Below are 71,016 nucleotides of genomic sequence, written 5' to 3'. Positions count from 1 at the left end.
AAAGAAGAATCAGCAGTATCTTTCTTAGAGCCTACATTTACACTTGAGGTATTAAAGTGAGTCTTGTCATTAGCCTTCATAAGTCCAAATGCGACGGTGTAGTTTTCAGTATCAGAATAGAGAGCGAGAACAGAACAGAAATGGAAATTAGGTATTTTAAAGGAGATTTATATGAGATATGCAATTATTATTTTACATTGGTTTGAAACTTTTGGCAAAGACCACATGGGGCAGGTCATCCATTAATCACAGGGTTGGTGGCTGCCATCTGTGTGTGTGTGTGTGTGTGTGTGTGTGTGTGTGTGTGTGTGTGTGTGTGTGTGTGGTTGTGGGTAGGTGGGTAGCAAATGGTGAGGGGCTTTGGATAAAAGTGCTGTATTAATGAAGTCCTTTATCACTTATTACACGACCCTACTACATCACCAGTAAAGGAATTGGATGATTTCATTCAAACATGATTTGTGTAGATAGAATAAGGGTAAGATTGCGTTAACTACGATGTAAAAAATACTGTTACAAGGAAAATACCTACAAATACCTAAAATATTATTCAAGAAGATGTAGGTAAGTATTTTTAGAAAAATTTACCTAAGTATTAAAAATAAAAGCACATTATGGTGTTGTTGGTCAAAGTGGAGCAAATTCTGTTTAGGAGTTTAATCAATAATAATGCATCTTACTTTGTAAATTCATCTTATAGTTTGTATGTAAGATGCATACTCGCCCATAGTCTACTCACACAAGTGTGTGCGCATGCCTGCGTGTGTGCGTGTACAAACTGTGCTTGATTAACAGCTCTCTCACCCTTCTATTGACTGTGTTGTATTTGTTAGGATAACTTATGTTATTACTCATTTCATTAGTTCAACTAGAGTTTGGTGACATCACGTAAGTCAGAGAATACCATCACCCTGTCTGCGTGGCTAGATATCTCATCAAGCATCAAATGAAAACACCACACACATCATACAGAACCTTTGATTTGTAACTACAGCTGTTAAATAAAGGGACAAAGGGACAAAGGACAATATTTCCTCTGCAATATAGTGAAATAGGAATATAAAATATCACAAGATGGAAATACTTAAGTACCTCAAAATTGAACTTAAGAGCAGTACTTGAGTAAATGTAAGTCATGTGAATTTTCGTTATATAGCCCAAAACCACAAAATTGAGTCACAAACTGTTTGGCTTATCACACCCTCAAACTTTAGACCCTAGATTTGCATTAGGAAACACTCCCCCAAAAAAAAAAAAAAAAAGCCTTGAACAGGGAAAAAAATTATTGAATTGACGCGACATACACATCCACCATTACAAGGTGCTGACTCATGCAATATGCACATAACTGGGCTGACCTGATAATGTATTTTGTTAATCATCAAAATCATAATCAAAGTATTTTTTTCCAGACTGATGTCCTCAGGAGACAGTACCTGCTGTTACCACTTTACCTGGGAGAAGTATTTGTTGACTTGTGTTATGTCTCTGCTGGGTTTACATCATGGTTAACCATAATCCAGCCTCATTTCATTTCCAAATGTTAAGATTTGTGCTGCTTCATTGAGAGTCACCACTTAAGCGTGATCTCTTTGATCAAGGCCTTTTTAGTGATACTCGAGCCCGGGCTCCTCTTACAGTACAACTGAAATAAGTGTTAGGTAATTACCGGACTGCTGATGGTGGCACTGACAGCCTCCCATTGTGTTGTGTAAGCCCTGCCAGTCCTTCTCACTGTTGACATGTGTGTGTTGAATTTAACACTTTCCATAGAACTTAGTGACAGACCTTTGTTTTCATGTGTTTACTCGTTGCTAATTGATGTCAACATCTGCTACTTTTCTCCCTTCACAGCAGGTCAAATATAACATTTAAGACCACAAGAACATGCAACACATAAGGTCAAAGGTCATTAATAAAATACAGACCATTTATCAAGTAGTGGCGTGAATATTACATGTGTTAAATGTCCATTATTTTTTATTACAAACCTCAATTATCTTGTTAGCCAATAGAGCTGAAAGGAGTTCACTTAAGTATGACGTGACTCTAGCTTCATACAACAATGTCATCACCATGGATAGTGTGTTTTTACAAGCATTTAGGTGTATTAAAGTAATCTCTGTCCCACCCTGGGGAATAAAGCAATGCACCTCAACTGGAACCTGGTGTTTAAGAAAGAAAAACTCCCCTGTAATGGTGATAAAATAAAACTCATTGTGTTCCCAGTCTGCATATCCCACCCACCCCCATGTACCAGCTGACATATTTCCTATAAAGAAAAAAATTGATGGTCTACCTGAGCAGTACGTGATATTACCACATTTCTATTTTTAACACTGATGTATTCGCTGGTGGCTGCCATTGTGTTTGCACAGTTGGCTCAGTTTTGCTGCTTTGATGTTTTGTTGGAAAGTAAGCGTCAGGACAGGTACAGTAAACAACACTATGGTGCCATTTTGTCTGTCTCTTTTTATCAAACCATTTGCAGCTTCCTGGTTTTGGATTTAGGGGGGTGGGTAAAAAACCTTCTACTTTTCACATAATTTTCAGTTCTGTTGAAGTCAAATGCACCATGGGAATGTGTGTGCATCCATTATGTAAATGTGTGTATCAACACTGTGCTATTAGTAAAGGGCTGTAATTGACCTGAAAGAAGGCTTCACTATACAGTTGGACCTAAACAACCTAATCTGAGGAATTTAAAGATAAGAGATGCTTCAGATAATTAAGTTAAAAACCTTCATCTTGGGTCATTTTAATCAAAAGAAATAAAAACTGATCACCTATAGCCTAAAATACAATAAAATGACATCCACAAATAAGGTATCAACAGGTCAGTATTAACCATTATTGTCACTGTTTGTACGTTGAAGAAGTGGAACTACGCAGTACAGAGCAGTGGTAATTCAACCTGATACAACATACATATTTACTGTATAACACACACATGTCATGAGAACGATAATCCTGTGGCGGGATTAGGCAATAAGACCCAACAATTATCTGTGCTCCAAACACAATGTTCCCTCTGCGAGCCAGTTTGAGTCACTAACATCATTCCAGGAATGTAACCATAGTCTGGGTCATAGTCGGCTTACTATTACACCATACCAGCCATTACAAACCCAAGTCCTAACACATCATCACCAGCTTACTCACCATTGCTTAGTCATGGAAAATGATCTAAGTCCTAAAATCATTTTTAACACGTACTTTATGTGCCCTCAGGTTAAACCATTCAGTACAGAGTCACAAATTCTCAGAAATCATTGCTAATGCTGATGCTGGCTCTCTGTCAGCATTTACTCCACAGGGTGATTTCTTTCTTTCATGATAAGACTAAACTAGGTCAGATTGCGAGAAAATGCTTCGTATAAATGTTATTAACTCACAGATAAAGCGAAAGCACTGATGCCATCAGCTGTCAAGGATGATGAAAGTTCACAGTTAGCAAGCTATGCTAACATTAGCTAATTCAGTATGTACTGTTGTTACTATTTATTTACTTTCATGACTTTAAAATACGCTACACTTGCATTAATTCTAAGCAGTAATAAATAATTTTTCGGACTACTTGGGGGCAGCAGAACTGCATAGAATTTCTTTTGTTGTTGTTTATACCGTGCAACATGAATGATGTATTTTTGTGGGCTAGCCAGGATTTTAGCATCAACTTTTTTCCTTTGAGGAAAAGCCAATAGGAATTTTACATTGGCTGTTGGATTACTGCAGAAAATAACTTCTGTGACAAACAAAAGTTTATGATACTGACATGTTTTGTTCAGCACGATAATCTTCATTCATGAACTACTTTTATGCTTTTATACTTTTGAAACCTAAATATCCCCAGAAGTAAAAAGCTAATGTTAGGCTATAAGTGAACTACACCAAAATAGCAAGTATAAACAGAACAAGGCTGTAAAGGTGGACTGGTCAGTGGGTGACCTTTAATATTCCCGACAACCTCTGTAGTCTCGCTTAGCCACTTGCTTGCCTTTTTAAGAGACGTAAAACCTTTAAAAAAAATGAGGATTGGGGTATTTACTGACGGATTCTATGTCGTAGAATAAATCATAAAAATGTCTTGAGCTTATGTTAACCACAGACCTTATTTTTAGTCAAACGGGCAGACTTTGGGACAAGGAAACAGGAAGTGCTAAAATGCTAGCTAATTTCCGGCACTGTGGCCCATTACAGGGACAAGCTAACAAAGTTCTGACATAGTTGTTGTGCTGTTAGCTTCTGTAGACAACTGAACATCTACTACAACACAAGTTATAATCTTTACAAAGGCAGCTCGCCTCTGTCTGTCGAGATGGGTAGTTGGGTATGTTTCATCAGCGATTTCCTTACGGGAAATGACATATGTTAAACCTTTCACCTTTCAGCTCCGGTCTGGTCTCTACCATCTCCTCAGGGAAATATCTTGCTCTGTAGCTATAATTGCTTCTCGTTATTCATGAGCTAGTAGCTAACTTTGTCTGTCTAGTGTCCAAGAAAAGAACACTTAAGAAAACAAATGCAAACAGATAAAACACAAGCAAATAAAGAAAACATCTTCATCAATTTGACAACACGTGCTGCAAATTCATTCAATCATTCAATTCAATGCTTTTATCTTCAAAAGTCACAAAGCATTGAACAACAAGTGTGTCCCAGTCAGGTTCATCACTTCATCACTGTCCCCTGAAAACACTTGTGAGTTGTGAGTATTTGCAGTGGCTGCCATATAAAACAATCCATAGATGTGATGGGAGTTTCAATCACATAATGGTTCTCTGTGGGTTAATCACTACGAGAGAACCCTTTCACATCACACATGAATCCATTTTTGTTATAAAAACATTAATAATGCAGCTTTAATGACTATCTAGAAGTTAAACTAAACTTTTTAAACTGTTTATTTTATATCATGTTTCCACCTCATCCCAACCACCAATTTCTTTGCGCCTTCCTATAAGACTCGTTGCACACTCTGCTTGAGGACCGCATGCTGTAAGTTTATTATTATTACCATATTGTGATGTGCAAACTCAGTGGGCCATAGCAGGGCTGATCATTTGATCTCCCTCAGACATAGAAACAGCAGATAAACACTGCAGCTCTACCCACATCACGAACAGACTCTACAGAAACACAGGTGTACCTGTCCTCACAGCACATGTTACTGATGAGAAGAGAAGCTTGCTGCCCAGCAGAGAGAGGCTCTTTGTTGTCCATCGATGCAGCCGTGTCACACTGACAACAAAGGTTCGCTTGAGCCTCTGCAGGCCTGGTCAGAGGTCTCGTTCTTCTCAGCCAGGTGAGATAAAAGAAGGGTCTGGCTATCAGTCTCCCAGGTGGCCGTCTGTCACCAGCCCTTATCGGCATCTGAGAACCTGCCTCATTTCTCATGAGGCCTTGAGAAAAGACCCCCAGGATGTTCAGTGTGGAATGTAATTCACTAGCACTCCCGAGAGTCTTCCACTGAGGCATTAGATGTAAGAGTATCCTTACAATTGCAGCAAAATGTTTATTTGTCTTCCCTTTATGTGCTGTAGGTCTAAATGTGAAGTTATTCATACATTCTCCTATACTATACAGTATTTGCAGTGGTGTGTTAATGGTGACTGGTTATTATAGTTTGGAGCATGCTTTCTCTCATAGCCATGGAAACAAAATCTACTTGATCCAATTATGTAATAACATAAGCCATATAGTCACTGCTACAAGAAGTTTTCCAACTCCCCCGAGGGGAAGGATGCATACGAAACATGACTCCACGCACACTTCACATTGCCACCACCTCTGTTCTGTGCATCATATGAGTAAATTGTGCCATTATGTCATTTTTATAGGTCCCGAAATATCCCAAAATATGAACAAAACAGCAGACGGTTTTCATTTAATTACATTGTATCAGTGTTTTCTGTTGGCAGGGAGGTCCATATGCATCTGTCATTAAATGTGTGTTTCCACTGATACATGGGTCTGTTTTTGCAAGAGATGGTTGCTATTTCCAGTGCTGTTTAACAGAGAAATATGTAGCATGTAAATGTGTGTTTGTGTGTCTATGTCTGCAAGCAGATCTGTGCTTTGTCTCTGTGTGTTTGTGTGGGTGAGATGTTGTATTTATTTCTAAGAGAATGATCAAGCCAGCTTGGACAGTCTATCTCTCACAGTTGGACCAGTAGCCCGTACAATACCATGTTACACATATTTGGCACCAAGAACAGAAACTGAGCTGTTTGTTAGATACAGAAGCGTATCAGCATGGGAACAACGATCTGTATCACTAGCTGAAAAGATCTATGTAACTAATGCTATGTCTGCACTACTACGTTTGGTTTAAAACCAAAACACTTTTTGTTCAGATGAACCTCCTAACTCCATTGCAGAAACTAATCTAAATGAGGGACCAATAGAGCTATCCCTTCAGTGTCGCATAACCTTGTACCGTTCTTTTTGTAAGTAGTGAAGATGTTTAGATACTACTGAGAATGCAGCCCTAACTTTATTTTATTTTATTACTTTTTTTTTCTTTTCAGGGAAGGGGTTTTGTTATATCTGAGATTTATCTATTTATTTATTTAGTTAGTTAGTTAGTTAGTTAGTTATTAGTCCTTTCTCTAAGTCCTATATTTGTCTATATTATTTGAGTTTTAACTTCAAATGGAAAGTGTCAGCACCCGGTACAGTCAGAGTCCAGCAGCTACGCACCATCTGTTCTCTCCACTCCCTGTATTTCAGCGTTGCACATCATGATCAAATCAGGGAGCGCAAGGAAAGGGGGACTTGATTGGGTTTGTTTTCTCATCCTTGAGCAGAAATATCCAGTATAAAACCATGGGCAGATGGCAGGGTATGAAGAAAAACCAGTGGCTCCCAACCTTTCTGGCTTGTGTCCCCTTAGAACAAAGCAATGTGACCCATTATCACCAGTTTAATAGTATTGCATGTATTACGCAATTGATTTTACCCTTCTCAGACTGTTGAATCTGAAGTCTTTGGTACACAACAAAACTTGGTACACTTCTGTGTAATATAACAAAATGTTCAATATTCAAAACTGTATTATTTTGCAATAATTGTAATATTTCTAAGTTGTAATTTAAGTATTTGACCATATGTATAATTAAAAAATGGTTAGATAGACTACATCAAAGATATATGCCCCAAATCCAACAAATGTGAGTACACTTGTGATTTCGAATGAATGCTAATTGGATGAACGAGGTTATAAAATAACCTGTGAACACCACGGTTTCCTCAGTTTTGGCCTGGGTTGTGTCTGACGCGAAACAACTCCACATGGTGAGGAACTGCGTGAAAAAAGAAACCAGATTGTGACATAAGCTGAAACACAGCTGCTGCAGCAGTAGAGGAGGTATAGGAAGAGCGATACAGCCAATAACAGAAGGTGCAGAGGCCGTCCTCGAAACATGACTCAACCTTGTATTGAAAAACAGACGGGTAAGTGCTTCTGGCAAAAGGATTATCTGTGGAAAGTGGTGTTTCAGCGGCTGATCAGTCAGCAGGAAGGACATCACATAAAGTTGACCTCCAAGAAGAAAATGATCACCAACAAAACAGCACAAATCTGCAAAATTAAACTTTGCCAAATAACGCGAGAATAAGCCTGAAGGATGTTGACTGCATATAGTGCTGACTGTGAAACATGGGGGTCAGAGTGTGCTGACAAGGGGCTACATGAGTGCAATGTGCAGTGTGAATGTGAGTTTGTGTACTCAAATACTGAAAGAAAAGATGACTCCTAGTCTGAAGAAGTTTGGCAGGAGAGGACGTTTCCAACACGACAATGATCCCGAACACACTCCGGAAATCCCACAAGAAAGTTGACACAAGTGTGTCCTCTGACTTTAATCAGATATGGAGTATTTTAAAGGTGGAGCAACAAAACCCCTCCAGCAAAGAGCAGATGAGAAGAATCATTTGTGGAAAATGGCAGATCATCTCTTGTGTCTTCCATGCCTAAGAGGATCTAATCTAATTTGAAAAATATATAAGAATTGAATCTCTCTAATGAAGGGTTTACTGACATGTGATGCAACTGGTTCATTACAGTTTTAATTAGTCAGATTCTTCTGTTTTTCAAATCAACTGGCTTCATTCTTCTTGGGCTTCGGCTGTAAAACGATTAGAACTGTATTAAATGGACAGGATTTATAATTAACATTAACATTTTGGTGATATTAACAAAAATGCCTGATTACCTTCATAGAAAGTTTCCTGTAAAGTAAGTAAAACAGAGGAAATAGTTTTTTGATTGGTAAACGTCATGTTAGTTAATTAATTAATTAATTAATTAATTAATTAATTAATTAATTACAATGAAAGGGTTATTTCAAAATTTAGATGAGAAGATTGATATCACACTATATTTCATCTGTATGGTAAAAATACAGCTGTAGCCATCAGCCAGTTAGCTTAGCTTAGCATAAAGACTGGAAACATGGGGGAACAGATAGCCTGACTTTGTCCACGGCTTAAAAAAACTTCCCACATCAACATGTTACAGCTTGTTTATTTAATTCAAAACGAAAAAGTATAAAAGCAACCACCTTGAAGCAGAGCTATGCTTTGCAACTTTGTAAGAGTTATCATCTGACACCTGATGCCATCACTTGATTGAAGCGTTTCAACTTTCTATATGTCCCTCCAGGGAATTTCCAGGGCAAATGTTGTGTGCAAACCCATGATGTCAGAGTTTCAAAATCACACACGGAGGCAAATTCAGATGAAGGCTTGTTGGCCACAAAGTCAACTGTATATGTTATCAGTGTTTTTGTAGTTCATCATTTATATTGATCGAAACTGTATCTCTGATGTAAATATAAGCGGGTTGGGTCTCAAAAGCCTGAAACTTAATATGTTTTGATAAGAAATTACATTGCTTTTCACAGTCTACAGTATTGCCAACAGCGAGTTGGGTCTGTGTTGTGGTTTGCCTTGCGTGTGTCAGAGAGAAGCATCAAAGCCTCTGATACACCTCGTCCACCCACCTGTCTCAGCATGTCCCATCTCGTGCTAGTCCAGTCAGCCCGAAAATCGCACCTTTGGGATGTAGAATCTGTAGCATAACTCCTGTAGGTTAGCAGAGCTCCAACACACACACATACACACTTACACGCAATCATTTTGATTTACTCCAGGCTACTCATTCCTCAGGATGAATCGGCTCAAACAGAAAGTTATCTTCACACAATCTGTTGTTTATTGTAGATTCTTCTAGTTTCTTTATGAGTCACACATCTCAGATTGTTTCCTAAATGTATCATCAAGTAATAAAGATAAAAAGGGCTGATAAGTTGATGTGCTGAGATTTCTGACCTTTAAAACTCATCTCAACAAACAATGAAAGAAAAATAATTTTCATTGACACAGTATTTTATGTAATAATTTATTGTATATTTAAGGGACATTTCTGTCAGACCAATCTTTTTTTAGATAGTTTATGTCTCTCTCTTGTCATAACGTGATGTTACAATCAGTGCCAGTGTCAGAGAAATGTTCAGGTTGTTGTAACTTGTTGGTCTTTGATGGGAATAAGAGTCAAAGATTACAATCAGTATTTTGTTAAGTGTATTTTAACATCCCAATTAAGAAATCTGACATTTATTTATTGGTTGGTATTTTTCTGTAAATGTACTAAAAAAAATAGAATTCTAGAAAAAACAACTTTTTGTAAATTATCATTTCAATTGAACAATTAATTACAATAAATTGCACAATTCGTTTTTTTTTTTATAGAAACACCATCACTTTCACTTCACAAAAAGAAGATATTTCAGCTATAGTATGACAGAAAATGTAGTAACAAGATGAAAAGAATGTAATGGTGACTTTATTCTTTTATTACATATGTGTCTTAAGTATGTATATTTGTGTTTTTTTCACTCTCGTATTTAACTTTTGAGGATTTTTTTTTTTTTTAAGACTGCAGTCCTTATTGATAGAGATAGAGAGTTTAACCTGAAACATGGGCATGGACAGAGCGGGAGGATGACAACAAAAGCTGCAGCAACTTAAAAACTGGATTTCCCCAGACCGTTCCTCTTTCAATCTGTCTCTTAAGTCCTCCAGCTCTATTAAAAGTAGCCCTTTACATTTCTCATACAGTATCTCATTGTACATGTATACAGTATGGGAGGAATATACAGAGTTGTGGGCTAACTCATACACTCACACACTTGCATTCACTACATGCATAGACTTAACAGTACATACAGTACCTAACTGCACCCCTTAACCTAATGTTGCATGGCCACCTCACTCATGACGGTGGTGTTTCCAATCTCACTGCACAGGATAATTTGCAATGGTGTTCACACTCACCATGTGAAAATTAACCTATGGCAGACAGATGCCATTCTAACTCAACCCAAAAACAGACTTAACCCTAATTAGTAATTAAGTCCCCAAAATGTGGGTGTATGAACAGATTTTCCCCCACAGTGTAAGTAGTACAAGTTAACACACACACACACACACACACACTCCCCTTCGGGATAGTGTTTTGTATGCACATCAGCCAGAAGTGGGTCGGGACAGGATGATCCTCCAGGGTCCAGACTCCCAGGGCTATACTCCAGTGACCACACATACTTTGCCTCCCTCCCTGCTGCTGCACTGGTTCAGTGGCCGGTCAGGAGAACTCAGGTGTATCAGCACACAGCGCATGCAGGAAGCTCTGGCAACCTGCCAGACGACTACGAGGTTCAGTCTCTTTCCATGAGCAGGAATACTCTGCGTACATATACATCAGATGATGCACAACACCCATCTACAAAGGCCTACTGGGAAAAGACCATTATATATTTAGGTATGAGCAGCCACCATTAAGAGAACTGACAGAACTAAATGCAATATGTATGATTTGATAATGACACTGATGTCTATGGATGAGAGGTTTCTAAGGGCCCCTAACGTACAATTTATATAAGCTTTACAGAAAAGCGTATCACTCCATGATCATGGAGAGCATTGCATAACCGCCTGAAGAGGCACCATCCTGCCCCAGATCAGATTGTTTTTGTTTGTGTGTACGTGCAGGTTGCCAGACTCCCCCTGTTACCATGACAAGTGCCATTAGGCACACCAGTGTCTCTCTATTTAGACTGTAGTTCATACATTCCCCTGGCCTCGATAAAATCTCACATCTATGTGTGTGTGTGTGTGAGTGTGTGTGTGTGTATGGCTGGAGTTTGTCTTTGTATCAGAAGCAAAGCTTGATGTGAGCACCTTGACAAAGAAAGGACAGCTGAGTTCCAGTTTCTGCTGTCCTTTCTATCACACATGCATCGTCTGAATATTTGATCCATATCTTTCATATGTGAAGAATGTTCAATATTTTAGAACGGCTTAAAGATTGAAGATAAAGAATTCGTGTCACCCGGTCAAGGATGGGCCAGATGAGCAAAATCTGTGTGAGGGAATCCTCATATCTTGATTTGTAAGTGACCTGCTCACTCCTGGTGTCACGTACAGATCACAACTTGCCAACAAAACTGAAAACTCCATTCTCTTAAAGTGATAGTTCAGGTTATTCGACGTGGAGTCGAGTGAGGTAGTTATCTATAGTGTATAGTGCATTAGTGTATTACCTGCAGTAGATTTGGATCAGCGTGCTGCCAGCTTAGAGATGCAGCAGGAGCATCGGCACAGATGCTGAGTGATGTGCTGCTGTGGACGGGGGTCAGCAAAAAATCTGCTTTTTGCCCCTTGAAAAAATGGCCACAGCGAAACGCTAATACCAGTTGAAGTGTCTGCTTTAATTTGAATATTTTCACCACTTTATCCTGCCATCAAACAGCCCTTTCCTTTGGAACGATATTCCCTCAACTACCATATACGCACAAGCCCACCTATGCTTAGCTCTTTCTGAATCAAACAGCTGATCTGTGGAGGAATACAGTGATCGCCGTAGGTGCCCTTGTGCTTAGTAATACAGTAGTTCAACGGTTCACAAACAGTTGTTCCAAAGGAAAGTGTTGTTTGACAGCAAGATAAAGTAGTGAAAATATAAAAAATAAAGCAAACACTTCAACTTAACATTAGCTTTTTTTCTGGGGGCATTTTTTAAAAGTGGCTAAAACACAGTTTTGCGGAGGGGCCCTGCAGCAGCACTTTGCTCAGCTTTAGTGGGAGTGCGCTGATCTAAATCTACTGCAGGTAATACACTGACTGTACTGACTAAGTACCCAAATAACCTCAACTGTCACTTAAGAACCACAAGCACCCAGTCCTCTGAATCCCAAATAATAAGCTCCTTCGTCCGATGGCCTAAAGACTCACTCGTCCCTCTCGCTTACACTTGTCCCATCCAGGCCTGATCCAATATTAGTAATGAGAGATAAGCAGACCTGCCCCGTGTATCCATACACACAGCTGCACCCATGGATCAGAAACACACCCAGACCAACACCCCAGTTATAAAGAACCAAGGGAGGGTCACACGAACACAATAGGTGTGGGTGAAGTGTTAATGGAAAAATAAGGCTGATCTTCCTTCTGTTAAGAGGCTGTACGGTGTTTGGTGGAATGACACTTTAATAATTAGCCTTTGTGGGGGGTTCGCGCCCGGCTGACAGATAGCGTGTGACTATGTTCTGCCACGGCCACCCACATAGATAAAAGAGGAATGGTGTCGTGCAGACAAAGACACGAGGCCTCACCGGTCCTTCAGTTGCCTGCACTTTTTTGGAAGAGTCACACATTCACTGTTTGGGAAGTCATTTTTTGCTTCTTTTTTTTCTTTTCCTCCACATCAGAGGGGAATTTCCATGTTAACATGTGTAAGGTTGCTCTTCACACATCCACTGTTTATGTTTCTCTTCCCTTTTTAAGAGCAAGCGTGATTTAAAAAAAAAGGGTTTGGCGTTCATTTGCTGCACGTCTCTCATTTAAACAAGCTTATTCTTCCTTTGCATGCAAGCAGCAGGTGTTGTTTGTTCTGAAAGATAATAGCAGGTTAAGCCTCTCACACCATTTCTTGATTTATAGTTTATCTTTGCCATTTTTTTGTCCAAGGTAATTGAGATAATTAGGTCAGGCTTCTGTAGAAGACTCCAGCACCTGATCTGAAACCAGTATCCTGTCAGGTAAGGTGAGAAAAGATTGTTGTGATTTCTGATTGGGTTTGGTACAGTAGTGCAACAGGCCTGTACACTGTTGCGTGTGAACCTCTGGCCTATTGCCAGATGAGCGAGCGAGTTAAAGGAAGGGTTGCATAAGACTTGGGGTATGTTTTGATTTTGAAAGAGTGTGTGTCACGGAATATGTGTTTAAATTGGCAATATCCATAGTCAAGAGTCACGTAGGCCATTTAATTTGACAAGTGATGACACTGATTGTTTCACACTCATTTTGATCATTACCTTTCTAAAAATAATTTTGCAGAGTAATATAAGGAGGCTCCAGCCACGGTTCAGTCACCAATATATGGAAATGATGGGTGGTGTCTGAAACACAGCATATTAATGGAGTCAAGTAAGACCAGCCGCTCCATGTTGTTATAGTGTGTAAATGTATGGGGCACCACATCAACATAAATGTGGTTATAGTTTTCTAGGTGATAAACTTTGAATATTTAGCTCATTTTCCTCACAGAGACAGAAATTCCTGTAAAACAACATGTTATATGTTATATATATTGTTAACAATATGTTTATATGCAAAAAATAAAAATGTTAAATCTAAATTTAAATATCAAATCTAAATGTTAAACCAAAATATCAAATCCATATCTATTTGTCAAATGCTAAATCTAAATCTTAAATCTAACTCACTATAACAGTACATTAAAGGGGCTACAGTATTTGTAGATTTTTGCTATCGCTACAAGCCAACATGAGCATTAACACCTCTTTATTTACCAGCCTTGATAATAGCTTCAGTCATTTTTTGTTTACAGTAACAGAGGTTGCAATACGCCCTCTTCAGGGCAGACTGGACGCTACAGTGACTCAGTATTGGAAAGTGAGAAGATGGGCTGACCAGGCCGAAGCTATCTGATTAGCATTCTAACTTCTGTAGGAGAAAAGAAGTGAAAGAAATAGAGGCAAAACAAGAGGGTTGCTTTCCAACACTGGAGACAGATCTTGCAGATTAAAGTTTGATGCTGAACTCACAACATTTCCTCTAGACTGGTAAGTAAACATCTCTTAATGCTAATGTTGTTAGCAAAACTTTCAAATAGCGCCTGCAAATAGTGTCAGTCATCGTTGATTTGGCGACACCTGTGGTTATTGGTGGTGACGGCAGGTTTAATACTACAGTAAAACAAACTATTATAATTTTGAAGAAGTTAGGCAATAATTGGTGTTTTTCCATCATTCTGTGAGTAAACCATAGTCTGATTTTGTCCTGCACACGTCATGAGTCTGCAAACAGCAGGGCACAGTGGAAGGAGTGGTTACCTCACTGAGAGGTTAGAGTGTGCAGCCTGTCAGCTGCAGCTTGTAGGAGAGCGAGTTACAGCAATCAAAGCTGGGCTACAATTCCAACGCCACAAAAATGTCCTATTTCCCAAAAGATATTATACTTTCAGGTACATTTCTCTATGTACTGATGAACTGAAGTTCCAAGTGTCACCAAAGCAGCAGTGAACATGTGCTTCAGAGAAAGTTGGATTCACCAGTATCTTTCTCTCATTTCTTTAACATCCTCTACAAGTCTACAAGCCGTGTTTTCTGGGACATGAAATAAAAATTGTCAGTTATTAGTCACATTGAGCCATAAACATGAGGAATTGTGTTGTGCACGTTAAATTCATCACTGTATTCTGTCGAACAACGGTCATAATATTGTGGTTATGCACAAGCAGGTGGCCTATAGAGACTGCTTGAGGAAGTGAGTGAAGAAACAGTGAAATTATTCTATGCCTTTGTTGTTTTCAATAATGATTCTTCTTGCCCTAAATCTAAATCCAAGGATGTGGAGTCTCGGGAGCTATTTCTTTATTTCCTCCAAAAGAGAAGACCAGCAGTTGAAAGCAAAGATTTAGTATGTAACAGTATGAATGTATTAACGTTTAGATTTAGATTTAACATTTAGTATGTATATATATGAACATTTAGATTTAGGGTTATAGTTACATATAAACCTATGGTTAACAATTATATATAACATGTTTTACATGAATTTTTTTGTCTCAAATGTGAGGAAAATAAGTTAAATGTAAGGAAAGTAAGCTAGATATTAAAAATATATCACCTAGAAAATTGTAACCAGATGTTTACATTTGGTGTCCCATGCCTGTGTGTGGCTGATAATATGTTATTACTTAGGCTATTAAGTAAGAAGCCTATAACTGTACAATAGTTGTACAGTACTGTAATCTGTATATAGGCTTTAGTATAGGTTATATCAGCACCATGGACAGAGGCCACCAGGTACTTGAACTGAATTTCCTGTTTCACATATAAACTGCACTATGTGTAATTAGCATCATTGTAAGTACATACAGAATACTATGTATGCTATTAATGCTGGCTATTTTTGCAAATACTAATTCACTGTAGTGCTGCTTGTATCCCCTTAATATACGCTCCCTTTCAAGCCAGTTATTATACACTATGACACATGGCTCCTATCCCTTCCTGGTCCAAGTTCATGAGATGTCATTTTGACCTTTGTATTATAGGTATTTTCAGAATCCTCAAAGACTCTTCTAACCATCTGGATTTTAAAAAAGTATTCCATCTGCTGCACAATGAAAAATATTTTAACCTGTTTCCCATGTTGCAACTCTGTGTCCTATCCAGGTGGCCATCAAGCTGCTATCTTTGTTTTGATTTTGAAACAGAGGCCCAATTTGGGAAACAGATCATTTTTTCATCATGCAGACACAATATTTTTTTCAGCCAGATGGTTACAGAATCTTTGGGGCTTCTGGAAATACCTTCAGATAAATGTAAGTGATTTCAATGTCTGGGTTTTTCCAACATTACATCACATCACATCACATCACATCACATCACATCACATCACATGAATTACTAGGTTATGTTTTCACCCATTTCTGTTTTTTGGTAGTTTGTCAGAAGAATTACGCAAAAAGTACTGAATTGATTTGCGCCGAACTTGATGGAAGGATGGTTGGAGTGTTTTTTCTCTGAAATCTGGTGTAGGTTTTTTGACACTGGTCTTGGCGGATGTCTGCGTCTGATTCAAATACATGAGAGGCACAAACTGGGGCTAGTTTATTAGAGCATATAAAAACTCCTTTGGTCCAACTACTTTTTAAGTATGGTCCTATTAATCAATAAAATTTTAAGAGAAAGGAGCCTGCACCTGCATTGCCATAACAAACCCATGGACAGTGCACATAGACGGTCTATGTGTGATGGTCCAGACTCTGTGCTTTGAGCTTTCAACTTCACTGACTCTGGCCCAGTGGTCAGTCCAGTGAAGTGAAGGAGGAGAAAATAAGACATTTGGTAAACTACTGCAAATAAATCAGAAGTGATCATGAGAAATAAATCATTAGTAAGTTGGAATCTATTTTAAAATATTCAAAATAGATGTCATGTGTCTACTCGTCCTCTGTACATTTATTTTTATTTTATTTCCAATTTATTTTATTTTAATTTGAATATGACCTGGACAATAAATGATTAATATGTGTTCTAGTGACTCCACAAACCATACAAGGGAGGTTTTATGAATTGTATTTTTTTCCAATTTTAATTACTTTAGTATTATAATTATATTAGCATTAATTATTAGTATTAGTATAGTAAGTATTTTTCACAGCTGTAGTAGGCTTCCCTTTACTAATTTATTTGTGGTTTTTAGTGAGTCTGCAGCATGTTCTTTAAAAAATACACAAAAATCTCAAATATAATTAGTTTTAATGATTTATTATAACTGGAACAGCTGAAATCAGTGGCCAGAGCTCGCTCAGAATCTTGTGAACTAATTGCAAAAAATCACTGTATTTTTGTTAATTGGCGTCCTCTAGAGGATTACACTTGCAAGCACTGAACAATTAGAAGAATTACAACTCCCAACATGCAGTTCACCCGGTAGTGCTTCCGCATTTGAACCGCCGGTATTTTAATGTAACCTGTGCTCCTCCGGCAATGGACGGGAAAACTGTGAAGGCAATACTGTTCGACTTGGACAACACACTCATTGAGACAAGTCGGGCAGGTGGAGTGGCGATACAGAAGGTGATAAATATAGATATTCCTCATGTAATGTTTAAGGTTAGCGTCCGTATTTGTAACGTCAGCCTTTGGTCATTCAGGGCAGAGGGAGTAGGGGGCGATACACCGCTGTTCAGCTGATCTAAAACCCGTTTATTTAGCCTGAAAACCACCGGTGACAGTTTTTATGCTCATACTAAACAAACATTTCTTTGTTTTTATAATGGCGTCTTACTGTTGCCATGTAGCCTACTGTGTTTCATTACAATTTCGATGTACTTTTACTGCACTTAAAGACCCTTACTTTCACACATTATTTTCACTTATAATTCCACCTTCAAGTACTGTGTTCTTTCCTTGTGTTTTTACATCTGTATGTCATGACAGACATTTTGATTGGTGATTGCAGGAAAAGCATAGATGTTAATTAACTAACTACTTATGGCTCTATTCTATTAAAGTGGCCCAGCCATTTTTTTCCTTCAGATACCTCAAGTACATTTTTCTGTGTATGTAACGTCTTTAGTTATAATGGAGCATTCTTGTATTGTTGTGTATTGGTACATAAGTATAGGAATGAAATACCAATGCAGTCATTAAAATGTACCACTGGTCCAGCATGCACATACCAGGGCCTTGACTCTGAAGCAGCTAAATGCTGTTCAGTCTTCCATTTTTGATTTCATTAAAGTATATACACCTGTGTTTTTCCTACTGTGAAATGTCAAAACGTTTTCTCTCACACATCCGTGTTGGTTTATTTGCACCTGTGGTGGTGGACAACCCACACCTTTATTTGTTTATTCACATTAGCACATGGAGTTCAGTGATATATTATATAAATATTAGGAGAACTCTGCCCAACTTCAGTATGAACAAAACTCGCAAGCAAAGATGTGAAGAAAATAGGCATGTAGGCTGATGTACAGTATATATTGTTCATTTTATTCTTTGATTGAATTTGTGACTGTTAACAGGATCTGACAATGTAATTTTGTTTTAACCAAAAATGTAAATCCACACACATAAACAAATTGTTAAATCCCCACATCCACCAAAATATGTGTGATTAATGGTGCCTACTTAACCCCAGACTGACTTTTTTATGCATTTTTGTTCATTCATTTAATGAGGTAATCTGTTGTGTGTTACAGACCAGTGAACTTCTGAAGACCACACTGGGCATCGATGACAACACCATATGCAGTATTTGTGACAAGTTCAAGCAGAAGCTTCTACAGGAGAGTTTTGACCCAGCATCAGGCAGATCCATAGATGATGTTCGAGTGGGTCACTGGGAGGAGAGCATCCAGGAGACCGTGGGCAGTAGTTCCCCGGTCTCTCTAGCAGCTCAGTGCTACTACATGTGGAAAAACAGTCGCCTGGAGCTTCTCAGCCTGTCCCCTCCAGTATGTGACCTCCTGAAACAACTGCGCAGCAGATACAAGCTGCTATTGCTGACCAACGGGGAAACTCAGACCCAGAGAGAGAAGGTGGAGGCTGTCAGTTGTGAGGAGTTGTTTGATGCCATCGTGATTGGGGGAGAACATGCAGAGCAGAAACCATTCCTCTCCATCTTCACATTGTGTTTCAGCATGCTGGGGGTAAAGGCCCAGGACTGCGTTATGGTTGGAGACTCTCTGGACACAGATATTCAGGGGGGCTTTAATGCCAGAGTACGAGCTACAGTTTGGATCAGCAGTGCAGGAGGTGCGGTGCCAGATGGTTCAGTGAAACCAGACTACACCGTCCCTACTGTGTTAGACCTGCCACATGTTCTGGCACAACTGGAATAAGGACAACTCGTAACTAGAGCTGAACAATATGCAAAAATATAATATATAATCATATTGAGATTATTTTTGGCAGGTATTGTAATTACGATATGAGTCACTATTTCAGTTTGTCATCACTTTTGCATTTGATTTTCACTGAAAGCATTTTAAAAAGATGATGTGATTTTAGTTGGGGCTTGTACCAACAAAACATGTTTGAAAAATATGATTTGAAGGCCAAGGCATCTCTGTAGCACAACACACACACACACGCATGCAAAAAATGGACAATGTTGATTGCAGCTCCTGCAATTTGGATGTTGCACTTGGCCATATTTTGATTATGTTTCGATTAATTGTGCATCTCTACTGGGGACTGAAACCGTGTGTGACATCACTTCAAGTGGGATTTTGTGGAAATTTGGATTCTTATGGATATGTTTGAATGTTTAATTATTTTATGGTGTTTAAGTACATTTACTCATGTACTGCATTCAGTTTTGTGATATATGTACTTTACTTGAGCATTTCCATGACATGTTGTTTGTACTCCACAAGACAACTAGTTACTCTTCGGATCAAAGCTTATAAATTACAACTGTTTAATACATTGTATACTGTAATTAAAACTAGTTCCACCTCAGGTACCTATAGCAGTAAATGCTACATATGCATCAACAATATAATAATGTAACATGTAAATATAAGTTGCAGGGGTCATTATGTTTTGTCATTATTTTATGATATTACTGATATTTTAAAGCAGAACTTTGTAGTATGGAGTTGGTACTTTTACAAACAATGGATCTGAATACTGTATTTCCACAATTGTTCACACATGGTGTAGTGCCATAAGAATCAGCAACAGAACAGAGGAAAGTGGTACAGCACATTATTTTTATTCAACACTCAGAATGACTGTACAAAAGCCCTTTGGGTTATTTTTTTACACACCTCAACAGAACATGTCACTACATTCATTCCATCATATGCTGCTAATGTGGTCATTTTCTCTCGGTCTTGGCTAATAAAACACTTTGGACAAAGCAGTTACTTACATCATGGCTGTACAGTATATTTGTCTTCTGTTGCACAGTTAATTCACGCAGCTTTACTGAGACTCATTCTTCTGATTTGTACTTTGTCATATTTAAGGCTCCAGCAAAATTCACTTCACATCTAATTTGACTTTGATGTTCATTGCTGCGAGCTCGGCTATAAAATAGCGGAAGACATAAGGAACAGACACTGAGTCAATAGAGTCACTCTTGCCGCACAGGGTGCACACAGTCTTGCGGTGGCGCATGGCCGACCAGTAGGGTGGTGGTTTCTCCAACAGAGGGGAGAGGAGGCTGCCACAGTCAATACACACCTGAGCCACCGATCGGTCCGAGCAGTTGAAGAGTCGATCGTGAAGCAGGAAGGAGGAGCCGTGCGCCAGCAGGGCGTCTCGCTCCATCTCCCCAAAACGGATGCCCCCCTGGATGTTCCTGCCCCCCACTGGCTGATTGGTCACCTTGTCTCGTGCTCCTGTGGTCCTCACCTGAAATTTGTCAGAGACCATGTGACGCAGCCGCTGGTAGTAGACGACTCCGATGAAGATGTCGGCCTCTAGCTCCAGACCGCTCACTCCACTGTAGAGCCGCTCTGTGCCGTAGTAGTTGTAGCCACCAGCCCGGAGCATTTCACCGAAGTACTCCAATGCAGAGTTCTCCTCAGAGAAGGTGAAGGGTGTGGCGTCGTGGCTCAGGCCGTGCAGCGCGCCGGACTTGCCGGCCATGCTCTCAATCAGCATCCCGATGGTCATGCGGGAGGGGAAGCCGTGGGGGTTGAACAGGATGTCGGGAGTCATGCCGCTCTCTGTGAAAGGCATGTCCTCAGCCGGCCACAGGCGGCTCAGGATGCCCTTCTGACCGTGCCGACTGGCAAACTTGTCACCAATGGTGGGGTTGCGAGGTATTCGTACCGTGATGCAGATACGTTTAAAATGGCCTGAGCCAGTGTCATTGCTGCAGATTTTTATGTTGTCGACTACACAGGCCTCTTGGCTCCTAGGAGAAAACAGTGAGGAAACACGTCACTGATTATGATTTGAAAAGTTTGGCATTCAAAATATAATTACTGAATATTATTGAAGAATTTGTTTGTCTAAACATGTAGATAATTCCATCCATCCATTATCTACACCGCTTATCCTTATAGGGTCGCGGGGGGACTAGAGCCAATCCCAGCTGACATTGGGCGAGGGCGGGATACACCCTGGGAAGGTCGCCAGTCTATCACAGGGCTGACATACAGAGACAAACAACCAGCCACGCACACATTCACACCTATGGGCACTTTAGAGTCACAGATGAACCTAACGTGTATGTTTCTGGACTGTGGGAGGAAGCCAGAGTACCCAGAGAGAACCCACACAAGGAGAACATGCAAACTCCACACAGAAAAGTCCCGAAGCGGGGTTCGAACCCGGAACCTTCTTGTTGCGAGGGGACAGTGCTAACCACTGCAGCACTGTGCCGCCCATGGAGTAAAATCATTATATCATTATTTGCAAAGGTAAGGTAATGATGAAAAAACATTACCACACAAATGTTGACACTTACTTGTAGTAGGTGGTGAAGGTCTGGCCAGTGTTGAGGTTGATGTAGCTATAGAAAGGGTCTCCATACTGAAGTGTTGAGCCAATGTGAGGTAGTCCATCAGCGTCCAGTTTTCCATTCACCTCACCTGACTTGGTCCCGAACACCACGCCGTCTTCTCCCCTCACCTTGTCTGCCAGATCCACCAGCTCAGTCTTGTAGATACTTCCATGGGCAAAGCCTCTCTCCCATGATGACTTGTTCACAATCTAAGAAGAGTGATGAGTCTGTCAGGATTTTACTCCATTTAAAAACACTAAAAAGTTATTTGGTGTTTTAGTTCAGTGTCTATTTGGGGAAATATTAAATACTTATTGTGTTTTATTTACCATTGCATCTTCCATGTCGTAGCCTGTGTAGGATATGACGGCCACGATGGCGTTTGTGCCACTGGGGTAGTTGTCCAGGTTGTAGTGGTCGTACATGTACGGCCTGACCAGTGGGCTCTGTGGGGTCTGGAGCCGGTACAGCTTGTTATCTGAGCGATCCATAAACGAGTGCAGGGGGAAACCCATTGTTTGCTTACCTGCAAAGAGAACGGGTTTAATCTCTGACAGACACAATGAAAAAATTTGAATATTTTTCAATCTACTAAACCTCTTCATCTGTGTAGGTGTGTGGGACCATTAATGGCGGTCTCAGACTTACCCATCTGACACTGGTACATGTTCCTAGGACTCTGGTTGTGGTCTGAGTAGGGGATGAAGTTAGCCACCACGCTCAGCATGGTGTGAGGGAAAAGCTCCTGGTGTGTGGTCACTCCTGGCTCGATCTCATCCTCCAAGATGCCCACATTGATGTAAAGCTGCAGCAAGATAGAAACAGAAGATTAAATATGCATTTCAGCTGCGTTCTTCAGATAAAGGTCTGATAACTACCGTAACTTTTTTGAAATTGTAGTTTACACTTACCTGTTCAAATGTCCCAATTAACTCTTCCTTTCCAAGAGCTAGATTGTGTACAGGCCGCACCATACGACAGGGTGTAGTGAAGAGGAACAGGCCTGGGTACAAGCTGGCCTTGCCTGTTTTAGGAACCAGAACAATCTCAGTCCAGGGAGGGATCTTCTTCTCTCTCAGCACCTGAAGGTATTTGATTTTAATGTCAGTTTTCTGCATACACACACACACACACACACAAATGCACAGTACAGCCGTTTAATATTTTACTATCATACCTTGAACCGTCGCAGTGAGTCGACCACAACTGGGGCTAATTCAGCCTCCAACCAGCCTACAACGGCCCCATCCAGGACCACAGGGTAGCAGTCTGAATAGGCTTGACCAGGGGATCCATCCACTGGAGTAACACCTTAAGCACCAGAGACCGAAAGAGTTTGTAAAATGCAAAACTGTAAAACTTGTGTCAGAAACAGTTTAAATTGTGCCTCACAGCTTAATGGAACAGTAGTAAGAACTCACCGAGAGAGCAGAGCAGAGCAGGCAGGGATGTGGTGGGCAAGGTCGGTGCCACGATCTCACAGCTGGCTGTCATGTGGTTCATAAGGCCACAGGGCTCTCCGTCCGGAGTGTGGACAGGACACAGGAAGCCCCAGGACTCTGGCAGCAGCTTACGAACAGAAGTGGTCCTCATCTTGGCGAATGCTGCTCCTCTGTGCACACAGCGGAAGTGGGACAGGTAGCGGATGAAGTTGAGCTTGTCAGCTACGACACACAGGCCTGTGTTCTGCAGCATGCCAAGACCTGGGGTCAGAGGGAAGAACAAGATTTATTTAATAGATGAACTACTTTTTTTTTTAATACCATAACAACTTCGCATACTGAGCTCATGTGGTCATACCTGTCTTGGAGGTGAGGTTCCCAGTGGCCAGCAGATATTCAAAGGGTTTGGTCACATCAGTGCCCATGTTGAATATCTTCATCATGTTTTCAGGACTCCATCCTCCACTCAGTCTGCTGCCTTTCTTGTCAAAGGACAGCTTCACAGACACCAGCCAGGCAGCCAGTCTCTCCTGTCAAGATATTTTGGGGGTTAAATCACTAACAACTTGTGATTTATAAGAAGCATTTTAGTTGGTACACCCAAAGTAAATTCTCAGTGAAGAAAGAGACATGCTTTCTTCAAAAAACTAATTCTAACTTCAAAAACAGACATAAAATCCCTGATGGGATATGGTAAAACTCACCCATGTCGATGCTCAATGTTTGCTTTAATAGCTGCTATATATTTCTGCCTTTTAAATCTCACTACAGCTCCTTCTGTTCAGCAACAGAGGCAAAAAAATGACAACGATTGCTCAGCGCTCATTCAAATGATAAACTTAAAAAACTTGCCTTCAGAAACATGAGGTAGAGCTGGCCGGGAGTGAGCACCTCCTGACACATGATGCTGTCGGGGTTCTCCTCCATGCACTCCTGCTTGGCAAACGTGAAAAGCTTCCTTGTCATCAGACACAGCAGGTAGAACTTCTCCACGTCGGACTTCAGGTGGACACAGATGCACTCGCTGATCAAAAAGAACATGTGGTTTTAGTAAATGTACCATATAATACTACATTTGTGTGTCATTTCTGCAAGGTTGTCCATTTAAAAAAAAAAAAAAAGTCACCTCCACCTGCCATAAAAACTTACTCCAGCAGGAAGTTGGCACACTGCTCGTTGGTGTACCACTCAGGGAGGTTCATTTTAACCCTGAAGCGCTCGCCGAGGTAATTGAGCACCTTGCTGCGGGTGGTGCAGCTCTCCTCCGTGACGATGCGCAGCATCTCTGATACACAGCTCTTGTAGAAGGAATTGTCCTCGCGGCCTTTGATCAGTTCCTGGTAGATCTGGAAGTCTGTGAAGTCCACCAAGGCCTGGAGGACACAGCAAAGAAAATGATCTGTATTAATAAAATGATACAGCACCAGAGGAGTTTCTACCATATATTTGGTGAGGCTGTTGTGCAAGCAAAGCAACTATATGTTCTTCTGAGTCCCAAATTTTTCTCTATTATTTTCTTGGTGATATGTTTTATAATTTCCAAAATATTCAATGTAACACAAATATTCTGTTCCTGAAAACAGGAAGTGGGGCGTTTTTATAACTGCCTTTTTACACCAGAAACAAAGATTTTGTATCACTGAACGATAACACTTTAACGATAGGAGTTATGGTCTTTTAGCGGTGAGCCCGAGTTCGAGAGGTGTCTCTCAGCTGAATCATTGTCTCACTCAGTACAAACAAAGCACTTAAAATCACCATGGCGACCTCTGAGTGCAGCTGAGGACAAACAGCTGATTCAGATCAGTTGATTAGACGACTTCTCTGATGTCAACAGTGTTTATCAAACACTTGACTGACATTTCTGTTAAAGTCCAGCTACAGACTGTTCCCACCACATACAACAACACAGATGGATTTACACACGCTTTAACAGTTTTCACTGGAAATACGCTTTAGTCAGAAATTTCAGTTGGTGCTTCTACACATACAAATTGCTATTTCTCTGTAATTGAGATTCAATTTCAAAAGATTTTTACAATGTAAACCAAAATAAAAGATGGTGACTGTGAGGATATATAATATGTCAATTAAAAAAATCTATTATTCTTTACTAGCAATGCAGTTCAGTGTCAGCTTTTCCAGAAACCAACAATATCGCCCCAATTTCTCCAGAAATAGCATAGTCTGGTTTATTAAAATTTAATAAAATACTCTGATTTCTTTCTTAATTCAAAACTGAATGAAGTACATGAAGGCTGATTTCTACCTTGAGAGCAAAGCCTAGTGGGAGGAAGAAGAGCTCTTTCTGGTAGATGAAGTTCAGCATCACAGTCCCATTTTCCAGGTAATGCAGGTTCATGTTGATGGCTGTGTGCTCCTCCTTTACACAATGCATAGAAATACCTGTGAGAAGAAAAAGATGATGACATTCATTTTAAAAGATATGCAGCTTTAATTGTTGAGCCTAGACTAATATTACAACTACACTTCCACTGTATTTCTGCTCGTTATCTGAAATGATCATATTTACCATACTGAGTGTATCCCTGGCCCCTGCTCTTCCACTTAGGTCTTGCCATGGCAATAGGATAGTTCCTTCTCGGCATGATCAGCATTCGGATAACCTTCTCAATTCCATTCACAATAAAATAACCTCCCATTTCCTGTTAATATTGAAGAAGAAATTGTTAGATATTGAAGAAATACGGATGCATATAATGCATTTCTGTGTATCTTACAAATACTACAATCATGTGTCTTACCTCTGCTTCCTCATGGTGTTCGACAAGCTCCTTAGGAGACATACCATGCAGGTTACACAGCTTGGACTTGACCATGATTGGCACCTGGCCCAGGGACTGTTTGATGATGCCTTTGGGAACTCCATTGATCGACCAGCTGATGTCTGCCTGAGATGATGCAAAAAGTACCAAAGTAAAGAACTGTAAATCTATTATTCACTCTCACACATGTTGTTTAGATCCATAACTGGCCAGTCCTGTAGTTTACCACTTGTCTGGCTGGTTGTGGCAGCCAATTTACATGTGCTAGAGTAAAAGTCAGGTGATTGGCGAAATAAAAATTAGAAGAAAAATGTCATGTCATGAGGGTAAATGAATCTCAGTCTTACCACCAGCTTTCCTTTATATGAGCATCTTCTGCCCCTGCACTCTGCAGGAAACACCCTCATTTCCTTGCAGATGTTCCCTTTGGCGACCACTGGGTTGTAGACTGTGGCTTCCACGAAGGAAAGGCTGATCCTGTCATTTTTTATTGTGAACTCGAGGGGAGGGATAGCCTGAGGAAGACATGTCACATCTCAAAACAAGCAGAAACCTCGAGAACAGAAACAGTTTACAGAAGAAATACTAACAGAAATTCAGCTTAAGCAACAAACTGAGTGAGCACAAAAAATTACACTGAGGTCACATTGAAAAATTGACAAGGGCGCAGAGTAGGGGAACAGGCTACCTGGTGTTAGGACGCAGTGAAGTTAGTACCCTGCAAACCCAACCAGGGTTACAGTGCAGCCTTTTATTTTAAACTCTACTGAGGTTAAAGAGTCTTGCTCATTATATATTAGCTATGTACCATGTGTCCAAATGGTTATTGTTAGCTTTTCAAATAAATGGCAAAAATACTTAATAATAATAATTGGAGAAACACTGAAAACAAACGTTAGCAAACTCAGATAAAAACCATTTGCTGATTCGTACGTTTGGCTTCAAAGACTGACGTTATATTTAATTTAGCTAGGTGTGATTTCAGTTAACGTTACCAGCTTCTAAAGACGAGACTTTCCAGCTTTCCGAAATGGCAAACCGATACACAGTTTCGTGTATTTCTCACAAATACAGCGTAAATAACTTAAATAACTTAGTTTAAAAGTTTAACAGACCTGTACAACGCGGCTGAGTCCGTCAGTGACGGCCTGGTCAAAAGACTCGATGTGGGCTTTAGTCAAATCCTGAACAGCCGCATGTTGAGCCTCTTTCAGGACCCCAAACCCTCCCTGTGTCAGATTCTTTAGACTCGGGGCTTTCGGTAAATTACTCCACTTTGTTGAATAGTCCATGCTTGCACTGCCAGGGAGACATATGCTTGTTTACCACATGTGCATGGAGACACAGGAAGTACATCCAGTCGTCTTCTTCTTCGTCGCTCTGGGGTTTTGTGGCTGGTCGCATCTTGGTTGTTGGGTTGCTGCCATCTTGTGGTGGTAGTTATTGAATTCAATGTCCAGTTCTCCATTTATATTCTGCATTTTAAAATGATTGATATTGTTCCAGGTGGATGCAAATTCAAAATGGGCCAAAGGTGATTTCCTTCATCAGCTGACCGATACTGACCTGCAGCTGTAGCTTGGGTGAGACTGTGGATGCATATATGCTTGTCACCAGCACCTGAAGACTGGAGCTGCAGTGAGCATCTGAAGTCTGGGGCTGGTTGGTGGAGGCTGAAGGCCGTGGCTGAGACTGCAGCTGGCTGCCAGAAGCTGCAGGGTGAGGGCTGGGGAACTGGGATAGGCTGCAGCTGTCTGTCTCAGTTTGCAGGTTACAGTTGCAGGTTGTTGGTAGAGCAAGATTCACAGAGGACTAGAGGTGGGGGTGGATCGGTTGAAGCCCAGCAGCTGACCTCAAGAGGTTAAACCATGACTGCATGAACTTTATACAGATCTTACTCTGAAAAAGATCTATGTGTAAATGGTTTATCTGAGAGAAACAGAGCAAAGTCGACATTCTGATCACACCTTTCCTCGTATTAATGACATTCCAGTCAGTCAAGGAATTTCTCTTTCCCTTGGACTATTTCGCCCTGGATTTGGAGCTGTATTTCCTCAGGTGGCAGTCCTCCGCCTTCTGAGGGCGCAGACGGCAAATCATGTCAAGGACTGACATGAACTGAAGTGATTTACAACAGGCACAAAATAAATTTGAATGTTTTGTTTCCTTTAACATGTCATGCAAAAGGTATTTAAACAAAATGGTGATGCAACATTGTGTACAAGTTAATATTTTGGCCTTGAACAGTTCATGAAGATTTACCTTTTGCAGACCTGGTTTAACTGAGGTTTAAGGTCTATGGTCTGTTAAGTATATGGACAGTTTTCTACAGATCACATCATTTTTATTAATTTGTGAAATGTAAAACTTTCACCATGTATGTTCTCTGAAGGAAGCTCTATTTAAACATATATAATTGTTTAAATGACTTTAATTACAATTAAAGGTGTCACAGTCACATACACTTGTTTTTGGGTCTTACCAAGCTTCAGATGAGAAGATGGATAATCACTTTCATCTGTGTCCAATACAGTCTGAGATACAGTTACCATGTAGGTCATAAATATGCACATGACAGATGCTTGATATTTGTAGTATTTTTTTTATTCTAGCAATATTGTTTCTGATAAAGACAAATGTTCATGCAAGATTTTGGATAAAACATCACCTAACAAAAGCACAGCACAGACATCCCTCCGAACATGACACTTGCTTTTAGATCCCGTTGGCCAGTTGATGAGATAATGTCCAGATTATTTTAACTACAAAACATTTTACAGCAGGAATCTGATCTTTGGTACAGATGAGGAAAATTATGAAATATGAGAAAAACATGAGAAAATGAATCAGATGTGCAAAGAAACTCTGAATAAGAAGAGAAGACATCATTGAATTCAAGAGGTCTAATAATGGATGAAGCAAATTCACTTCAGTACAAACAAACAAATGAAGGTGCATTGAAATGCTGGAGGTCCATTGCTTTTTTTTTTTTTTTTTTTATCAATATGCAATTCCCTCTAAGGCACCCGTCCCTTTGATGTAAAGACATTTCCCAAGAAATTGAATTAAAAAAATAGTGATAGTTTGCCTTTGAAATTTCCAAATCAGCTATCAAGCACTTGTAACCCATTTAACAACACAATCGTGACCCAAATATCCGTTTTCTACTTTTCTACATTATCTTTCCAAAGTGTCAAACATAATTTCAGCTACAGCAGGGCTCTGTATGTTCTTAGTTACTGGGATTAATCTTACAACAACCCAGTTTCTTTTTGTCATTGTAACCTGCCCCTGTAACCATCTCATGTTTCTGACCTTCAGCCACTCACATGTCCTTCATTCTTCAGAGTCATCTTGTAAACACAAATACACAGTGATTAAAAAACATAAATAAATGCTCTTATGGTGTCCCTTAATGTATCTCAAAGCATGGGGAGCAAAGCCTCACACATTTGAACTGAGGTTAAAAAAGAGAGGAACAGCAGGGATTCGAAACATGATGAGAGACTAATGACTGTTTAAAATGAGCCCCTGGATACACGACAGTGGAAGTTTAACTACTCAGCGTGCTAACTGACAGTTTCATATCTAAGGAATAACTAAACACTCGTTTCTAAATAATAATTAAAAAAACCAGTGACATAAAATATATCTGACACAAGTCATCTTGGACAGTTACACCTCAGCTATTCACAAAGAGATGCAGTGAAAATAAAAGTGAGGAACTAAACTATTTTAATGACCCCATGAAACAAAAGCGAATGGGACAGTAAATGAAGAAGAAGCAGTGACCTGATGAAGACCTTTGTCTGTATCACAAGTGACACAGTATGTTTACAAGACCAGAGTAAGTAGCATGAAGTGGGGTCGTATTTTTCTGGTCTCCATCAGCTCTTCTTATAAACAAATGTATATTGGGACAAATCAGTTTTATTTCATGGGGTCTTAATTTCAACAATCAATAACACACTTTGTTATTTTAATAATCAATAACACACTTTGTACAAGCTACTCTACTTTCATTGCAACAGTTCAAAAATCGTAGTCCACACACTTATTGACAACACTTTACAATTAGAGTCCATCTTTTCAGAGATCAGAAATCGAACACAGAACATTAGGGCAGCTCTTCACAAACTAGGGCAAAAAGGTGCTTGTTTATGAGGATGCATACTACTACATGCTGTCACACAAACATGCTCTCTTCAAATGACAAATAAAATGTCAGATGAACTAAATTTTGCGATGAATTTGCTGAGAACAAAATAATGTCAGATAATATTTCACTGATCCCACTACGGGAGTCATTTTGTTATTTCCTCTCTGCCATAGAGGTCAGAGGTCAGGGACACGTGGGCAGAGCTTGTCGGGACGGATGTAAACTTGGGTTTTTGAGCGAAACAATGGCGTCCCTGCTCACCCTGCTGCCCTCAGTGTAAATAATTTGTAGTGTCCACATGGTCGGGTTAGAGGAATGTTGTTGTTATTCAAGGCAAACCTTGACATCTTGACTGTTTAGCTCATCAGACAGTTAGTATATTAGCTAATAGAATATAAGAAGGGAGTCATAAGTTAAATCATATCGGCCCTTTAACTTGTTGATCACTGTTAGCATTGCTCATTCCAATGAATGGGTACTGATGGCTGCAGGTAAGCTATAAAAAAGGGATAAAAAAAAAATAAGAAAAATGTCTGATGAGAAAACAAATTCACTAAGATCTCCAATATCAAGGAATCTGTTTAATGCTAACTCTCGTAGACGGATTATGACCGCATTGAGCAACAGTGCAAAGGCTTATAGAACAAGTACAAGTCACGGTAACAGAGCAAGCTAACTGGCAGTCCTTTTAAGGGAGCGTGGCTGGAAATGTAAGGCACTACAGTCTCACTTGGAGCATCTCTGCATCCTTCAGACCTCTGTTAATCTGCTTAGGGAGAACACTGGTGGTGGTGGAACTGAGATAGAAGGGCGTCTGTCCTCATTCAGAAACTCCCACAAAGTTTGTTGACCAGTTCAGCATCCTCACATTTACAATACGCATAATGAGGAGAGCAGAGATCATTCCTACCGTCCGGTTGGTTTCCATAAAAAGAAAGACTCCTTCCAGGCGTCACAGGCAAGGTTCGGTTAAAGGCTCGGCTTGCTGGAGTGTGCTACTTCTCAGGTGCAGTTTAGGAGTGAAGACAGAGCATGAGGAAGCTTCTAGTGGGGATGAGATGAGGGGAATATTTGTGCGTGATCTTACAGTCGAGTAAAAGGGCCAACGTGAAGAGGGGCCCTCAGTTTGGGAGAGGAGCAGGAGTTGGTGGTGAAGGTGGAGGATGGGGAAGAGGAATAAGGAGAGGAGGAAGCAGATGAGGGGTCAACACTGTTGTTTAGGGTGAAGACACTGGAAATGGCCACATCCACGATGCCTTGACATAGCTCTGGATATAGTTTCCTGGAGAAGGAAAGAATAACAGAAGTGTGACACTGACTTAATGAGTTTAATTTAAGTCAATTGAAAGCACTCAGCTGTGACTGATTCAAAATCTAGCATAGAAAATTAATTTGCACAGAAACCAAAAAAGTCCTGGAGGACTCGACGTGAACAGAAGACTGAGTACAACACAGGTAAAACTGACCGAGATGCCGAGAAAGAAACATTTTTAACATGGATGATGAGCTGAATGTTACTGACTGTGCACAGGCTGGAGCTCCATTGATCTCAATGAGCCACACTTTGAAGCTCTCGTCCACCATGAAATCAAATCCAAAGAGCTGGAAGCTCTGGTAGGACAGGTGCTTGGTGCTGATTGCCGGCTCAATACAAGTCAGACAGCTCCTGTGAAACCACACAGCAAAATCATTTCCGACCATCTGACACCTGAACACCTTCAGGCCGTACACAAACACATGATACAGTTCATTACAAACATTTCAGAAATTAAGTAATCGCTGACTTTTACTGCTATTTGAGAGGAAATGCACAATAAGGCTTCCCAGCATGCACTGGGGCAAAGGTGTTATTGAGCTGTTACTGGTGTTATTGTGATCTGCATTGTGGTCCCATATTTCCATATTGTTGTACAATTAATTAATATGAGTGACTGATTACACCGCGGGTGATGCTGTGTTAACAATCACCAAGGTCATCCTCTACATCTGATGACACTATGCGACACTGATGATAAATTTTGTTCCATCAATCAATCACATTAATTGAGAAACTGTCTCCTTGATTAAGTTTTTTTTTCTCCTATCTCAAAACCTCATCTTGACAGAACATGTGTACTTGCACTTGTGCTAGTATGATAGTTGATTTTCACCACCATTAAGTAATGTTGAGAATATTTAAATAGCATCATATCATAGCACATTTGCAACTGTCTTTTATTTCTGCAGTGTCAATAATCTGTCAAAAATACAGTATTAGCACTGCAGTTAAACTGTGGGAATTAATCTACATACATGTAAGATTATTTGTACACAGATGGTGAAAGGTTTGGCATTTTAGAAATTAATAAAAATGATCTGGACTGCATTAATATAAACCTTAACTTAAATCCCAGTAAACCCATGTCTGCAGCAGGTTTAAGTTACACCTCAGATACAGTGACCTCTACAGGAGTTTAGGTGGTTTCTACAGGACACAGCAGCCAGGATCGGTCTAAACTACAGGTGCAGTTTAAACTGTAGCTTGTGAGGACACAGCAGTGGACTTTAAGTGATCATGTGACTTTGACCCAGACACCACAGGCTTAAACCTTAAAATGCAGCTAAGCTAATGACAAAGCAACAGCCCCTAGAGCTTCAGTAGCTGAAATGTTTTAAAACACAAGTCAGCCATGCTAACATGTCCACAATACTAATGCTAGCATGTTGATGTAGCATGAAATGTACAGCTGAGGCTGAAATGTCATCAATGTTGCAGGTACATGGTCATAAACCAAGAGTAATAGACTAAAAGACATATTGTAAATAATAATCACAGTATGTGTATGCTGTACACTACAGTGTTTCTAACTGGTTGTGAGTTCACATCACTGAGCTGCTGATGCTGTTAGAGCAGAGAAGAAACTGGTTTTAAAGCTGCAGGTTTCTTTCCTGCTGCAAAGACCTCAGTGTGTGTGTGTGTGTGTGTCTGTGTGTGTGAGCACCGGACAACCACTATACATTCCGTTGTGTGGTTGAGGTTAGGGTAAGGGAATGCTAATTAATGACAGGTCCCCATGAATATAGTAAGGCAAGGTTGTGTGTGTGTGTGTGTGTGTGTGTGTGTGTGTGTGTGTGTGTGTGTGTATGAGTGTGCGTGTTTGTGTGAGAGAGTGAGTGAGTGACAGCTTATTACTAACTGGTCTGAATGTAAACTGATAGCATAAGTGGCTCTTATTTTCATTTCTGTGTGCATATTAACCATTAGCAACTGATTGACGCAGTTTTAACAAATTGGTATTAAACGTGTCATTCAGGTTGAAACATGCGCATACAAAGCAGCACAAACTAGACTGATCTGGATTTGGTTAGTGCTGGGATTCAATGGTATTTTATCGAACATCCTACTTTTTGTGTTACAGATTAATTAACGAAAATACTATGTATCTTATTCTTCTTAGCAAAACAAAAAGGACCTACTTTATGATCTGCTTGATCTGAGGTAATATGGTGGTCTCCAGGGTGACATTGTGAGTGTTCAGCAGGTACAGCCTGAACTCATCAAAGAACATCTCGTTCCCCTCCTCATATCGTCCGTAGTTCTGGGAGTGCTCCTTCTGGATGCAGTGGTTGGTCAGGTGGCTGGTCATGTCCTGGAGGTCAGAGCTGTTGTAGGGCTCCGAGGACGTCCGCAGCACACCCTCTCGGTATAAATAGATGTTATACTGATGGTCCACTAGCACCCAGCTCCTAGCAGTAGCATGACATAAACCATAAGAGTCTCAGTAACTGAGTCCATACAGACTGGCACAATCTCTGTGGGTTTGTGTTCAACATAAAAGACTTGCCTGATGTCAAACTTCCGATGTCCCGGCTCCAGAAGCAAAGGTTTCTCCAGGTACTTCTGAATGACATGAACCTGACCCTGATTATCAATGTACTCCAGCAGCTGATTAGCATCATGGGATATCAAAATACCAGCACCTGTTGCAATCAAAACAAATGTGTTAAGCTACCACATCCTCAAATGGTTGAAATTGTTGTGTTTAGCAGCTCAGAAAGTACAAGTTATCTTTTTGATTCAAGTAAATACAATCTAAGAAGACACTAAAGGGAAAATGTCTGACTAAAGCTTACTTGTATCTTGGATTTAAGCCAGAAACATGGATAACAGATTTTACCTTTAGCTCCAGCAGAAGACTTGGCGATCCACACTGTACCCTCCCCACTTTCTTTTTTAGAGTGATAAGAGGCCAGGAAAACTTCCCGCTCATCTGTCTTGGGATTGTTTTTCAGATGGCTAATGCCATTTGTAGCCGGAGCTACAGGGGTGTTGAGGTTAGTGGGATAGATGATGTAGGATTCTGGGAACCAGTTACTGGAGTCAGACAGCTCTGGGCTGGTCTTTATTAGCCTGATGGTACAGAAGGAAAATGGTCAGCTAATGTAATTCCCTTTTAATAATTTACTATAAGTGCATTACTGACATGGATGATTGGAAGACAAAACATATAGATGTTTCTTTTAACAAGGCAAATACATACTTGACCAAAGATGCCTTTCTGCAAAGCTTGTCAGCTCCTCTGTAGTAATTCACCAGCTGCATCAGTCCTGGTTCATGACCTGTAAAGTACAAGTAAGGTCATTTTAAAATCTATTCAAATACCCATATGTGATCACTTGGGGCCTCTAGATAAAAAAAAAAAAAAACACAATCTTTCCACAGGATGTTGGAGCAAGCATCCCTGCACAGTCACAGCAGCTGTTTCATCCTGAGTGGGTGGACTCCAAATATAGCACACTCATACAGACTTTTCTGTCTGCTGTTAGCATCAAATGAAATAAGTAAAGTAATATAATTTACCTAGACGTCCAAAGGGCAGTCTGTTCCGTTCACCAAGCATTAAGTTGAATCTGGGATTGTCTCTTTTCAGCCTTTTCCATTTTCCAGTTGAGAGCAGGATTTTGGAAACTTCTGCATAAACAGTGCTGTTGTCGTCACGGGTGACAAAGGTATACATGGGGGTATTCATAATGCCACTTTGAGTGCGAGGCCTTAAACTATAATAAAAACGACTGAATGTGTAAATAACTTAGCTGTCAGGCTAGTTGTGAGGCTGCCTGGTTGGCACTGCAGAAGAGAGACTGTGCAGGGTTATCTCCTCTGTCCGTGCCATGATGATGAGTCAGTCATATCCAGTCCACACTTCCCAGTTAACTCTCACTGGTGCTCTGAAACTCTAATTCAGCAGTTTGAGGCTAACACGGATTTGTATAAAAGAGCATAACATATGAAGAATGGCAATTTCATGTTGCTCAACAGACAGGGTTCCTCCGTAGTCCCCAGACAAGGGTGTGACTGACTGCTGCTGCCGGCTCCTGGGGCTGGTCCCGTCTGGATTAATTTACATCCCGTCTCCGGTTTAGCTATAGCTAACGGGACTGGGACCACTGTGGACAGCTATCCACGAAACTCTTCCGGTATCCCTCCTCAAAGATAAATACCTAAATAAGAAAGAGCGGAGGGCGTTTTCTAACTAGCTAGTTAGCTGCACAATGTCACAAACGCAGCTTATTTTTCCACCAGCGGCGTGTGCTTTATTCTTTGAAGCTTAGCGGCCGCTGTCATCCACTGTCGACAGCACAAACATAAACCTTCCCGGTTATGGTTAGTGTAGTTCACAGCTACACTGATATCACGGGTAGTTTATATTTATCTGCTTCTTATTCACAATAAAAGTAAACAAAGACAACCTTAGATATATTTCATGTACAAGTATAACTGCTTTAAAATAATTCATGTCGAAATTTAGAGACTTACTGAATTTCAACAACATACAAACTACATTTCCCAGAATGCGACGTAGTAGCGCGACCATTTAATCATTACATTTGTTTGTCGTTTTGTGACCACAAGGTGGCATCGTAGACCTTAGCAGTGGGGACCCGAGCGGTGATGAAACCATAACCCGGAGATAATAAGTTTTAAACTCAAGAAAGAGGTTTTTACTCTGGGAAACACGCTCACTTAATTTATACTTGATTATTTTAAATAATCAAGGACTTTACGTCTAGTATTACGCAGTATAATAACACATTAACTGACATTGATGGTCTGTGGGCGAACCGGGAGGATAAATGAAGCACTCCCTAGTTGTGACAAGTTATGGGTCCAGTTCCGATATTTTTAAAGAAGTTAGTTGCTTTAGCTGTATTCTTTATTTTTCTCGTCTGTTCATCTTAAGTTGACATGTGTCATTTGAAAAAAGATAAAGTTCGGTCCGTTTTTAAGCTGGGTTTCTACATTTGGTGAGAGCGGTACTGAGAGACTAATTTAGGTTTTCGAAGAACGAATTGGAACGTGACAGGAAGTCGTACTGTTGAGGAAGAAACAGGTGGCGGGAACAGCTAAACCGCGAGTGTAAGTAAGGGAACTGTGTTAACGTCAACAAGTAAATAAGTCAACGTGTCTATGGTGTAACACCAACTTTTGGGCATAATATCAAGAAAGACAAGAAGATATCACTAATAGTAAGTGACGTCCCTCATCCTCAGTATTGTGGCCTGTTGTGTGGTGCGGAGTATTTTCAGTAAACACTGCAAGTGGGTCCAGTCCATAGGCTGTTTATCCCAGCATGTAATGGAGGCCAACTTAAACGTCCCTGTGAGTCGAGCCAATGATAACCTAAAGTTTAAGGACACTGCAGCAGCTTTGCTCGTGAACTTTACTCGCTTTAGCCTCATTCATATAGTTATAGAAGGATTCTTCATACATATTCAGTTTATTAGTCACAGGAAGATAGACAGTCTCTGAAAACATCCATATAAAACCTTCTAGGAATGTAATAAGATATAACCTTTACGTGTGTGTATGGGTCAGGGGTGATGTGTGCCATGGCTTTTACTGAGGTCATGTATTTTTAATAACTCTTGTCCCCTCTCCTTCACCAGGCTGGAGCAGGCCAGGCATGAGTGGCGCACACCTGGACGAATGGCAGAGGAGGTCCTTTGACATTTCATCTGGCAACTGTACACCTGAACAGACGGCCGATGCCTACCGGGCCCACATCCTCTCCATTCAGTATGCATGGGCAAGCTCCCAGCTCTCTCAGGTCAGCATGGCCAGCCTGCTCAGGACCTACTCGGAGCGCTACGCCGCAGTGTTGGACTCGGATGACCCCCGCACAGGGCTCAACAACTATGCAGAGAGTGCACTGCATCTGGCCCGCAGTCAGAGGAACCACAGCGACAAATGGGAATCATCCCTGACCACGGAGAGTGTGCTGGAGCTGCCCTGCGTGCAGAAGATGATTCAGGCAGGGACAGGGGGAGGAGGGTCCCTTGTGGCACCAGCAGATGCTAACATATCTGTGGGACAAGAGAGCAGCCCCCTGCCTGCTCCCTTTACTGGTGTCAGGTCAGAGGCTGCATTGTTGAAACCTATAGGACCACCACAGCCTAAAACAGAGGTTAACAACAGTGCCAGTAATCCTGCTAATATTTCTGCAGCGAGGCCAAGAGGCTCTGAGGGGATCTCAGTAAATCCAAACTCATTCTCCCGACCTCCAGCCCAACCACAGTCTATGTTTAGTTATCCTTCTTCAGTTCCTCCACAAGGAAACCCTGGCCCTGCAGGTGGCACACAAAACTACCACTCCTCCTTCCCCACCTCCAATCCATCTAAGCGGAAGAATTTTAACAACCCAGATGGAGGGGATGTTGGCAGGGGGCCACGCGGAGGTCAAGCAGCCGCTGACCCACGAGCTGGAAGCAACTTCAAAACTGCTCGTGAGCAATTCATCGTTGACCAACAGAAAAAACATTCCCATCAGCCCCAGAGAGGCCAGACCCCTGGGATGACAGCAACGGTGAAAAAATCTCTGGGTGCTAACAGGTCTCGAGGTGCATTCTCTAAATTTGTGTCACCTATTCCACGACAGGAGGAGGAAGAAGGTGGTGCAAGCTGTAATTCCAATCAGGAGCCTCAGATCCTGGATGAGCGTCTGAAAAACTTTGAGCCAAAGATTATTGAGCTGATCATGAGTGAGATCATGGACCATGGACCTCCTGTGGCCTGGGATGACATAGCAGGTCTGGAGTTTGCCAAGACCACCATAAAGGAGATTGTGGTTTGGCCCATGTTGCGACCTGACATCTTCACTGGCCTCCGTGGTCCACCCAAAGGTATCCTGTTGTTTGGACCTCCAGGAACTGGTAAGACTCTGATAGGAAAATGTATTGCCTGTCAATCAGGCGCCACCTTCTTTAGCATCAGCGCATCATCGCTCACATCCAAGTGGGTGGGCGAAGGAGAAAAAATGGTGCGAGCCCTGTTCGCTATCGCCCGGTGCCACCAGCCTGCTGTCATTTTCATTGATGAGATTGACTCACTGTTGTCCCAGCGGACAGACGGGGAGCACGACTCATCACGTAGGATAAAGACAGAGTTCTTGGTTCAGCTGGATGGGGCAGCCACCGCAGCTGAGGACCGCATCCTGGTGGTGGGCGCCACCAACCGGCCTCAGGAGATCGACGAGGCCGCCCGTCGACGCCTGGCAAAGAGGTTATACATCCCCCTGCCTGAAGCAGCCGCCCGACAGCAGATCGTGACTAACCTCATGACTCGAGAGAAGAACCAGCTGAGAGAGCAAGAGCTGGAGAGCGTGGTGGCAGCTACAGAGGGCTTCTCCGGCGCCGATATGACTCAGCTGTGTCGAGAGGCGGCACTGGGGCCCATCCGCAGCATCCAGCTCAGTGACATCGCCACCATCACTGCAGATCAGGTGCGACCAATCCTCTACTGTGACTTCCAGGAGGCCCTGAAGACGGTGAGGCCCAGTGTCTCATCAAAAGATTTGGAGCTGTATGAAGAGTGGAACAACACTTTTGGATGTGGCCGTTAAACTGTGGCTCCTCATCCTGATTCTCCTCTACCTCTGTTGCAGTTATGGATGTTATTGTGAAGCGAGTTGGGAAAAAGTTATAAAGCTGTTGAATATTTTGTGCTGTGCACGTAAAGCACGTATAGAGCAGGAGCACCGCACACTATGGTTTCACAAAGATAGTTTTCTAAATCAGGGATTTGTATTAGATTGCATTAAATTGAGCAAGTGTTGCTGTTATTTTTTCCACCTGTAGACTTTATCTCTTTACAGCCAGTCTGATTTTCTTTTTTGGGATCCGTGAACATTTACTCATTGCATTCAGGCTGTTTATAACTTGAATGAAAAACAGACAGAACAAATGAACAGGAAAACAATATGTCAGCATCATTCTTGAAAATGTCTGAAGTGCAGACGTTATCTTTATTCACAGGAATCTTTGTGGTGAGAGAATAAAAGATTGTTCCCAGCAATTTTACATGATGCATTCAGATTACTTTCAGAGGTTTGCAGTAGCTAGACTGTTTTGTTTAGATATTTATGCTATTGTTTCTTTTCGCTTTGCTGTAAACATCAGCCCCCTGTTGTGTGCTCCGGATGAAACATTGATCTGTTTAAATTCCTATATAGCAATTAGCATCCTCTTTGTAATACTTTTAGGTTGAACATTCAGTATAAGTAGTCATCTATATCACTAATGTCAAGACTCTGTCATTGTTTTAGTTTGTTTTAATTAATAACATTTAAAAATATATATTTTTTTCCTACATAAATTAAAGTTTTGCAAAGTGCCTTCAGTCTCCATGAGTTTGTGAATGTCTCAGAGTTGAAACAAAGCAGTAATGGGTTTATCTCCAGTGGATTTCCTCACTTCACCTTCCTTCCCATCTAATCCACAGAGGGCGGTGTGATCACTGTTAAGAGCTGTATTTGCACATTGCTATAACATTTAGCTGTAGGTCTCACTGTGCTGAAATGTTCCTGAGGCTCAGTGTGCTAATCGTGTCCCTGGAAGTTGGGCAACACACAGAGTATCCTGGGTCTCATGTTTAAAGAAACCTGAAAACTTTCGCTCTCTTCCTGTTAGTGATTAAGACAGCAGTGGACTCAACAGGAAAATCTGTTACTGCAACACATCCCTTTTATTAGACAACAACTGCGCGCTCCATGATTTAAGTAATGCCTCTGATCCACAGGGTTTGTGGTTGGTGCAGAAGCACACATGTCAAACTCTCTGTCCAGTTATTATCTGAGCCATCACTGTAAAGAAATATGACGGACTCTTGTCTCCTCCACAGCAGTAACTTGTGTTATTGCCCAGTGGTAGTTCTGGTCAACAGTGTTGATGTTTTTCTAGTTGCATGCCGCACTGGTCACACATACACTATTACTGAAGAGGACCATTATAGATTGTGCACACATGAAATGAAATTCTCATGTAAATTTCATGAAACAATCTTTGAAAATCTGGAAGACCATGAAAAAAGACTTTCATTTATTTTTCATCTTTTTGTCAAGTCCCTAATAAATATTTCAGATGTGTGTGGTTGGCCACTGTATTGAAACTTTGTTGAATTAGCCAGCAGTGAAAGTAGTCACACAACCCCCCCATGGGCGTCTCCGAACACGGGGACTCCTCACAGCTGGACCAGGACAGATGCACAATATTCCTCTGGTGCTGGCAGGATCCATAGAGTCCATAGAGTACGGACTGAGAACTGTGCCATATGGTGTAAGCTTGTAGCTCCATTTGACTGTGGCTGTGCAGCAGTGGTTACATCTGGGGTTGTGTGGTCACAGACATACACGTTTCACAGTTCATTCATTGTAAAAAGAAAAAGAAAAGAAAAGAAATTTAGTATCTATATTCTTGTTAATCAAATTTAAAACACAGACATTTGACATTGTGGTAGAGAAGTGTCATGAAACCTGGATGTTGGTGGTTCATTAGAACTGCTTTATGATGCCTGCTTTAAATACTGTGTGTTGTTGCCAGAGATCAGGTGTAGACAGTGGTGGAAGAAAAACTCAGAACCTTTCCAAAATAAAAGTCTGTAAAACATGTAAGAAAAAAAAAAACACTCAATCACAAATAAAAGTCCTGTAGTCAAAATGTTTACCTGAGTGAAACTATAGAGGTATATCGTTAAAATGGATGTAATGTTACAACCTTTAATATTTTCATGAAATCAAACCCTGATTTTGATATTAATTAATAGTCATTGAATGCATTTAACTGTAATTACTTCTTTCCATTGTTGGTGTCATTTCAGCATTAGAGTCAGAAATCCTTGACACACATGAGGGAAACAATGCAGCATGTGATCCAGTGTCACTACATGTGCTGTGCGCAACACGTGGTCAGATTGTGTTAGCAGTTATTACTGACTGACTTACATGAGTTAGTTTGACTGCACTGTGGATAGATAAACCAGCTGCTGTTTAAAACTGCACTTACTGTCACCAAACAACCATGACCGAAATCGTAAAGAATGAACTTTAAAGGATCAAAAATAAACACACTCTTTTCGCTGGAAAAATGGCCCCTGTGAGTGTTATACTATTATATATCATATTATGAGATTGTTGATGCATCAGTGTGGAAGTAGGATGTCACTACTAGTTTAAACTACCATTGCATATATACAGATATCTGTATTATGTTTGGGTCACAAGGTAAATATGAGGAGCTATGTGATCATTTATGGAGGAGGAAAAGAAAAAACAAATTTAGATTAATTTCTTTTCTTTATTATAAAATATTTAACCTCTTTGGACCTTTACCGGTTATTTAAATTGCACCAACTGAGAAGTTTAGAGGGGAAATGAATCTTTAGTGGAACTACTGACAACTCATAGACACCTGAACACCAGGTTTGTATTGAACATAGTGTTCTCCATCAATGGGACACAGTCATGTGAAGGGGCGGAAAAGAAAAACCCTGAGTAGTAACATCTTGTGGGATCCTGTTGACAGAACAATTGGATTTGGTTAATTGTGATTCTTAAAGGACTGTTTCAGTCAGCTGGCTGAAAGGAGAAGTGAGATCTTGGATCCTGGCAGGGCCTGAGTTGGTTGGCCAGATTATCCCTCTCATGCAAATGCCCTCCCTCCCCTGTTGGGTCCCAGTCAAGCGTGGGGGACTCGTCGCTGGCCACAGCTGCTTCCCGTTTCTGCTAAATCACACAGCAGCCATCTGGACGAGGCTGTCGCCGCATAACGCCGTTGAGGTCCTATGGCGGCCCTGACTGGGCCTCTCCAGACGGACCTGGCCTTCTGCTCCAGTGGCTGATCGCCTCTGTCCCAGCTCTCTGCCGCTGCCGCTCCTCTGAGGACCAGTCGGACTCTTCAGGTCCTGGACGCCTGCACATGTCGGCAGGCTGTTGTGTGTGTCTAGTCTCTTGATGTCACAGTTTTAACATGAGGGTCTCTGTGCAGAGCTGCCACTGCGGCGTTAGCCTTGTATTATCTGACAGTTTGGCATCCTCAGTAAATTATATACATATTTCAAATTGGAAATTATGGAATTTATGGGTTAAAACTATAAAAACACTGAAGAAATTAATACATTTGCTTTGGAAAATAACCCAATAACCTCCATATACACGGAGAGGTGTTTATTTATTCCCCCTCTGTTATATGTTTTTTCAGTGTGTTTAGTGTTTTTGTATTTTTCACAAATGCCAGTCATTCACTCTGTGTTGGCTCTTCCTTGACAGGCAGGACTGAGCCACGGCTTGAATGACATCCAACCTTAATTATTTCACAAGGTTTGAGAGTGTGAAATGAAATCTCCATATTTCTTAAAAAGGCAAAATGATACAGTAAAACTCAGAGAAACTTTCCATTAACTCTACTTGTCAAATATTATGATCCAGTTAAGAAAAACTATCCTATTAAAAGCACACATCTGCCATGAAACATCTGCATGTCCATGAAACATTTGCATGTATATACAGTATAATGATGACGGACCCATGTGCAGTTCTGCTAGGAATAGTCCTCTGTTAATTAAAGCATCTTATTTCTACACTCATCAGCTATAGAAAAAAAAACATTCACACACTCTTTGTGCATATATAAAATATCTTTTATTGATATTTTTTTGCAAGCATAAAGCTCCCTTCACATGGCTCAGCTTCATGTTGTGTATGAAACAATTCTCAGCCATCAGGTATAAAACAAAAAGGCCAGGATCAGCAGCAGTCATGTTTTCACCTCAAATACATTAAGTACAGTCGAACAGAAAAAAGATGCAACTTTGTTTTTAAAAACTAACCTACAGACAAACAACGATCATTATAATAAATACAAAGAAACAGACAGGAGTGTAAATGTGATATAAATAATATGTAGGTTGATACAAATACAAGAATAGCACTTTGGGAGGGAAATGTGAGGTTATCTACACTGATTGTTAAGTTTTTATTGATTGCCGTAAATAAAGTAGGTTTTTTCCTGCACTAAAAACAGCTGCAGAATCTTTTACTGATGTTTCAGACACTTCACTACAGAGATGCTTAAGTGAATGGGTGAAAATTTTTTCTATTTCAAAACTAGGAAAAAATAAAGATGCTGCCTCGTTTTCCAAAAGAAAAGTCACATTTATACATTTTATACACGTGGCGACTGTAAATACATGAAGTGGGACGGAGCCTCAGCTGTGTCGTCTTCACTCCACAATATTTTGTTTATTTAAAAAAGACAAATGAGTAACTGGTCTTTCTTTTGAGCATGGCATTTGAAATGAATAGAATTGGATTTTGTAATAATCAACAAACATGCATACTTTGTATAAAAAACACAACTTTCAGACATCAACAGTGTAATTTACATTTTGTTTTTTATGCACTTGTTTCAGGTGCATGTCTATGAGTGAATCTGTGGGGGATTTTTTTTTCCATATGTACACCTGTTTATCTGTGCGAAAGTGTGTGTGCATGTGTGTGCTCCCTGGTGGGCGGGGCTCAGTAGCGATGCTCCCCTCGTGTTATGTGAGAGGAGAACTCGTATCGGTCTTGACTCCGGTGACCGCAGAGGTTGCACTCGAAGGGGTCTCTGAAGCCGTGGCAGCCCATGTGAATGGTGTACATGACGTGGTCCAGGAAGAGAACGCGGCAGTGTTCGCACCGGTACGCCCTCACCTGCTCCCCGTCCGCCGTCACCACCTTGAAGCCCTCGGAGGCCATCTCCATGCTGACCCGGATGGCCTCGTACTGCCTCTGCTGCTCCTCCTTCACTAGAGGGAGGACGCCGTTCCTCACCCCGGGGTTGATGTGGTTGGTCAGGTAGATGAGGCTGGGGGCCGGCCCGCCTGTACGGTCCTCGTTGTTGCTCTCGGTGTCGGTGGAGTCTTGGCCGCTGTGGCTGGGCGAGCCGTCCTTCTCGCTGGAGGCAGACTTGGAGTTGGAGAGCAGCAGCAGGTTCTCAGCCGCACTGTCTTTGGCCGACAGGCCGTGGCCCGTCCCCACATGGCCGTCATTCGCCGGCTTATGGTGAGGGTACATGGATCCGAGGCCCACATCAGTAGAGGAGGCAGGGGAGGTCTGGACCAGGGGCCGGAGCGACTCGGCCCCCAGGTAGCTGATGGCACTGTTGATGGCCTGGTCAATGACGTGGGGCTGAATCAGCTCGCCTGCTCCTCCATCGTAGGAGAGGTCTGACAGACGTTTGTCACCTGAGAGACAGAGGAGACGTGAAGGTTCTACTTTACTGACACACTGTGATTTCACCATCTTTACACTGAGCCTGCTCCTCTCTAGCTGAGGCTGACTCACTGTTATTGTTTCTTCTGCTCTATTTCTGGTCTTATATGGCATTTCCTTCAGCCTCTTAATATTTTATCTTTCCCTCATTTGTTGTGAAGTTAAATTTTAGTGTAAAAATTAATATCCAGGATTAAACACTCAGGAAACATCAACACAAAATCTTTTCTAACAGCAATTAAACAATTTAAAGGCAGAATTCCTGATCAGGCTGAACTGCAAAAACAGACTTGTTATCTGGCAAATACTGCATGCATTCTGCAGAGCCAAGGCAGCAAAGAAAAATGCTCAAATAATTAACACAAGACACACAGCAGCTTCACCTATGCAGCTTTCATAGGTGCAGCAGTTACACTTGTTTTTTTTTTCAGCAAAAAGTAGCAACATTGCATTTATCACAAAGGAAGCAGATTTCAGCCCTTACCCACAAACTTCTGTGGCATAGTGCTCTTACGTTTAGCTACATTATTAGCTAGTCTGTCTAGCACCAAGGCTCTGTCAGATCCCGTCTGGCTTAAGTCTTCCCTCTGCTCATTCTGGTTGCTTTCTTCCTTTACTACTGGAAAGCAAGACAGAGAAGTAGATTTCAGAGTCAAAGTAGTTTGAGTTTGTCGGGTTTAAAGCGATGAACTGCTGCATGATATCACATGCCTGATGGTGTTTTCCTCACAGAGCACAGAGCGGTTTATTCTGACACATGTGAAGCGCTTGGTCTGTAAATATAGGATCTGTCCATGCTCACAGATCAAGTGTAGATGTGTTTCTAGGCTTTTACATGTTAAGTATCTCGAGTATTCTATAGTGTGTTCATTTAATTCATGACTGCAGAGTATGTATAGGAGCCTGTACTCGAATGGGAATGACATGAATTTAATATGACTTGTTTGAGTGTTTAGTAACTGCAGCGTTGTCGGCATGGTGCGCTGCTGTCGCGTGCATACACAGTCCTGCGCACAGGGTAAAGTAGGTCATCAGATTTGGGTGAAGGCGCAGTGAGCGTCTCACGAGGCACCAACCTGTGTAGATGCTGTTCTGCAACCCCATGCACTGGAGGTAGTTGTGGCACCTCTCCTTGTGCTCCTCGAGAGAGCTGCGTTGCTTATAGCTCCGCCCACAGTAAGCACACTTGTGGGGTTTTCCAACTGCAAAAGAAACAATAAAAAAACAAAAAAAACAAAAAACAAAAAACAAAAAACAAAACAACACTTTATCAGCAAACAGAGCAGTGGAATATTCTCTTGGTTTAGTTACACTTATTTTATTTATTTTACATTTCCCGTTTGATTTGTATAAATAGAAGAGAAACTGGGTGTTTAGCATGAACAGGAGTCAGAGCTCCACCTACAGGAAACCCACGGAGAAGACCCGACAGTCCCGCCCACTCTGCCCACAGATGATCTCTGGAAAGTCCAGTGGAAAAACTTCACAAGCAGATATTTTAATTTCTTGGGATGACATGAACAGGGTCATGTCTTATGTATTTCTTGGGGGAATTCAGGAAGCAACTTGAGGGGATTTTTACATTGTTTAAATAAAAACATACATAAGGTGGGTATTTTATAAGCTGATTCCTCAATAGACTCAATTCAAATTTTACTTTTATTTTTACACCAACAAAATAACTGATCATGATACTTTAATAAGGGATTGATTATTTCCACAAAAATATAGTCCTGGACTAAATTTAGATCCACAGTTTGTGGAATAAAATTTAGGGTTGGGGGGGGGACGGGGGGGACGGGACTTCTAAAACTCTGGCTACAGCCCTGGGTGTGAGCTGCTACTGCTACTGCAGCTTTTTTCTCTGAGCCATAGAGCTGTTACTGTCCAACTGGTGTCATAAATTCTCACCAGCATGAAAAATCCTCAGCTGAAAATAGTTCCATAAAAATGCATTATTTACTCCTATTTCAGTAACATTTGTTTAAAAAATTAAAAACTACATTTCCCAGCTGTTTTAGGAAATGAAAAAAACAAACAAAACTCTACTGTTTGTGACCTGTTTTTAAAGATTTACATGGAAACAATGAGCTTAGTGTTGAGTGCCAAAGTAGGGAAGTCAAATGTATAGACAGACAGACTATTGTTGTTAGGTCTTTTCATTGGATTTGTTAACAATAACAAAAATAGTTTCATTCTATAATAGAACTAATAATAATATAATGATAATTTTCTTTTCTTTAATATCATATATACTTGAACCCTAGGCTGCCACAGTTTGAATGCAATGCTCTACCTTACATGCAGCCTTTGCTTTTCATTTAATTCAGTTCAGTAACCTGAGCATGCCAACTTGTGGAGACTTTAAAAAGTGCTTGAGACAAATAATTCAATACACTGATCATGCTACTTTCAATTTTGTGAGCATTGTGCATCATAATCTCCATGTCTATATCCAAGTTTCAGCAGCTTAACCTTTTACTTTTCAGTTCAGCTATTCAGAGCAGCCTTGTAAGTATACTGTTTACACCCAAAACATTTCATTAACACATACTTCTGCAAAGCATTTGCAAAAAAAAAAGTGACACCATATCTACACCCTGTCAACTTCCCCTTATATCGCCCTGGGCTGTCGCTGTATGCACTGCAGAACATGTCATGCCTTTTGTATAGGCTTCCACCCAGTGTTCCTTGAATTACCATGAGTGCAGAAGTTTGCAGTGTGAGTGTGTGTGTGTGTGTGTGTGTGTGTGTGTGTGTGTGTGTGTGTGTGTGACCTTTGCGTACTCACCCGAGTGGGTGCGTAAATGGCCGGTGAGGGCGTCCCTCCTGCGGCAGGCGTAGCTGCACAGGTGACACTTGAAGGGTTTCTCCCCCGAATGCAGCTTGATGTGGCGCAGCAGGTTACCCTTCTGGGTGAAAGAGGCACCGCACTGGCTGCACTGGAAAGGGCGTTCTCCTGTGGGACAAGAACACAACAGACGCACACTCTACTGTAAAGATGCAGATAACACACAGAAAAAAGAACAGAAAAAATGAGAACTTGTCTGTTTTAACTGGCACCCTATTTTCTTTTTTATGTTTTTTTTTTTTTTTTTATGTATCAGGCAATTCATGATTCATGATCGCACTGCTCTCCCTAATCTCACCATGTTTGATCCCTGCGCTGACAACAATAAAAGCACAAAGTCTTTGTCTTCTCTACGTGGAGAAAAAGCTGCGGCTGTGGGAATGCGGGGTCACTGCATTACAAGCATCCCGAGCGCCAGAACAAGCTGGATGATGGAGCGTCTCCGGGGCAGAGAGCGATCCAGCAGCCTGTGGGAGGGTTTCACAGCAGAGTGACACTCCATCTCTCCATGCTCCCCCTGCCCCACCGACTTCTGGCACTCTGATCGAACAAGAGCCTTTCAGACTCAGCCTGCCAGTTCCGTAATGCACCATTGCCTAGGTCAATTTGATCTGAAAATCTCATTTTTTACTCTTCTTCGTCTCTAAAATAAGAGCGGCACATCACAATGCAAATTCAGCCTCATTTGAATAAAGCGAAGGAAACACTTTGTGTTGAGAGCCAGTCTTCCTGATCAGCGCCTCTGGAATAAACCAATATCCAGCCTCTCTCCGAGTGTTGTGGCATTCTGTGAGAACGTTTTAATATGGCTTTTTTTTCTTTTTTTTTTCAAAGGCCCCCCATAAAATAAGAGTCACCAGTGAAGCAGCAAAAATATATAAAAAAGGAAATTCATTAAAAATGCATTTCAGGAGCAAAGACTCACCACAGAATATTTTCTATTTAAATAGGAGGCACTTCATTATATCCTTTATTGTACTTTCTTTTGCATTTACATTAGTCTAGTGTTCCTTTCTTCCATTTTGAGTTTCATTAGTTTCTAAAGCTTGACAGTTAAGTGCCTTTTTCAAAAATGTTCCCCACCACTGGTTTGGCTTCATTACAATAGAATATCAATTTTGAATTTTGAAAAACTTTTAATAGCCGGATAATTGTCACTTTATGGAGATACCCATTAATTGCAGCAGATATCCTGTTTCTCAACTGAGGAACTGAGGGCGTGTTTTTTTTTTTCTTTTTTTTTCTTTTTTTTTAGGACCAAGTTCGTCTCTGCTACTTTATCGCACAATAATTTGATCAGTTGCTGTTGCTTGTCATGTGGTGATTCAGAGTCATTTAGATGAACAATAATGAATGCTAATGGTATGCTCAGAGTCTATTTCACGCACGATAGGAGGGTCTACATGCATAGAGCCAACTACAACTGAGTATGAGGGTGTCTGAAAACATAAGAACAGGCTCTGGAGTCTTATTTCTACAAGTAATTTTAATTGTTATGTGTAGGAAAAGCTGCTACTGTGAGACTGTTTGTGTTAATGCCAAAATATAATAAGAGACAACAACTCTGAGCTCCTCATTTTCGCCATTTAAAGTCAAAAGAACTGCTCTAAATCTAGGGAGGACACCTCTCTGATACTGACAGTGAACATGGGTGCAAAGGAAGGGCAAGAAGTATTGCAGGTGGCTTACCAGTGTGGCTTCGCTTGTGCACCATCAACACATTGGGGCCAATGCAAACTATCCCACAGATATCGCACTTGAGCTTCCCGTTGGGCAGCCGGATACCGCCGGCCGAGGAGAAGGCCTTGGCTTCGGGGCTCGGCTGTGAGCCGTTCACCTTGGCCCCCGAGGCATCGATCACGCGCAAGTCTTCCGCGCACTCGTCCTCCTCCACGCCATTCATGTCACAGGCCAGCCCATTCTCCTCATCACTGCGAGCCTCAACTTTAATGTTACAGGCTGGAAAAGAGGGCAAGGGGGGGGGCCACGGTTTAGAATACGAGCATGCTTCTTTCATGATGTTATATGCTGAAGATGGGCAGTTTATCAGTGTGATATTGATACTGTGACATGAGAATAATAAGTGATCACTTCTGAAAATGCATGTGAATTTCTTTTGCTTTACAGATGAACCCCTTTTTCATTTTGCCTGGTTTGAGTTTGATAGTCATTATCATTGTTGGTTAGAGCTGTTCTTAATCTTATTTAATCTTTTTCATAATTTATATATTTTTTTTTATTTATTCTTTCTCTTATTGTTTGGCTTTTTATCTTGTTGAGATACTTTGATAAACAAGTTTTTTGTTTTGTTTTTATCTCACCTACCCTTTTTTTTTTGTCTGAATGAGACACGTTTTATTCATTACTTATAAATTACACGGTTACTGACTCATTTTATAAATACTTCGAACTGTAATTTATAGCTATGAAACTGAACTTTGAAACTCATCATGATAAAAAAATGTCATGCCTTTATTTAGATTCATTCAGCACAGTATAGAAGTCAGTGTGGCTCCGTTCATCCACTCTTTCTTCTGTCGTAACAACACCGCAACCCACTACACTATAAACTAGGGCAACAACAGCTTTGTAATGACAGGCCTCCTTTAGTGCACAATACGACATTTTCATGTTTACCGGGATGCTGCATCAAAACTTCAAGAACCTTCCCCTCCTGTTTCAGGCGTTTTTGTGAAAAGTCAACAAACAAACAGCAGATAAGATCGGCCCACAGCCGGCACATTTAAACTGTACACTGCTGCTGCTTATTTGTTTCAAAGCATCACTGTAGATTTCATAAGGATACACAGGTGGAGCAGCGTTTCTACTGTTTGAGCACGTCAGTGATGAGAAATGAAGAAACACACAGATCATCTCACACAATCACACTTTTTTTGGTGAAAGAAATGACAGCAAGATAAACAGGAAACAGAGACACAGGAAGCAGTGCGAAACTAGGGACGACAGCGGTGTGCATCAGAGCAACAGAGTGCGATGAACACACGCACTTGCACACACACAGACGAACACACACACACACGCACACACACGCGCACACACACACACACACACACGCATATGCACACGCGCATATGCACATAAAGCCTGTTCACCATCTTGTACATTTACAGGGGTCTTGATCTGCCTTACTTTTGACACTTCCAGTTTTTTAAAGAACAGAAAGTAAACGCTGTACGACTCATGAATGGCAACTCTCATCTGGAAGTGTTAAAAAGAAAGATGTATTGTTTCTAGTCTGGTGTTCCCAAAGTGATCAGAAAAGAGAAGTGCCCTGAGTGTTAAATGCTAGCTCCTTCTTTTTCCCACCAGAGAACTTTAGAAACGTTTAAGAGAACTGACTGATCTTGCAAGTCCCAGTATGTGGTTTTCATGTCATGTTGGCAGTCTGATTTCCCCATGCCTCTACCTCTGTTTGTACAACTGAAGAGGAAGAAGTGGAAATCATGAAATATAGGAATCTATGGAAAAGGGGAAGCTTCAGAAAGAGGGCCTGTCTAACTGAAATACCAAGAATTATGGAGAAGTGACAGAAAGGGAAGCACGGGAAAGGAATTGTAAAACAGCCTGTAACTGAAACAGGTTTTTTTTTTGTTTGTTTGTTTGTTGGTTTTTTTTTTTTTTTTTTGCAGGAGTCTCATTTTCACTGAGAGCCACAAACATAAATCCCCTGATACACATAATGTTTCCCATGGACAACAGGAGGAGCATAATTTGAGGACAGGACCACAAGATGCTTTCAATCGTTTTTCCGATCAAAGTCAAATAATCTGATCATCCATCTCCTCACAAGAATTTTCTTATTTTCTGTCGCAGGAGAAACAATCTCCTCATCTGCTCGGCTGCTGAAACTTTTTGGACAAGCTCTCTGGTTTTTCTGCTGAGCAGATGAGATAAGACAAAAACAGACCGTGCACGCAAAGAGAAGGAAAGGCTGCACTGTGTAAAAGCAAAAAGCTGCTTAAATTCTGTTGAAGTGCAAAAGATGACGATGAGTTATGGTGCAGAACCGTGTTACCAAACATACTACATGTGCATCTAAGATGTAATTACAATGCAATGATGATAACAATGCATGTAAACGTAAATCTGTCATACGTCTACACAAAACTATTATGCAATCATATGGTCTGGTTGTACGTGCATTAACAGATATAACTTGGTACTCAACAGTTCACATCAGTCCTGTCACATGAACTCAGCGCCTTCATCTACACCAACTGCACCTTTCTATGACTTTTAGCAAACTAAACTTTCCCCTTAATTTGAGATACCTACTTTAACTATTTATCAGTTATCTTTCGCTTTATTTTTTCTTTAAATATTTAAGTAATTTATCCATTACTTTCAAATATTACACCATTTATCCACCATATGTTAACTTTTTAATATGTTTATCTACTACGTTTAGCTAACTATTTTATCCAACACTACTTTTAGCAAACTACTGCTTACATTTGGCTAACAGTATTTATTTTAACTGTCCATTGCTTTTAGCTAGCTACTTCAACTGTTTATCAGTTACTTTTATCTCACTGTTTCAACTTCTCTCAACTAGTTTACACACACTCTCTCACCAATGGTGTTCAAGTTGCTTTTGTTTCTTTTCAAAATGTTATTGCTATTTTTCTAAAATGAATTTTGCTAATCCTCCATCTTTACACATAGCCTAGACATATTTACACCTACCATGACATTTTGTGAACTACAGTCAAGTTGTGCACGTGTCCCGCTCACTGTATTTGCAGAGGTGAAAGACAATTACTCTTGCACTGAGCAGCTAGAGTCATCTTCTTCTTTTTTTTTCTTTCGGAGATTTTACTTTGCACATGTTGCAAAACATGCATATGAAATTCTCACTTCAACCACTAAGGTTTTCAGTCAGGCATAAGCACTTTAATAGTGATGTCTTTGTCAGAAAAAAAAAATTAAGCTGGAGGGACTTTTGAGGGCAAGTGATCGAGTTCGGGCCATTTGCATATCACAGAGCTCGAAAGCAAAACTACACCACTTCAACCCTCCTTATTTAATTCTTGGTTTTAGCCACAACACCACTGATTGCCACAATCTTCTGGATAACTTTTGCACTTTTCCAATGTCAGAGGAGAGTAGTAAAATTATGTAAATCAATAAAAAGGCTTAATCAGACTATTGCCCTGCTCTGTATTAGTGAGAGGCATTTCTCTGCACGTGTAGCTGCAGCCACTGATCCAGCACAAAAAAATCAATTTAACAACAGTTTAAACCCTCAAGCGGATGAGTGCTGTACATAAGGCATTTTGTATATTCTCACTGATTTAAGGAAAATGAACAGTTGGAACAATGCACAAAAAAACTTTTATGTTTATCAGCAGTTGTCAGTTCCTGAAACATCTGTCACAGCAGTGAAGCTCTCAGGTTATCAGCCGGCTGAGGCAGACAGAAGGGAACCATGAAAGCTTCTCATGGATATGGGGAAGTTGTGACTAAACTGGGAGTAGGAAGAAGGCTTTTTACTTTATATCATGTTTGTCACGGTCACACATCCTGATTAGCTCTTTTTGGGAAGCAACTGTCAGATCACATAGTAGACAAACAAACAGGTCGCAATAAAATCGTTATAACCTGGTCTGGATCTAATCCTCAGATTACAGGTGACAAAAGACTGTGACAAACACATATATTTTTTTAAAAAAGCTATAGCATTAGTGGCCCAAAAAAAGAAGAAATAATTAAGCTATACCAATAGCAGATACTAAGCAAGGTAGCAAGTGTGTTAGTTGTGTGTTAGTGGAGACACAGGGAGCCTGTTGGAGGTTCCTGTTACTGACTTGTGCTGCTCTCACTGCCTGAAAATAACCCTATGTGCAAGGTAGTGGAACCACATGTGTTAAACCACGCCAGCAGCACACTCAACACGACTTGCAGGAACACCAAAAACAGCCTGCTTTTCCCCTCACACTTAAAAAAAAAAAAAAAAACTCGCCTCCATATTTTCGGGAACTAGACAGCTCAGTCTCCCTCTCAGTCTCATGTCTCTGAAATAGCGAAGGCTCTGTCTGAATCACTGAAAGTGAAAGAGAAATGGTTCAACCGGGATGTCGCGAAGACCATCTTGTGACTTTAACTAAATGTGTTATAGCCGCGTAAGACGGTCAAATCTATTCAGCCTTGCTTTTTTTCTGTGACAATTTACTGAACAGTAGCAGTAACATTTTTGAAAACAAAATCGTGTTCACTTTGACATATGAACCTCCCTCACGATTGGAGTCATACGTGTGTGGATTGCAACATCGTGAATACGCAGCAACAATAATGATCCCAGGCTGTGAAGACTTATTTGCTACAGGAAACAACCTGGGTTTTGAGGTTTCAAGCTTTCGATACTTTGAGGTCCCATGTCCCACATATAGCCCCCCTGCGTTTTGCCTTTTTCATTACAGAGAACTGAGCAGCACATGATCCTGTGTGATAATTATAACTCATTTGGGCTTTTATCACAGAGGCAGCGATGCATAGATCTACCAGATACTTGCACTTCCCTTCTTTCGCTCTTTGGGCTCTTTTTCTCTCTCCCTATATAAACACATGTACACACACACACACACACACACACACACACACACACACTCATGCGAAGTGATCATACTGAATAGGGATTGAACAGTCGGCTGCCGGCCCTGCCCTCTTTACTGTCTTTACTTGCCGCAAATGAAAGTTAAACATTTAAATCATCTGTTATCACTGTTTCCCGTTTTCCCAGATTGTACTAAACGTCCATCAGTCGCCTGAGATGAGATGAAACGTGGCTCTAAACACGCTGCCTGACTCTGCATAACACGGTCTCATCCTTTAGATGTCATCGCAGCGCTCGGTCTCGAGTGTTCAGAAATTCCTGCATGACAACTCAACAGTTGTAAAGTAAAACAGTGTGTGTGTGTGTGTGTGTGTGTGTGTGTGTGTGTGTGTGTGTGTGTGCGTGTGCGTGTGCGTGTGTGTGTGTGTGTGTGTGCGTGCGTGTGTGTGTGCAGGTGTGTGACCTATGTGGTGCAGTGATGCACTGATCTCCCTTCAGCTTGGCATTCTTCCTGAACTCTTTATCTCCAGGAGTGTTGAAACTGTCTGATGGCAAGTTCTTCTTAGGAAACTCTTACACATCCTATTTCAGTTTCCTCTCATATATTATTTTCGACTGAGCGCTGCTTAATCTTCACCGTTATCCGGATAAGTGGAAAAACCCTGATAGGATCGTCGAACTTGAGCTGTCATGCTTCTTTTTCGGTGGTTTTTTTGTTTGTTTATTTGTTTGTATGAAATAAAATCATTTGTCTCGATGAAAACAAGATATATTCTATCTAAAGGAATTTCCTCAAACTTGATTCTATATATCTCCTATCTTTGTTTTTAATACAGATTTAATAAATTCATTCAATAACTGTGGGTTGGATTTGGACATTTATGGACTATTAATGTCAGGAATAAACAGTAAAAGTAACGAGCAAAATAATACTTACTTATTTGTCCTGTGTGTGTTAAGTCTTGCTGCCATGTAGCCTTTAATGACCAATAATGATTTCACCACACACGTTAGAGGACTTGAGATAAATTTACACTGCCGATGCGAATCCCCACTCGCATGCTTCATCCTTATTTTCACCATGATATTCCCTGGCTTGATGTTCACAAACTCAAATCAAGGCCACATTAGCTATTCCTTAAGATTCGGCTTATTAACGACATACCATGGATCAAAGACTTTTTTTTTTTTCTTTTTTTTTTACCTTTTCTGCCAATGACCTAAATGTGTCTCTTTGCAGCTTTAAATTAATTTTTCCAAGGGATTTGGAACGGCAAATTTCTCCCACTGGATGTGCACGTATGGGATTAAGTTATGAAAACCTTTTTATGCTTTTTTTATACATATATATGTTATTCTTTTGATACTGACATTACTTTCATGTAACCGTTTTACTCTGATTTGGATGCTTTGGGAGTGAATACATTACTGCTGGGAAAGGCACCGCTGTGGTTTTGACTCATTTTCATTGCCGCTTCATGGGATACACTCTACTTAATGTAGTAGTCACACACTGATACTAATTTACACAAGCATCAGTGATGTTCTGACTGGCTGTGGGTGCGTTTGCCTCGTACCTTTGTCCCCTCTGTTGTTCTGCTGGTGGGCGGAGCCGGCTGACAGGTCCTCGGGGACGGCCATGGGCTCCTCTGCCTCCTCGGATGCTTCGTTGGCAGGGGGGCTGTCCCTGCCTGGGGAGACACACACCAGCAAACACCCGTCACTCACCGCGCAACCCCTCGACATGTTTCATTCAGAAGAGGCAAAATTACCCCCAGGTGGGTGTAAGAGCCTGTCTGCGGGCCTATTGTATCTACTTTCTGCACTCAATGGCTCAATCATGCTGCAGTCTTTTACCTGGCATCTGGGCCATTTCCTGGGCTTCCTCTGTCTCCATGCGGTGCAAGTACTCTAATGGGAGAGAGAGGGAGATGTATTTGTGTGTAAGTTTAATCAAGTGCAGGACGAGAAAACAACATTATAAAAAGCTAGAGTGGAGTAAAAGGTGTACTTCTCGGCATGACTCCGTCACCTCAGCGAGATCGCTCTTGTCACAGCCGCAGACACACCACTGTCCCCCACATTACATTACAAAGAATTACAGACATTTTCATTACAAGTCTGACAGAGAGACTGGGCTTGGAAAGTGGCTTGGCTCCGGCTGATGGGGCCCACTGGTAGCGCGACTTTGCTGGGAATGAGCTTTCAGACCACATTTGTTATTTATTGTTAATTTCCTGCCACGTAATCATCCAAAAATGCAAACTGACTGCCGCAAAATTAAGCAGAAAATTAACTGGCCCCAGGTCACCGAGGATGCGGGTGTTTGCCGTGCCCAGCTGATCGGTGCTCGTGTTCTTTCTAATTTACTGAGCATGCATCGCTGAGCCCGCGGCCTGAGCACAGATGCATGCAAACCGCAATCAGAAACAAAGAGGGGGAGAGAGAGTGAGAGGAGGAGGAGGAGGAGGAGAAGAAGAAGAAGAAGAAGAAGAAAGAAGAGGCGAGAAGATGGATATACCGTAGAGACAGAGAAGCAGATAGCAAAGGGAGGGCAAGGAGTCAGAGGAGCAAATGCAACAGGACGGTGCAGCAAAGAAAAGAAAAGAGACAGAAAAGCAGGCCAGGGGACGGAGAAGTTCTCTTTATTTATTAATTTTTTTAGCAAGTGGAGGCAGTCGAGTCCAGAAGCAATCCTCCGGCCAGGGCTGAATATCTGAGGAGTCACCAGTGCTCGTGGCCCCATTAATAATGGATGGCCCTCAAGCCTGCAGCAGATGGGCCCGACAGCCTCAGCCCCAGCTCCGCCACTTCAAGAAGCCCTCGGTGGGGCCGCTGCCCAGTCCAAGCAGCCACACAGGGAGAAGTGAAGCTCCCGAAAATAGCGAAACGAGCCCAAGGGAGAAGGGGAACCTAGGCCTTCCTGTTTTACTGACAGATGGCTCCACACATTTGGAACAAATAGTGGGAAGCGACCGGGCCGCTCTGTCGCAACGCACAATATTCTGCGGAGTCAAGTCAGGAGCTCGGCGGCCTGCAGACGCCCAGGATGCAAGTGTGAAGGGGGTGGTGGGGCAAAGGTCACTGGTGCAGATGATTTGTTCAGCACAACACATGGGTGTCGCGTGTCACTGCGCTGAGCTCTGACTCTGCAGCGCCGTTCTTCAGCATCTGGAGTTTGGAGGTCGGGTACAGAGGGAGGTATATTCTCATGTGCCCTTTTTTTCTGGGCAGATGGCTGCGAGGGGAAACACGGATGTGTCGGTGGGGGGGCTTCGACAGAAATAAAAAAGAGAGTTCCTACATTCAGCCACAACCCACTTGCGTAGGCATGTGGAAAGTAAGGTGCATGTAGAATATTCAGGAAGTAGCTATTTTGTTCGAGAAAGTGGAGCTACTTTCGTGCCCTTTTTTTATTTAATCATGTCACTTTTTTTTTTTTTTGGTTAAACTTCCTCCTGTATCTTTTGTGATTGTACCTGAACCTTTAGACACTGTGCCCCCAAGTATTGAACTGAACTGGAACTGACCTTTGCCAAAAGTTGAAGTTTTTTTCTTTTTTACTAAACGCAGGTGCCGAGCAGTTTAAAGTTTTTTATCCCACATGAGCTTTTTTCTCATTTATGTGATTGAATCAAACTGAAACAATGAAAATAGCAGGATTGTTACCCCTCATTGCTCATGTCCTGGTTGTAACCAGGTGTGTTGGTGTGTGTGTGTGAACTGGGGGCAGGTGGAATCTATGAGCCAGTGAAGTGGAAGTCACAGAAAAGACTTCTGAGACTTGTGACACAGAGTGCAGGGGGGACTGGAAAAGTTTTGGTCTGAGTACGTCAAATGAGGAGAGGCAGGAAGAGGCTTGTGGGTTGACAGAATTCTCGGTCCTTCTCCTGTGTGTGTGTGTGTGTATGTGTGTGTGTGTGTGTGTGCGTGCGTGCGTGTGTGTGTGTGTGTGTGTGTGTGTCTGGTGGGGGGTGGGGGTGGGGAGGGAGTCAAATGCGTCTGCTCATAGTGAGGTGCAAAAGCTACACCAGGGAGCAGGGTGGAGATGAGAAACAACGAAACCGTTAACAGATACTGAGGACCACACCAGCACACAGTCTGGGTACCCAGGAGTAAACACACAACACATTTAACGTGACCAGTTAATACAGGAACACATGAAGGAAAAACGGAAAAAAGATGCAACAAAAACAACTATTCTTCAGTGTTTCAGTTAGAACTAAATGAAGCTTAATTCCTGCAGTTTACAAAACTGAAATAATATTCAGACAGTAGGTGTAGCCACAGCCAGAATTTGATTAAGTCTGCTACCTTTAATGAATTGATGAATCATTAAAACAAAAATAACTGTGTGAGTTAAGACCAAAGAGGCTCGTGTTAAATGTTTTTAGATGTTTCTGCTTATGATAACTTTAACTTTGTCTGCAATAAAACATTTAAACAGACAGATAGATAGATAGATAGATAGATAGATAGATAGATAGATAGATAGATAGATAGATAGATAGTTTCCAATTCCATTCTCAAACAAACAATATGACTCATAATTCAAATTGTGTTTAATCATAAACTAAAAGTTTCCACTTTGCAAACTTACTGACGAATAATGAAAATATCTGAGTCAGTAATTTAATAATTTTCATGAGAAGTGTCGAAGCTATGGCTTCCTTATCAATCATTAGGAGAAGAGATTGTCCTACACTGCCAAGCAATGTGGTACATGGTCACCTTTGTTCATGTGCACATGGAGATCTCATCAGTAATTCATGAAATGTATGGGTGTAAGTGGGTAGATAGCGTTAGCGGATGTGTTGTGGGGAGCCCGTCAAGGGGGTGAGGGGAGAGTAAAGGTGCGCTGGAGAGAAGTTTCCTTCATTTGCATCTGACACACTTCACTACTCTGCTATTCAGACAGTACAATCATTTTAATAACTGTCTGTCTTCCTCTGCAACCCCCCGCCCCCCTCCTACTTCTGTTTCTACTGACAAGAAAGATAATGTAGCTGCAGACAGATTTGCAGCAATTTCAGCACTTCTCTTTCCAACTGAGCCCTGAGCAAGTCCTGTTTGTGCAGGTACTCGGCTTCATTTCCAAGTTGTAACATCTGGAACTTACTTCTCCATGAAGTGTGAGTTTTTTTGTCGAACGTTTGCGTTTAAGTCTGATTTTAGTGAAATTACTAAGTCGATGACAAATTTAAATAGTTCATACTCATACTTTTAGTTCATACTAAAAATGTTCCCCTAAAAAAAAAAAATTAAAAAAAAATAAAATACACATTATAGCCCGCATAAAGCACATGAAGCTCTCGTAGTGTCACAGTTTAAAATGAGATGACAACTCTCTGGCTCGATTTTTGACCTCACACAAACCCAGTTACAACTGCCGCCGAGATACAGTTATTACAAGCGGGATTCATTCTTAATTTGAGAAATATTTTTAAGCCCAAGTGGGACTTTGAATATTTTCTACAGAGGTTAGGCGTCCACAAACAGGAACTTTAGGTTTTTACCCGTGTTAAAAAAAAAAAAAACGAAGCAAACAATTACTTTCCTCAGCCTTTCTGTCTGGGCGTTGATGAGCGACTTTCCACCCCAGAGTAAAAAGTTTCAGCAGTCCTGCCTACATGTGTGTGCGCGTTTTTTTTTTTTTTCACCCCTTCACACTCTCAGACGTTTAATTGAGACAGTGGCTCGAACAAGTGAATACAAAGCGTAACGGTATGGCAAAATGATCAGATTTATCGATTATTGATTTATTTGAGACATTGAAAATAGGAGCCTTTAGTCTGTGCGTGTTGATTTCCTGTTTAAGTAGCGCTGACATATTTTCACATTCGGTTTGATTTTTTTTGGTGGTTTTTTTTTGTTTTGCTTTTTGTTTTTGGGGCCCTCGACAAATTTGATCAAAAAGTTTTTATTTCCAGAAAATCGTTTAATATTGAATGAAAGTCCAGATACAGAGACTGAGTTTACTGAGTGCGCACAGCTGTTGCAACAGGTGCTACAACAGGAGGATAAAATTGTATGAAACAGGTTGAAATCATAACGACATAGCGTAGATAATTAGTAGGACATGTTAGAAATTAGATTAGTATTTTTATATAAATGTAAATCAATGTGAAATAATTTATCCACATGTTCCCAGAAGAAAAATACACATGGAAAATGAGGAACATCCCATTATTTTTCTTAAATGACTGGCTCTACAGGAACAAATATCGCCGTAAAATATTGTTTTTCCTGTATTTAATTTTGAAAAGTACTGTTATCTGTTACATGTCCTTGATCAGCAGAAAAATACGCGGACCAAACGGGATCTGATGCTGCAGCGCACCTGCACCGAAACTACAAGGAGTCTTTTTCCAGTCAGGTGCAAATGTCTCCTAAAAAATCTCGAGAGCGAGCTACCTCAGTCTTACAGGTCTGGACCATGTGTTTGAGATCAGTGTGGAGCTGAAAAGCGCGGTGGAAGTCACTTTACCTGCTATTCCTTGAGTTTGCAGTATGAAGTTCTTCCAACTCTCCCCGGCTCCATGTGCAGAAGGTCTCAGCGCCGCGGCGGCCCCATGGAGCTGAGCCCTGAGTCCCTCCCCTCTCCACTGCACTTCCTCGTTCCAGCCCAACATGACTATGTCTCTGAGCTCGTCTGAGGCATTTTGCTTGCTTTTATCCACAGGCCGAGTCTGCAACGGGGAGTCGAGCCACCGAGTCCTTGGCACTTGCTTTGTGCCGTGCCAATAAAAGCTGACACCCAGTAGACCATTACTGGCAGCCATGCATGAGATGGGATGAGGCGCGCGAGGAGAGTGGACCGTTCATTGTTTATTTATTTCATTCTCACTGAGGAAGCTGATGAGGGGGACTCCTCACTTGCATATTGGACAGCTCCCCGTCTGTCACCTGTTCTGGCACACTGAAGCAGTCCATGAAATTAACACAACCGTTTTCTTTCCCATATAATGAGGTTGTTTTCTCTCTATGATCTTTACTCTTCCTCTCCAGTGATGCTCCCTTCAGAGTCAGAGCCTCCTGTCCCACATCATCACATCGGCAGGTGTCCAGAACCGGCTTTATGTCTGAACTGGACCACATTTTTTTCTTTTTTTCAACATTTTTTACTCTTTGTTACTTTAGGTCTTAAGCCGCATGTAAACTGAGAGCATCCTCCCTGAGTCAGAGGCTCAGTCCTGCAGACGATCATCATGCAGATATGCTCTATTCTCACTGAAATGTGGTTTTCCCTCTGGTTTAGTGCGCAGGAGTGTATAAACCAACAGTGTGAGTCCAAACCCATCAGAGATATTTTAGTTTCAGATGCTTCCATCAATGTCATACTTTAACAATAGAAAGTCAAAACTGTTTGGAGGTGACTTGAAACTGCTCAAATGTAAATGAGTAAACCGTCTCAGCCTTTCTGTCTGCAGCTACATGTTTCTGGATAGGCTGCAATAATACATCTCCCTCTCTTGTCCCATCATTCATACTGATAGTATTAAAACAGCGGCAGCCACATATCACTATACACAGACCCTTTTAAGATGTTTAATAACTACTTTCCAATTTTCTTACGCTGCCAATCTGACTGTCAGTCTCTCGTACTATTTTATAGTTGAATCCAGACAACGATGGGCGCCTATATATATTGTCTGAACTTATTAAAAGAAATATAAATTGTGGATTAATATTGATGGAAATTCTAAATAAATAATGAGTTACACCTCTCGTTTGGCTAAAATAACTACTCACCTCTCATTTTCAAATATGTCCTGCCATTATTATCTCATATGAATATCTGCTGGAGTGGATCTTTGCCATAATTACCGTATTTTAAGTTAGAGATTATAGTATTAAGCTTGAGCTTTTCCCTCCCTGCACTGTATATATTCACTGCTGATGGAGTTACAGGGGTTTATACTCAGTTTCCTTGGTGGTTATACTCCACTCTTTTCTCTGCTTGTGACTGTTTTTCCCAGTATCCCACTGTCATCAGGCCCCACAGAGCACTCTTATCTCAGGAGAGGCTGTGTGTGCTGGATTGCTGAGTCACCTTTCGTGGGAGGCTGCCCTTATCTCCTAAGAAGCACAACATTCAGGCAGTTGGTTGCAAAAGGAGGAACTTTGGGCTGGAGTGCTGTGGCGTGCTGTGTCTTCACGGCCATAATATGGATTGCAGCAACGCTCTCTGACTTCCTCAAAGCCTCGCGCCCGACGCCGTGTTGTCTATGAAGTGAGAGGATGCAGTTTTCTGACACTTGCAGGTATGAAAATGAAAAAAAAAAGCTGCAGGATGGGGCGAACTCCTGAGGCCACACAGAGGGAATGCTGGGACTGTAATGTGACTCAGCGCTATCAGCGAACGCAGAGGTGTCCCATCATGACTGGGGTCTTCTCTGACACAGAGATACTGTCCTCTACAGTGACACAGCAGCTTCACTCACTCACTGTCGAGAGCCAAAACACTGTTTCAGGACAATGATTCAGTCAAGATTTTAGAGAAGTTACTGCAAAAGTGGGATCGATATTCACCACGGGCTGAGTCGCTGATAATCATCCTGATATCTGCAAAGCGTGTAAATGGTTGTTGGTCATGTGGAAATGCCTGCAAATTATTTCTGCAGAGGGCTTCAAAGTTTTCTAAGATGACTTAATTCTGCAGCATTTACGATTACACTTCATGTACAGGCTGCAATCCACAGCTCCAAATCAAACGGCGCATAACCCTCTGCTCCCTCGGGTTAATCCACAACCTGCAGCAAGCCATGCTGCTGTAATTAATATCATTACCTGGCAAGTCTCAAAACATCATCAGGCGGCGTAGCTGGCTGTACTACCGAACAATAGGCTCCGGCTGGTTCTTATTTCATGGATCTTTAAGCAGTATTCACTGTTTCACATTTGGAAGCATGAGCAGCATGTAACCCTTAATTGGTTTCAACACCTTAATAAGTCAAAGACGTTCAAGACTGATAATCACATTAAATAGTCCAATTTATCTAAAAAGTCAATTGCAAACTGAAAAACTCTCTTTCTTTAGGAATGCATTATGCTGTGAGGATGTCAGAGTAAATTAAATTCCCCTCTGCACACTAAAGCATCAATTTCCTTATGGTAATTATCTGCTGGAATAGACGTGTCACTAGAAGGAGTCAGGCATGCTTGACATTTAGCCTTTTTATAGAGAGGCGATGAGTAAAAATTAAGATGAGGAAAAGGAAATTAATCTCCAGCCCAGGCAGGCAGTGAGAGATCCTGGAGGATAGTGGCTGAATCAATCATGATGTTTGTGAGCCTGTTTTGAAAAGGAGCCAGTGATGAGATTCAGACCACAGGCTGGAAAATCTGAGGAGGAGGAGGGGGGCCGCTTTTTTAGCAAATAGAGTTATGATTGCTGTGGGGAGGTTACTCAGTTTTATTGGTCTTAGACACAACAGCAAAGAGCATCTAGGGTACAATACCAGCTTTAAAGTAACAGTTAAAATTTTAGGATATGCGTTTCGTTGCTGCCTATGTCTTCTTTGAATTCAAAGTTCATAGTGAACATTTGAAGTAATTTGCCTTGTGATGCATCAGCTTGACCCATTGCATATCATCTTGGCCATCGTGACACCAAGATGATAAAATGACCACTGTTGGCTGACTTTGTTAAAAGCTACTGCCTGTAAAGCCTGTAAATGAGTTAGCATTTTAGCGCTTCCAGTTGCGTAGGGTTTTTGGTTATATGGCTGAAATAAGGTCTGTGGTTAACAAAAGCTCAAAAATCTTCACGGTTTATTCTGCGACATAAAATGCGTCAGTAAATACCCCAGTCCTGATTTCTTACAGCTTTTACATCTCTGCTAACAAGTGTTTAAATGAGACAACAGAGGTTGTCTTAATCGCCATCACCCCTAGCACGAAAACCGATCTTTTCACCAGTCCACCTTTACAGCCTCGTTGTGATTATATTTGCAAACTTATCACTAACTTTGTAAGAAGAAAGAGGTCAGAGAGGTTGTAGAAGAGGTCAGAGCTAAATCAAACTACAAATTGAAATTCAGTGGTGGTGACGTTGAAGTCATGCGACCGTAGTGTAGTTCAGTTAATAGCCTAACGTTAGCTTTTTACCACAGAGGATTGTATTTAGGCTTCATACATCATAAAAGTGGTTCATTTGTGAAGATTATTGTGCTGAACAAAACTGTAAGTGTCATAAATGTTCACTTATCACAGAGCTTATTTTCTGATGTAATCTAATAGGAGCCAGGGTGATTCTAACTTCCTAGTTGGCCTACAAAAAAATGCCATCCCTGCAGCACTCTATGACAACGAGCCTGAGGACTCGCCTGCTAGCTTGACACCCAAGAGGCTTGAATATGCTGGATTGGTAGTGTTCAAAAGAGTTCAAACAACTTACACCTTTGTTCAAATTGTTCGAACTTGACTTTGTGACAGCCCTTTTTTGGATAGTGCCAAGCTAGCTATTTCCCTGCTTTCAGTCTTTCTGGTAAGCTAAGCTAACCAGCTGCTTGGTGTGGCTTCATGTTTGGTACACAGAAATGACAAATAAGCAATCTTCCCATTAAACTCAGCAAAAAAGCTAATAAGCTTTTTTCCCCAAATGTGTGTGTCTAAACTCCACAAGTCATTAATTGATTTAAAAAAAAAAAAAAAAAAGATCAGTAATTAGTTAATTGTTGCTAAGTCTGGTCCCTCCTTCAATTGGATTGTGGTTAATGAGGAATATTGGCTTTCTAAATTTACATTTCAAGTCAAGGTTGTCCAGCACATTAACTGTCGGTTACTAGACTTTAATCACCAACAGAGCTGATCACTGATATGTTCCCAAAACATAGAGCGCACTCTAGATTTACTGGATTCACTGCAATGCAGAGGAAATCTCAGTGTTGTGAGTTGGTGTGGTTAATAACTCTGACATCTTAAAGGGGGAATTCCAAATCTTTTACACATTAAGTTCAGTCTTTTTTGTGTGTTTTTATTTAAAGCACAGACAGACATTATATTCACAAGCAGTCTGCATTCATTTTGCAGATGATGCAGATGACGCAGACGTTACGAGGATGTACACACAACAACCACGTCTGCTCATAACCCAGGGCAGTTCAACATGTAGGGAACTGCTTAATGGGTAGCAAGCTGGTTAAGACCACACAACATTTTACATGCAACAACTGGACAGTAACACATTACTTCATATATATTTAGTAATGCAGTAACAGATTACTCAGTAATTACAGTAATGTGATCATTTTTCTCAATAGAGTAAGGGTTTAATACTTCAAATTTTACATTAAACCTAATAATCCCAGTAATGCTTCATTACTCTGACCACTGAGGAGTTGACTTGACAGCTGTCTTACCAGGAGTTTGATGGCGGGCTGATATCAGATCTGTGTGTAACGGGGAGATCGTGCTGTTAGCTGGAGGTTGATGGGCAGTTAGCGTCTATCAAGAGACGAGAAACAACGAGCAACGAACGAGAAATCTCAGTGGTGTGAGTTGGTGTGGTTAATAACTCTGAAATCTTAAAGGGGGAATTCCAAATCTTTTACACATTAAGTTCAGTCTACTGGTCAGTGCTGGACAGTAACACATTACTTCATATATACTTAGTAGAGGAGAAACACAACTCATGGTAACTCCAAAGTTGTTGCATGTAAAATGTTGTGCGGTCTTAACCAGCTTGCTGACATTACCCATTAAGCAGTTCCCTACATGTTGAACTGCCCTGGGTTATGAGCTGACGTGGTTGTTGTGTGTACATCCTCGTAACGTCTGCGTCATCTGCATCATCTGCAAAACGAATGCAAACTGCTTGTGAATATAATGTCTGTCTGTGCTTTAAATAAAAACACACAAAAAAGAACAGATCATAGAAAAACAAAAAGATTAGCAAGTTTAAATGTATAAATACAATAAAATACATAAAAAGTCACAGTGTGTTAAGAGAAAAGTAGCCAGAGTTGGGAAACATCTAAGATCTTCTGGAAGTTTATTGCAGCTTAAAGCATAATAAGTGAATGCAGCTTGTTTTGTTTTAACCCTACGAACACTAAGGAAGCATAAGTTTGGAGGATTTTGAGTTTTGATTTTGACAGAGCTGTTCTGAGTATTGAAAGTAAAGTAACTGAATATTTGTGCTTTCTGATCACTTTGTAAATGAGCACTAAACAGCCAATGGACAGGTATACAATGTCTCCTGCAGCTCTGAAGCTACCTTTCCAAAATTCCCTGATGAGCTCTAATAAAAGAATTGTATTATGGGAAATGTAGGTCCTACATTTTTGGATGTTTACCCATACAAAAAACTAAAACTCAGGATGCATTAATCTCTGCTTTTTCTTGTGAGTCCCTCAGCTTTCTGGAAGCGTTAATACTAACTCATCAAACTACCTCTTTCCTGACAATAAATGTAAGATAATTGAGATATGGATTAGATTAGCAATGCATTTTGTGATCACACAACTTTAACTTCTCAGAAAACCAGCAGTGTATTCAAGTACAAATCCTTGTGAAATGTAAATCTAAAAAAAATACAGATGAATAGAAACAGGAGGACCAGCTCATCCCTATTTCCTGTCTAAGTGTGAAGTTGCACAAACCACAGACATAAAGCTGTAGCACTTAATAATGTTGATTTGCATCTAGAGAAAAGTAACACCTCTCTATGATGTGTGCCTTTGTGTGTAACTTGTGCTTCCAGAGAAAATGATCATTAAAATGTTGCTCATAATGGCTGTTCTATAGCCACCATAGGTTATATTGTTAAATATGTAACATTAGTGCAGATTAACCTGACTTCCCTCAGTATTTTCTCTGTTTCATCCCTCTCTTTGCCCTTCATGACAGAAACGTTTAGGTTAAAATACACGCACACACACACACACACACACACACACACACACACACACACACACACACACACACACACACACACACACACACACACACACACACACACACAGCAAGTCGGTGAGAGAGTGAATGTTTAAAAGGACAATGCAAGCGCTCACTACCCAGAGTTAGAAAACCACTCATCTAAATCAGGGAAATTATGATAATGGGGCATCTCATTATTCTCCAACTCACTCCGAATCAGTCACTGACATCACATCATTATAGACGTATTCATATAAACAGATTGGATGGCATAAAAAGGAAGCTGACTCCTTCAAAACTTTCTCATCTGCTTTGTCTAATGTCTCCTCGTGTGTTTGCTTGTGAGACAGGAAGCGCAGGTCTCAGGAAGGCGTTACAGGGGGTCGTGGTGGTCACCACTCTGGACAGGGGCCCCCGCTTCCTAGATTGCACCCTGGAAATATGTAATTGTTTTTATGAGTCAATAAATTACAAATAATTTTGGATGAAATAAAAATCCCTAGAACCAACAGTGCAAAAGATCAAATAGCTAAGATGACTACAGACTGAGACTTGAAAAAAATACCCATAGGCACTTGTGTAAGGAGCGAGCTCTGGCAAGCAAAAATCCCGAGGACGTCTGACCGTTGCAGCAGACAGTTAATCAATCCAAGTGCTTGTCTTTTTTGTGTTTTGGGGAAAAAATATGGGCGGCCAGCCTAATCAGCAGAGGAAACAGATCTCAGGGGGTGTTGGGCACCAGGAAAATGGATCTGGGTTGTGAAAAACCACGATTACCACGACCTGCTCTGGATTCAGCCATCTGGAGATGCCTGCTCCAAAAGCCGGTAAAGTTCGCTCAACTGAGGCCCAACTAGGAAACAGGTTTACGCCTCCTTAACAGACAGCCAACACTCCCAGAGCAGAGGGATGTTTGCTCTAGAACACGCATCACTTTCAGTCGTGTAAACTGACTTCATCTCGGTTAAACTGTGCGTTAAACACTTTTTTTTTTTAATTCTCTGAATCAGACTAGAAAAATCTGTTGTGAAATATCCTCTAAATTATTTTCTCTTCAAAGTAACTTTGTCATTTCCTCCCCAAGACTTCCCATTTCCTTGCTATCTGTTTTCAGGAATGACACCCATTGTTTTTTTAACTGTTACCAATCACTAACTAATAATTCAGCGGCCCATTCATCGAAAAGTAAGTAAAATCCAACTAGATAAAGTGATGCTGTTCAAATAGATACAGGCATAAAAAAGGAAGGAAGGAAAGAAGGATGGATGACTGAAAGAAATCAAAAAAAAATACAACAGAAAAGCATTAGAACGTGTATTATTGCTGCAATCATCCCACATGTTCATTTTCCAACAACACTGCAACCATTTCTAATCTGTCTCATTTTATTCTCTTATTTCCCTTGAAACTGTACCGACTTAGAGTTGAAGGATTATGCTAAAAACCTTCTTTTTTAAGATGAATAAATTACTAGATACAGGCTTAAAATGTAACAAATATCTTAAATGATTAATTTTTCTAAGTAAAACCCACTTTATTGTTGATGTTAATGATGATTACTTTCAGCTGTATTTTATTTTTCAAAGGAATAGCAGTAAAATAGGGACACATCAGCATGGTGAAGTTTGAATGTACATGAGTAAATGTTGTAGTTGTTGTTGGAGTGCATTAGATCGCCCTCCAGTGGACATTTGTGATAATTCTTCTCCTACGTTTTAAACCCAGTTAAAAAATAATGTGTATTGAGGACATGAGTAGTGGTATGAGGGGAAAAAAACCTCAGTGGACAAAACAGAATATTAACAGACTACAAAAACAAAAAAAAGATAAATTGAAGAAGATAAATAATGTTTGCTCTGAATCCTTGAATAACAAATTAATGACTGATGACACTTTAGAGATTGGCCCCGCTGAGCGGCAAACTTGAGGTAATGATTTATTTTGCTGCCTAAGTGGCTTCATCAAAGTTACTGTGAGGACTCACAGGACCCAGTGGAGCGTGCAGGACTGGAGAGAGCTGGGACAGAGACTGCAGCATCAGCAGCACAGTGAGCATCTTGTCTGAATATCCAGGGATGGTGGATTTGCTGGAGCAAAAACATAAGTTTACACACTTTATATCAGGATCTGTTCCATGAGGCTGAATTTCCCTGTGAGAGGAATTTCAAAGGTAGCAGCTTTGACAATCAAAGTGCAAAATACATTTCATGTTAAAGATCTTTAGATCCACGGTGAATGCATGTGTGTGTGATAAAGGTGAATCTCACCGGGCTGTAGGCGTGTGTGGGGGGCATGACACACGTCTTCAGGGTCAGCAGTTGAAGATCCTCATCCATGTTGTCAGTGTTATCCCTGTTCTCAGAGATGATTATACCACTGCAGATACATGAGAACACACACATAAAAGGTGGATCAAGGTCACCTCTGTTGACACAGGCCTGGGGATTGGATTCATGAACTGGTGCTAACGTGTATCTAAGGCGTTTGTGGTGACCTCTCAAACACAAAGTACTCACATGTACAGAGGGATTTGACCTGACCATGGACATCCACTTCAGCTGAAGATAAGGAGGACGCAGGGTCACTGGAGGTCACTGTTGAGCAGCATCACATTTATTTCTAATTAAACAGACGGAGAGATTTCACTGGTTGTTGGAAACTTACAGTGATATGAGTTTCTTGGTGTCGTTCCCCGATCGAAGCTGCTGTTTGTTCCACTCAGCTCCAACGTCTTAGAGAGGACAGAAACATCAATAGATCGTTTCGCAGGATTTATCTCATTAAGAAAGTCTGACTTTGACTTCACCACATACACACACATACAGTGTGTAGATCTGTGACAGTGCTATTTAAAAATGCTAATTACATTGTTTTATCACTGTACATTTTTACCACATGGATTTGACAACATTAAGGGATGAATCTGGTAATATACCCAGACCCATTAGTTCCTAATGAAGTTAACATACAATCACAAACATACAGTTACATTTTTAATTTTTTAAAACTGTTGGGCACTGTAGTTTTTAGCAAACATTTATCAAACAGTGGTTCATTGTAATGATAGAACATGTCACCTGGTACAATAGTGTGGCTTTGGAACAATAAAACAGACTAAGTTACTAATAACTAAGTTAATAGTAGAGTTATGTTAAAATATAAAATATCACCAGACTTTATCCACCATTATTTCCCTGCCAGCTGTGGCTCAGGAGGCAGAGCAGGTCGTCCACTAATCAGATGGTCCTGCTGTATGAATGTGTGTATGACTGGGTGAATGTGGCCTGTAGTGTAAAGCCCCTTAAATGGTCGACAAGAACAGAAAAGTGCTATGTAAGTGCAGTCCATTATCATTACCTCAATGCTGATTTTTTGTGTACCAACAGGTCAAAACTGATGCTGATGCTGATGCTGATGCTGATGCTGGTGCTGCGCTGTTTAAAAGGGGAACTCCACTGATTTTACATATCACAGTCTGTTTACAGGTCTACTGAAGTACTACTGCCTATGTGAGGAAAATTAAATAAAGCATTTTGTGGCTGCAGAGGAAGTTGTGAGAAATCTGATAAAACTGTACAAACGTATCCAAGCAACCCCCATGCACTCTCACCCACATGCAGCACAGAGAAGTTTAATTCCGGCTTGAGTCAGCATCATCTGAAGCTGAAGACTACAAGTTCAAAAATGAGAACATCTGGAGGTGTGGGGTTACAAAGAAGTCAATTTACCAGATCTCTAGTCTGTTCCTAATCTCTGCCTGAGGCAAGACGCTTGAGGTAATGCTGCTAGCATAACGACCCGACTCTCCAACTGAACTGACAAGGCTGAGTTGCAACGTGAGTAATATAGGCGCCAGGCTTCGACAAAGAAGGAGTATGCATGGAATGAAAAAGACAATATCCCTCATTCTGCTGCATCAATTTAGATGTCCATCGTGAGTCTATGTCACAGGAGGGCAATGGTAAAGTACACAGAGGGTTAGGGTTAGGGTTAGAGTACACAGTACAAAGTGGTACAAACTCAGGAGGAACAGAGTTTCTGCAACAGAAAGTACTGTAAAAAAAAAAAAAAGGATCTCAAACACATTTATCGAATAACAATAACAATGTGTTTTCTATTTACAGTAATGAAATTCAGGTAACTCAATTAGAGTGACCTTTCTTGATAGTAAATGAGTTCCTTGAAAAC

The 71,016-nt window shown here is 41.0% G+C and overlaps 5 protein-coding genes across 11 annotated transcripts; 2 read left to right on the top strand and 3 right to left on the bottom strand.

Moving 5' to 3' along the window:
- The first annotated feature begins 17,024 nt into the window (after positions 1-17,024).
- On the top strand, positions 17,025-19,987 carry nanp (N-acetylneuraminic acid phosphatase). Its single transcript, XM_056395530.1, has 2 exons — positions 17,025-17,177; positions 18,308-19,987. The coding sequence occupies exons 1-2, from the start codon at positions 17,088-17,090 to the stop codon at positions 18,947-18,949; spliced, it is 732 nt and encodes a 243-aa protein (XP_056251505.1). The 5' UTR covers positions 17,025-17,087; the 3' UTR covers positions 18,950-19,987.
- On the bottom strand, positions 19,807-27,181 carry polr1b (RNA polymerase I subunit B). The gene is made up of 15 exons (XM_056395504.1): positions 26,914-27,181; positions 26,146-26,313; positions 25,778-25,924; positions 25,546-25,678; positions 25,282-25,418; positions 24,162-24,385; positions 23,865-24,036; positions 23,371-23,542; positions 22,992-23,273; positions 22,748-22,881; positions 22,482-22,652; positions 22,219-22,375; positions 21,900-22,096; positions 21,535-21,779; positions 19,807-20,979 (listed from the first exon to the last, which is right to left on the bottom strand). The coding sequence occupies exons 1-15, from the start codon at positions 27,088-27,090 to the stop codon at positions 20,097-20,099; spliced, it is 3,399 nt and encodes a 1,132-aa protein (XP_056251479.1). The 5' UTR covers positions 27,091-27,181; the 3' UTR covers positions 19,807-20,096.
- Positions 27,182-28,380: 1,199 nt separating this feature from the next.
- Positions 28,381-35,552, bottom strand: ttl (tubulin tyrosine ligase). Its single transcript, XM_056395521.1, has 7 exons — positions 34,798-35,552; positions 34,478-34,556; positions 34,115-34,347; positions 33,782-33,917; positions 33,414-33,683; positions 31,480-31,623; positions 28,381-31,239 (listed from the first exon to the last, which is right to left on the bottom strand). Exons 1-7 carry the CDS (start codon positions 34,964-34,966, stop codon positions 31,041-31,043), a joined length of 1,230 nt encoding a protein of 409 aa, XP_056251496.1. The 5' UTR covers positions 34,967-35,552; the 3' UTR covers positions 28,381-31,040.
- Positions 35,553-36,203: 651 nt separating this feature from the next.
- fignl1 (fidgetin-like 1) lies at positions 36,204-39,608 on the top strand. 2 transcript variants are annotated; one of them, XM_056395517.1, is made up of 2 exons: positions 36,204-36,354; positions 36,885-39,608. In XM_056395517.1, exon 2 carries the CDS (start codon positions 36,902-36,904, stop codon positions 38,834-38,836), a length of 1,935 nt encoding a protein of 644 aa, XP_056251492.1. In that variant the 5' UTR covers positions 36,204-36,354; positions 36,885-36,901; the 3' UTR covers positions 38,837-39,608. The 2 variants fall into 2 exon arrangements, with proteins under 2 accessions (XP_056251492.1, XP_056251491.1); XM_056395516.1 differs by having other exon boundaries at positions 36,204-36,464.
- Positions 39,609-42,891: 3,283 nt separating this feature from the next.
- On the bottom strand, positions 42,892-61,588 carry ikzf1 (IKAROS family zinc finger 1 (Ikaros)). Of its 6 annotated transcripts, none has more exons than XM_056396123.1 (8): positions 60,434-61,586; positions 55,804-55,857; positions 55,524-55,637; positions 49,062-49,331; positions 47,313-47,480; positions 45,598-45,723; positions 45,006-45,137; positions 42,892-44,493 (listed from the first exon to the last, which is right to left on the bottom strand). In XM_056396123.1, the coding sequence occupies exons 1-8, from the start codon at positions 60,726-60,728 to the stop codon at positions 43,784-43,786; spliced, it is 1,869 nt and encodes a 622-aa protein (XP_056252098.1). In that variant the 5' UTR covers positions 60,729-61,586; the 3' UTR covers positions 42,892-43,783. The 6 variants fall into 6 exon arrangements, with proteins under 6 accessions (XP_056252098.1, XP_056252097.1, XP_056252099.1 ...); XM_056396122.1 differs by having other exon boundaries at positions 45,006-45,140; positions 60,434-61,565; XM_056396124.1 differs by lacking the exon at positions 45,006-45,137 and having other exon boundaries at positions 60,434-61,563.
- Between the last annotated feature and the right edge of the window lie 9,428 nt (positions 61,589-71,016).

Source organism: Seriola aureovittata, chromosome 14 (genome assembly GCF_021018895.1).
Source record: "Seriola aureovittata isolate HTS-2021-v1 ecotype China chromosome 14, ASM2101889v1, whole genome shotgun sequence".
Lineage (NCBI taxonomy): Eukaryota > Metazoa > Chordata > Actinopteri > Carangiformes > Carangidae > Seriola > Seriola aureovittata.
This window is presented reverse-complemented; position numbering and strand designations above follow the sequence as displayed.

What these genes read in the sequence shown, in the direction of transcription:
- nanp (XM_056395530.1), top strand. Translation starts at nt 17,088, where the DNA reads ATGGACGGGAAAACTGTGAAGGCAATACTGTTCGACTTGGACAACACA. An exon ending in GTGGAGTGGCGATACAGAAG is followed by an intron (nt 17,178 to 18,307) that starts GTGATAAATATA and finishes TGTGTGTTACAG; the next exon opens with ACCAGTGAACTTCTGAAGAC.
- fignl1 (XM_056395517.1), top strand. Translation starts at nt 36,902, where the DNA reads ATGAGTGGCGCACACCTGGACGAATGGCAGAGGAGGTCCTTTGACATT.
- polr1b (XM_056395504.1), bottom strand. Translation starts at nt 27,090, where the DNA reads ATGGACTATTCAACAAAGTGGAGTAATTTACCGAAAGCCCCGAGTCTA. An exon ending in TGTGCCAACTTCCTGCTGGA is followed by an intron (nt 24,037 to 24,161) that starts GTAAGTTTTTAT and finishes CTTTTTGATCAG; the next exon opens with CGAGTGCATCTGTGTCCACC. An exon ending in ACTCACTGCGACGGTTCAAG is followed by an intron (nt 22,653 to 22,747) that starts GTATGATAGTAA and finishes AAATACCTTCAG; the next exon opens with GTGCTGAGAGAGAAGAAGAT.
- ttl (XM_056395521.1), bottom strand. Translation starts at nt 34,966, where the DNA reads ATGAATACCCCCATGTATACCTTTGTCACCCGTGACGACAACAGCACT. An exon ending in ACTGCCCTTTGGACGTCTAG is followed by an intron (nt 34,557 to 34,797) that starts GTAAATTATATT and finishes TGTACTTTACAG; the next exon opens with GTCATGAACCAGGACTGATG. An exon ending in GTCTTCTGCTGGAGCTAAAG is followed by an intron (nt 33,918 to 34,114) that starts GTAAAATCTGTT and finishes TGATTGCAACAG; the next exon opens with GTGCTGGTATTTTGATATCC.
- ikzf1 (XM_056396122.1), bottom strand. Translation starts at nt 60,728, where the DNA reads ATGGCTGCCAGTAATGGTCTACTGGGTGTCAGCTTTTATTGGCACGGC. An exon ending in GCACAAGCGAAGCCACACTG is followed by an intron (nt 47,481 to 49,061) that starts GTAAGCCACCTG and finishes CTTGTCCCACAG; the next exon opens with GAGAACGCCCTTTCCAGTGC. An exon ending in CCATTTACGCACCCACTCGG is followed by an intron (nt 45,724 to 47,312) that starts GTGAGTACGCAA and finishes TTTCTTTTGCAG; the next exon opens with TTGGAAAACCCCACAAGTGT.